Source organism: Eucyclogobius newberryi, unplaced genomic scaffold, assembly GCF_026437365.1.
Source record: "Eucyclogobius newberryi isolate DKJ021-1_F unplaced genomic scaffold, fEucNew1.0.hap1 SCAF_1, whole genome shotgun sequence".
Lineage (NCBI taxonomy): Eukaryota > Metazoa > Chordata > Actinopteri > Gobiiformes > Gobiidae > Eucyclogobius > Eucyclogobius newberryi.
This window is the reverse complement of record NW_027315723.1, coordinates 54,212,275-54,275,742: the sequence shown is the minus strand read 5'-3', so window position 1 is coordinate 54,275,742 and position 63,468 is coordinate 54,212,275. Positions and strand designations below refer to the sequence as shown.

General features: G+C 43.5%; 9 protein-coding genes across 12 annotated transcripts in view; 5 read left to right on the top strand and 4 right to left on the bottom strand.

Annotated features, from left to right (window-relative positions):
* The first annotated feature begins 6,546 nt into the window (after nt 1–6,546).
* On the top strand, nt 6,547–8,150 carry gpbar1 (G protein-coupled bile acid receptor 1). The gene is made up of 2 exons (XM_072452126.1): nt 6,547–6,694; nt 7,065–8,150. Exon 2 carries the CDS (start codon nt 7,112–7,114, stop codon nt 8,129–8,131), a length of 1,020 nt encoding a protein of 339 aa, XP_072308227.1. The 5' UTR covers nt 6,547–6,694; nt 7,065–7,111; the 3' UTR covers nt 8,132–8,150.
* Nucleotides 8,151–8,991: 841 nt separating this feature from the next.
* On the bottom strand, nt 8,992–12,100 carry LOC140365596 (intermediate filament protein ON3-like). The gene is made up of 9 exons (XM_072452115.1): nt 11,957–12,100; nt 10,884–11,092; nt 10,733–10,793; nt 10,510–10,605; nt 10,263–10,427; nt 10,065–10,190; nt 9,740–9,960; nt 9,646–9,671; nt 8,992–9,391 (listed from the first exon to the last, which is right to left on the bottom strand). Exons 1-9 carry the CDS (start codon nt 12,086–12,088, stop codon nt 9,384–9,386), a joined length of 1,044 nt encoding a protein of 347 aa, XP_072308216.1. The 5' UTR covers nt 12,089–12,100; the 3' UTR covers nt 8,992–9,383.
* A 248-nt stretch (nt 12,101–12,348) lies between these two features.
* LOC140362737 (keratin, type I cytoskeletal 18-like) lies at nt 12,349–14,658 on the top strand. 2 transcript variants are annotated; one of them, XM_072448903.1, is made up of 8 exons: nt 12,349–12,780; nt 12,867–12,949; nt 13,016–13,172; nt 13,246–13,407; nt 13,472–13,597; nt 13,793–14,022; nt 14,113–14,147; nt 14,354–14,658. In XM_072448903.1, exons 1-8 carry the CDS (start codon nt 12,400–12,402, stop codon nt 14,641–14,643), a joined length of 1,464 nt encoding a protein of 487 aa, XP_072305004.1. In that variant the 5' UTR covers nt 12,349–12,399; the 3' UTR covers nt 14,644–14,658. The 2 variants fall into 2 exon arrangements, with proteins under 2 accessions (XP_072305004.1, XP_072305013.1); XM_072448912.1 differs by lacking the exon at nt 14,113–14,147 and having other exon boundaries at nt 12,352–12,780; nt 14,354–14,391.
* A 1,029-nt stretch (nt 14,659–15,687) lies between these two features.
* arpc2 (actin related protein 2/3 complex, subunit 2) lies at nt 15,688–24,358 on the bottom strand. 2 transcript variants are annotated; one of them, XM_072448883.1, is made up of 10 exons: nt 24,155–24,358; nt 21,843–21,877; nt 21,381–21,493; nt 21,008–21,053; nt 20,728–20,914; nt 20,540–20,633; nt 18,464–18,590; nt 18,295–18,395; nt 16,640–16,740; nt 15,688–16,294 (listed from the first exon to the last, which is right to left on the bottom strand). In XM_072448883.1, exons 1-10 carry the CDS (start codon nt 24,226–24,228, stop codon nt 16,273–16,275), a joined length of 900 nt encoding a protein of 299 aa, XP_072304984.1. In that variant the 5' UTR covers nt 24,229–24,358; the 3' UTR covers nt 15,688–16,272. The 2 variants fall into 2 exon arrangements, with proteins under 2 accessions (XP_072304984.1, XP_072304992.1); XM_072448891.1 differs by lacking the exon at nt 15,688–16,294 and having other exon boundaries at nt 16,636–16,740.
* Nucleotides 24,359–33,216: 8,858 nt separating this feature from the next.
* LOC140362713 (C-X-C chemokine receptor type 2-like) lies at nt 33,217–34,450 on the top strand. The gene has a single exon (XM_072448872.1). It carries the CDS (start codon nt 33,251–33,253, stop codon nt 34,322–34,324), a length of 1,074 nt encoding a protein of 357 aa, XP_072304973.1. The 5' UTR covers nt 33,217–33,250; the 3' UTR covers nt 34,325–34,450.
* A 1,613-nt stretch (nt 34,451–36,063) lies between these two features.
* Nucleotides 36,064–47,564, top strand: slc19a1 (solute carrier family 19 member 1). Its single transcript, XM_072448862.1, has 5 exons — nt 36,064–36,327; nt 43,360–44,083; nt 46,176–46,368; nt 46,438–46,579; nt 46,756–47,564. Exons 1-5 carry the CDS (start codon nt 36,079–36,081, stop codon nt 46,936–46,938), a joined length of 1,491 nt encoding a protein of 496 aa, XP_072304963.1. The 5' UTR covers nt 36,064–36,078; the 3' UTR covers nt 46,939–47,564.
* A 5,185-nt stretch (nt 47,565–52,749) lies between these two features.
* On the bottom strand, nt 52,750–56,382 carry LOC140365583 (cell adhesion molecule CEACAM5-like). 2 transcript variants are annotated; one of them, XM_072452094.1, is made up of 11 exons: nt 56,167–56,382; nt 54,977–55,132; nt 54,785–54,913; nt 54,558–54,724; nt 54,397–54,490; nt 54,127–54,231; nt 54,028–54,048; nt 53,912–53,932; nt 53,813–53,839; nt 53,661–53,693; nt 52,750–53,312 (listed from the first exon to the last, which is right to left on the bottom strand). In XM_072452094.1, exons 1-11 carry the CDS (start codon nt 56,237–56,239, stop codon nt 53,278–53,280), a joined length of 861 nt encoding a protein of 286 aa, XP_072308195.1. In that variant the 5' UTR covers nt 56,240–56,382; the 3' UTR covers nt 52,750–53,277. The 2 variants fall into 2 exon arrangements, with proteins under 2 accessions (XP_072308195.1, XP_072308204.1); XM_072452103.1 differs by having other exon boundaries at nt 53,661–53,690.
* A 2,419-nt stretch (nt 56,383–58,801) lies between these two features.
* Nucleotides 58,802–62,212, bottom strand: cyp4f3 (cytochrome P450, family 4, subfamily F, polypeptide 3). Its single transcript, XM_072448849.1, has 13 exons — nt 61,967–62,212; nt 61,447–61,591; nt 61,326–61,379; nt 61,140–61,267; nt 60,952–61,073; nt 60,736–60,882; nt 60,561–60,675; nt 60,173–60,239; nt 59,962–60,091; nt 59,581–59,714; nt 59,443–59,507; nt 59,087–59,169; nt 58,802–59,015 (listed from the first exon to the last, which is right to left on the bottom strand). Exons 1-13 carry the CDS (start codon nt 62,168–62,170, stop codon nt 58,817–58,819), a joined length of 1,593 nt encoding a protein of 530 aa, XP_072304950.1. The 5' UTR covers nt 62,171–62,212; the 3' UTR covers nt 58,802–58,816.
* An 845-nt stretch (nt 62,213–63,057) lies between these two features.
* Nucleotides 63,058–63,468, top strand: part of LOC140364290 (uncharacterized) — a 1,993-nt gene continuing 1,582 nt past the window's right edge. Inside the window, exon 1 of the mRNA XM_072450386.1 lies at nt 63,058–63,468. This exon is cut by the window's right edge and continues 32 nt beyond it. Coding sequence (XP_072306487.1) covers nt 63,058–63,468 — 411 coding nt within the window.

Genomic DNA, 63,468 nt, shown 5'->3' with positions numbered 1-63,468 from the left:
GGCTTCAGAATAATCCCAAAGGAGGTTTTGTCAAAGGGCGATCTTCTGCAGATAATTTAAGAAGGCTCCCACATATTATATTGAAATTAAAAACAATTCAGTGGAATGGGGCTATTTAATGTAAACATAATATACACAGAAATTTAGGTTTGAACCGCCATGTCTTTCCTGGATAAAATTATTACAGCATCTGTTAAAAGTAACCGGATACTTTCACCTCCCTAAAACAGGACTGCCCGCTCTAACCCTCACATTTGCCATCGCCTTGGAACCACTGGCAGTTACAATCAGAAGCAACCCAAATATTAAAGGGGTTCATGCTGGCCATGAGGAACACAAAATAATCCTCTATGCTGACGACCTCCTTTTGTTTTCTCAAAATACCATGGCAACTTTTTCTCCTATAATAACATTGATAACTAGATAATATGCAATGGCTGAAGCCATTGCGAGTTTCTGCGTTCTTGCGAAAAAGTACAACATGTGTGTTAAGAGTACTACATGTGGTGTACTGCAGTATGTACAGCAGTATGTACTGCAGTATGTACTGCAGTATGTACAGCAGAAAGTACAGCAGTATGTACTGCTGTATGTACAGCAGTATGTAAAGCAGAATGTACTGCAGTATGTACTGCAGTATGTACAGCAGTATATACTGCTGTACATACTGCAGCATGTACTGCAGTATGTACTGCAGTATGTACAGCAGAAAGTACAGCAGTATGTACTGCTGTATGTACAGCAGTATGTAAAGCAGAATGTACTGCAGTATGTACTGCAGTATGTACAGCAGTATGTACAGCAGAATGTACTGCAGTATGTACAGCAGTATATACTGCTGTATGTACTGCAGCATGTACTGCAGTATGTACTGCAGTATGTACAGCAGTATGTACTGCACTATGTACAGCAGTATGTACAGTATGTACTGCAGTATGTACAGTATGTATGTACAGTATGTACATACAGTAGTATGTACAGCATGTATGTACAGGATGTATGTACAGTATGCACTGCAGTATGTACTGCAGTATGTACAGTATGTATGTACAGTATGTACATACAGCAGTATGTACAGCATGTATGTACAGTATGTATGTACAGTATGTATGTACAGCATGTTTATACAGTATGTATGTACAGTATGTACATACAGCAGTATGTACAGCATGTATGTACAGTATGTATGTACAGTATGTATGTACAGCATGTATATACAGTATGAATGTACAGTATGTACATACAGCAGTATGTACAGCATGTATATACAGTATGTATGTACAGTATGTATGTACAGCATGTATGTACAGTATGTATGTACAGTATGTATGTACAGCATGTATGTACAGTATGTATGTACAGCATGTATGTACAGGATGTATGTACAGCATGTATATACAGTAGTATGTACAGCATAAATGTACAGCATGTATGTACAGTATGTATGTACAGTATGTATGTACAGCATGTATGTACAGTATGTATGTACAAGATGCATGTACAGTATGCACTGCAGTATGTACAGTATGTATGTACAGTATGTATCTACAGCATGTATGTACAGCATGTATGTACAGTATGTGTGTACAGTATGTATGTATCAAATCAAATCAAATCAATTTATTTTTGTAAGGCCCAAAATCACAACAACAGTTGCCTCTGAGGGCCACAGGGAGAAATGAATCAACAATGTCTGTGGTGGCGATGAAGTCAGACAATGTCTGTGGTGGCGATGAAGTCAGACAATGTCTGTGGTGGCGAGGGACGATGTCCCAGGGTCCTCTGTCCTTAGACTCTCCTTCTCGGCCAGGAAAAACTACAAAAAAAACCTCTTTGGGAAAAAAGCGTAGAAACCTGGAGGAGTTCCAGTGAAGGAGAGATCCGACTCTCACAGACGGACAGACGGACACGAGGGAGACTGGAGCTGGACCCACTCTTCAGGCAGATGAGGGACCGTCTGAGTCGAGCTGGACCCACTCTTCAGGCAGAAGAGGGACCGTCTGAGTCGAGCTGGACCCACTCTTCAGGCAGAAGAGGGACCGTCGGAGGCGAGCTGGACCCACTCTTCAGGCAGATGAGGGACCGTCCACACAGGGCAGGGACCACTTCACCAGGGGAGGGGCATCTGGGTCCACAGGTCCTCAGGAGTGAGAGAAAGAAAAGAAGGCGGTGAACAGTTTGCAAGTGGAATCAAAAAATAAATATTGTTTGATAGCGTAAGTAGTAAGAAGAAGAAGAGGATAGTGCTCAAGCTGTCATACTTCCCCCAGCATAGTTACTCCTAGGGCAGCGTAGCTGAAGCTGTGGGTTTATCTTTCTGTTCCTAACTACTCTGACCATAAGCGATTTCGAAGAGGAACGTTTTAAACCTGGACTTAAATGAAGAGACTGTGTCAGCATATTTAACATGGGTCGGGAGCTGATTCCATAACACAGGAGCTTGGTAGCTAAACGCTCTACCTCCTACAGTACTTTTAGAGACTCTTGGGACCACCAGAAGGCCAGCATTCTGAGAGCGAAGAGCTCTGTTTGGATGATATGGTTCTATAGCATCTTTGAGGTAGGATGGGGCCATGTCATTTATGGCTTTGTAGGTCAAGAGTAGAATTTTGAATTTGATTCTAGACTCGACGGGGAGCCAGTGAAGAGACTTCAGCACTGGCGTAATGTGCTCTCTTCTTTTTGTTCCTGTTAGTAATCTTGCTGCTGCATTTTGAACCAGTTGAAAGCTTTTTATGGAGCTTTTAGGACACGCTGCAAGCAGGGAGTTACAGTAGTCTAATCTAGTCGTTACAAATGCATGGATAAGTTTTTCGGCATCACTTTTAGGCAGGATTCTTCTGATTTTGGCGATGTTGCGCAAATGGAAATAGGCTGTTTTACAAGCTTGATTTATATGAGCTTTAAATGAGAGCTCCTGGTCAAATAAGACTCTGAGGTTTCTTACAGTAGAACTGGAGGCTACACTGACATTGTCCAGTGTGACTATCTGCTCAGATAGAGCGTCTCGTAGATGCTTAGGGCCAAGCACAATGACCTCGGTTTTTTCAGGGTTAAGAAGCAGGTAGTTTAGTGTCATCCAGGTTTTTATCTCCTTCACACAAGTACTAAGTCTGTCTACTTGATCGCTCTGATCAGGTTTCATTGATAAATACAGCTGAGTGTCGTCTGCATAGCAGTGGAAGTTAATGCCATGCTTTCTGATAATGTTGCCTAATGGCAGCATATAAAGAGTAAACAGAATTGGACCGAGTACCGAACCCTGTGGCACACCGTAAATTACTTTAGAGCTTGGTGAGGAGCTCTGGTTTACATTAACAAATTGGAACCTATCAGATAGATAGGATTTAAACCAGCTGAGGGCTGTTCCTCCAACACCTACATCACATTCTAACCTCTGCAGTAGAATGTTGTGGTCGATGTACAGGATGTATGTACAGGATGTATGTACAGGATGTGTGTACAGGATGTGTGTACAGCATGTATGTACAGCATGTATGTACAGTATGTATGTACAGTATGTATGTACAGGATGTATGTACAGTATGTATGTACAGCATGTATGTACAGTATGTATGTACAGCATGTATGTACAGTATGTATGTACAAGATGTATGTACAGTATGCACTGCAGTATGTACTGCAGTGTGTACAGTATGTATGTACAGTATGTACATACAGCAGTATGTACAGCATGTATGTACAGTATGTATGTACAGGATGTATGTACAGTATGTATGTACAGGATGTATGTACAGCATGTATGTACAGCATGTATGTACAGTATGTATGTACAGCATGTATGTACAGTATGTATGTACAAGATGTATGTACAGTATGCACTGCAGTATGTACTGCAGTGTGTACAGTATGTATGTACAGTATGTACATACAGCAGTATGTACAGCATGTATGTACAGTATGTATCTACAGCATGTATGTACAGGATGTATGTACAGGATGTGTGTACAGCATGTATGTACATGATGTATGTACAGGATGTATGTACAGGATGTATGTACAGTATGTATGTACAGGATGTGTGTACAGCATGTATGTACAGGATGTATGTACAGTATGTATGTACAGCATGTATGTACAGGATGTATGTACAGTATGTATGTACAGCATGTATGTACATTATGTATGTACAGCATGTATGTACAGTATGTATGTACAAGATGTATGTACAGTATGCACTGCAGTATGTACTGCAGTGTGTACAGTATGTATGTACAGTATGTACATACAGCAGTATGTACAGCATGTATGTACAGTATGTATCTACAGCATGTATGTACAGGATGTATGTATAGGATGTATGTACAGGATGTATGTACAGTATGTATGTACAGGATGTGTGTACAGCATGTATGTACAGGATGTATGTACAGTATGTATCTACAGCATGTATGTACAGGATGTATGTATAGGATGTATGTACAGGATGTATGTACAGTATGTATCTACAGCATGTATGTACAGGATGTATGTATAGGATGTATGTACAGTATGTATGTACAAGATGTATGTACAGTATGCACTGCAGTATGTACTGCAGTGTGTACAGTATGTATGTACAGTATGTACATACAGCAGTATGTACAGCATGTATGTACAGTATGTATCTACAGCATGTATGTACAGGATGTATGTATAGGATGTATGTACAGGATGTATGTACAGTATGTATGTACAGGATGTGTGTACAGCATGTATGTACAGGATGTATGTACAGTATGTATGTACAGGATGTATGTACAGTATGTGCTGCTGCCTGCATGTCCGAAGACAACTGGATAACTGGAAGCCATAATTAACCTATCTCCTTAATAATCTAATGTATATGCTGCCACTTCCCTTTACAAACTCATTAATAAAGGAATATAAATCATTAGTTGAAACATTTGCTTGGCGCCGTTGGCGGGGAACAAAACCTTTCGTTAACCGGGTCAAACTGTGTGTGCGAACAAGATGGACTCTCCATGCCTAATGTGGAATGATACCAGTACTATTTTTACTTTTCTAAATGCAACCTACCAGTAAGTAAAGATAAGTAAACATGAAAGAGAAATATTGAAACCTTTTTGAACAGATATATTTGTATCATAAGATGGTAGATCCTAACCCATATAATCCCATTCTAGATTTGACTAAATAAAGTTGGTCAAAAGCACATAGCATTACAAAGGAATTATCCTAGCCTAACATCAGACAGCTCTATATGGTTAATTCTAAAATTACAATAGCTAAAAAAAACAATCTATTGGCTCGGAAGAGGCAGGAATACTCCAGCTTGGAGGTCTCTTAGTAGGTCTCTCAGTCGCTCAGTAGAATTTAAGCGTATTATAGGAGTATTATAAGACAAGTATTACAAAACAAGACTTTTGGAAGCAGCTTAGACACAGTCTCCACTCTGGAAACCAGCCCAAACAATATAACCTGTATTCAAAAAGGACTAAAAACAACATGCTGTAAACAAGGTGGTCCTTTTATCAAACGCTTAGGAATGCCACTGCTCCTAATCTCAATGGTTTTAAAGTTGCCTGGGAGAGAGGTATAGGATTTTTTATAAAACTAGAACAATGGCATACTACTATTTCTAACTGGTTTCTGACATTGTATGAGATTCAAACACAATGAATTCATTCCAAATTCTAAACTGATGTTTCTGGACTCCAAGCAGAGTGTCTAGACTGAATCTAAAAGATAACGACACATGTTGGCGATGTAATCATCTTACCGGTACCATGCTACACATGTTATATGAATGTGACAAGGTCAAGGGCTTCTGGGGGAAAATATGTTCATTAATGAGCTGTTCAGTGTTCCATTGTGCACAAATCCTGGACTTAATTTACTGGGAATTACTATAACAGAACAATGAACATATGAGAACAAGACTTTGGTGCAGAATAGCTCTGCTACTGAGGACAGTTCTTCAAAAGTTGCCCTGAAGTTAAGATAAATGTGAGTCTGGTTGTTCATTTCAGGGGTGCAACATTAGCCATGTTAGGCTGTTTTCCAATGGAGCCGTGGACAGCTTTGATTGTTTAGGTCCCGTAGCAGTGCTAGTCTTGTGTTTTCCATGTTTGCTCATCATTTCTGGGATTATGTGGATGAAACAGTGATTTTAAAGATGGGTTAGCCATGCTGCATGTGTCCAGCCCGTCACCATAACCGGAACCTCTTATGCAAAATCAATACTTTTTGGCAGAAGATAGATACTTGCCATCCCGTCGAATACTGTAGAGCATGTTTCCACAGATTTTCCAGCAGTTTGAGTCTGGCGCACATGCCATGGACATTAAATAGGAATGTACTGTGTCCAAGATAACAGGCCTTCTCATTTTGACTTTTTACAAATGAGCATATAAGCAGCTATAAACTCTTGCACCATAGACATTGAAGAAGTTTACGGTCACAAGAGCCAATTCAAGCTCAGGAAAAAGCTGTGTTGTTATTGTTGCCTCCTCCCTCCTTGTGTGTCCAGTGCACACTTCCCCTTTAAAGAATCTCATGAGGAGGAATTGCCTTGGTCTTGGTCGCACTGTCCTGTGGGGTCAAAAGTGGCTTCAAGCATCTAAGGATAAGAATAAACAGAACATGGTGGACTGTAACATTAGGAATTTGACTATTTCCATGGATTCTTGTTCATTATCGTTTGGATGTAAGGATTATTTGTCCCATAAAGGTAATGACTTTTTTATTACAATTGTATTGTTAAAATTGTATAACAGTAATCTATAGTACGTATTTACTGTTTATTGACATGTTTCATAAATAAATGTACAAGATCATCAGAAACTTCAGACTATGGACTTTGCTACCATAAAATTGTTCCGAGCTTTCTTGCTGTTTTAAGATTTGACAGCTTTCAGCTGTAAACAGACATGTTTCTCTTTTCAATAAATGTGGCTTAGGTTTACCATCGATAACAGACATGTGCAACTCCAGGCTCTGATTTTTGTGTTACATTTAATTATGGATAGATAATACAATTGTCAGATAAATTGTAAATGTGTTTTATATTAAAATAATGAACCTTTGACCTTCTGCCATAGGTTAACCTTGTTATGATTGGAGAACCATAGAATAATCCTACTCAACCATGGATTTGAGAAACTACAATGATTTTCTGTCTGGAGAGGACCTAATCAATGCCATCACCATCCCCCTGTCCACTTCCATCATCCTGGCAAACCTCATCATTATTTTGGGCATTGTTTTTAACCGGCACCTCCACAACACCCCTAACTACTTCTTTCTGAGTCTTCTTGTGGCGGACATGTGTACAGGTGTGGCATTACCTTTTATTCCTCTTATGGGTCTAAACAGGGAGCTGAGCTTCAGTTCTTGTCTGGTGGTACACATCTTCCCCAACTTCCTCTTTTTGGCTTTCCTTTTCAACCTGGTCATGGTCCACTATGAGAGGTATATTTGCATCTCGGACCCGCTGCACTATGGAAACCTGTGGATGCATAGGAGTTTTCCATTAGCCTTGCTTACAGTGTGGGCGCCTCCCCTTCTGTACGCCAGCCTGCCTGCTTTTGGGTGGAATAACTGGACAGGACCAGATTGGGATGGGTGCTGCGTTGATACCCAAAACTTAATGTCAAACTGTTCAACTAATGCTACGGCTTGTTGTTCATATAAGAGAGTCTTCACCAATGAGTTTATCTACTTGGAGGTCTACGGACTTGTATTACCTGCTATTCTTACAATTGCTGGGATGACTGGGCACGTTCTTTGTATCACTAAAGGTCAATTGAAAGACATTTGCCGCCTCCATAGATCGGTGCAAAGAGGGGATAAAGCGTCAGACAGGGAGCAGAGGTTGAATCTACGCTACACTCGATGCGTGGTGGCAGTGTCTCTAACTTTCCTGGCATGCTGGGTCCCCTACCTCATATATATGCATGTCTGCATAGCATTTTTACTTAGTGATGCAAGATGGAACGCTACCACCCACATTGTCCTGGCATGTACAGGGAATGGCAGCATGGCCGTAGTGCCGTTAGTCCTGGGTCTGTCCAACAGGCAGTACACTGAGCCCGCACACAAGCTCCTGCAGGGACTAAGAGACAGAGTCAGGAGGAGAGCAACAGACTCCAGTGTAGCTTCAGTTTAAGGGTTTAGCCTTTATTTATGAAAAGAAAAGAGAAAAGCTGAAAGGTTAAAAGATGTATTGTCTTGTTCAGTAAATAAAAAATGTTGATAATGAAAGCTTCAAACTTTAATTCATTGATATCTTAGTTGCAATGCTGTCTCATCATTACATTAAAATAAAAACAAAGGAGGATTTGATAAATCAAATGTGACTGACAATAACAGTAAAATGTATGTAGTGTAATATTATTTAGTACTTCATATTTTCATAATGGAAGAACTTTATTTTGCACAAACATGTTCTATGTTTATAGAAATACATCATGTGAGTGGAAAAGACAGCGTGAATAGGTGAACGATCCAATTAGGAAAAAGCCAGATAACCAAGTTAAAAGTGAACCAGGTCTGACCTGTGGCAGGGTCAGGGTCAGGGCAGGGTCAGGGCAGGGTTAAGGCTGCTGTGTTTCCAAATAGGACATGCCGTTTTCACCACAGCAGATAACATAAACATATGTGACAGGAGGAAATGAGAGCAGGAAACTCCACAACAGCAGCCTACAAAAGACTCACCATGGTACATTCAATAATGTCAATGCAGTCATTATAAGTCATTTCATACATTATAACTCTTTATGTAAACTTGTTAAGTGTGTTTCCTGGACAAATGGTTGCACAATGTGACTTTTGAATCACAAAAACGTAATCTCTGCTTTGTCCTGACAGATGGGTTAGGGTTAGAGACATAAACAAAACAAAGACACTCATTCGCTAGTTTAAATTTTTGAGCTTCATTTACTTCTGAAACATTCCCAAACATAGTTAAATATTGTTGCTATATATTATGCCATAGTAAAACAGACGTATATCAAGTAAAATACAAACTGAGGCATTGAATGTGAGTTTAAAAAACTCAATACAACCAACAACATGGCAAAACAAAGATAAAAATGTGAATTTGTAAAGATCATTATTTGTATTTTTTTTCAAACCCTTTAAAAAGGTTAGACTTCACATGTGTGGATGTTGTAGTGTAACGCGGCTCCTTCTGTAGAGCGGAGCTTGGGGTCTTCATCTTCGTAACAGGACCGTTGAGATACAACCTTCCCGTTCTCCACATCCACACGGATCCGCAGGCGTTTTTTGGATAAAGGGTCGGTCATAATGGCAGTTTGTAGGCTGTTGGTTGTATCCTCTGAAACAAGAGGCAAAGGAGTCTTCTCTGGGGACTGTAGCTCCACTGGAGGCTGAACGTCTGCGTGTAAGTAAGTTGTTTTTTAGAAATCTGAGCAAAAAAAGGTTTCATTTTAGTGCAAAATAAAATTATTATTGGAAAATGGAGAATATATAAAATGTATGTAGAGAATAGTACATCATTTATACCACTAAGAAGCAACCAGGTACACACAAACCACAGGATTAAGAATATGCTCACAAAATTTTACTATTTAAGCCTGTATATTTTTATTTCTTTAAAATTGTGAGTTCATGTAGAGTCCGTGCACACAAACATTAGTGGTGAGGAAAATTTGTCATTACCTCCATAGCGCATTAGTTCATTCATCCTGGGAAAAAAAAGGTAAAATATAAGACATTGACTCTATGTGTGATATATACTGTCCTGTCCTCTTACCTCTGTTCCTCTCCCTCCAGCAGCTTACGGTAGGTGGCGATCTCAATATCCAGAGCCAGCTTGAGGTTCATAAGTTCCTGGTACTCGCGCAGAAGTCCGGCTAAGTCCTGCTTGGCTCTCTTCAGCGCCTCCTCCAACTGGGCCTTGTCTTTTAGGGCTGTCTCTAACCCCTCCGTCTCTTCAACTGTCACATTGTCCAGCTCCCGCTTCAAAGATTCTTCCTGTAGAGAGACAATATCATTGTTGTAGGCTCGTTTGAAGTAGGCTATGGCATTTGTTTTTGATCTGTTTTTTGGTTTTTTTTTCATCTCTGTAAAATCCTGACCCTTCTGTTGAGCGTTTCCAGGTCTGTTTTGAGCCTCTCCACCAGGCGCTGCAAGTCAGAGATATCCCTCCTCAAGTCACGCACTTCACTCTCACATTTCCCAGCAGTGTAGACCAGTTCATCAATCTACAAAAGAAAAAAGAAAACATTAAGCTGTAAGGACTATGAGTCATTGGAATAGATTGCTGTGAATAGTACTTTTCTCTGGTTCCACTGGTCAGCCTGGTCCCTTGTGCGGGCAGCCATCTCAGCATACTGTTGTTTGGCATTTCCTATAATGGCATCCATGTCCAGTGAGCGATGGTTGTTTTCACGAATGATTATAGTCTCATTCTGGATCATAGACTGCAATTCTTTGATTTCCTGCAGGGGGGGAAAGAAAAATAAGGGTTAGTTGTGATATGGGCAAAATATGGAAAAGTCCAAGCAAAGTCCAAATACTGACCTCATCAAATCCTACTCTAAGGAAATCCAAATTCCCCATTTGGTCTTCCAGCTCCAGAGCAAGATCTACAGCCTTTAAGTGCCCTCCGTCTACTTCCTAGAAACACAGAAAGAAACAAAGAATGACATTGTTAAACTTTCTAATAATTGACAATTCCCAATTTAGAACAAAACAAAATAAATTGACTTAAAAAATGAATACACAATATATGTATCATATTTACCTTTTTGGCAATAATGAATTCATTTTCTAGGTCATTTTTCTTTTGAACTTCATCCTGGTACCTAAAAGCATAAGTTGTATTTGAAGTTTAAATAGTTTAACTCGTGAAAATGAAATGCACAAGTTATTCTAAATATAGTGGGAAGGCTGACTTGTCTTTGGTGTCCTCCAGCTCCTGGTTCTTGTGTTCCAGTTCATCCTTGAGTTTTTTCTGATCTCGGAACAGATTGGTGATCTGCTGCTCCAGCTCATCCTTCATCTGCTTCACCACCTCGTCCACCTTGGCCTTATAGTCCTCCTGCTCCTTTAAGGTCTTCAGCTTTGTGTCAAGCTTTTTGTTCTCATTTTCCAAGTGTTTCACCTGTCAATGAATACATAAATCAATCCAAAAGAAGGGTTAGGGTTAAAGGAGTGTAATTCATCAAAACAAACACATGAGGGCAGTATACATGCCGTGAGAACATTGTGTGAACACATTCCACAAAATCCCTCTTCTAACCTCTAACCTCTAACCCTAACCCTAACAGACAGATCATTCCGAATCATTTTAGGTTACTTTGCATGAGCTTAAACTAAGATTTTGAACAAACTTTAGAACATCTAAGAGCTAATATGTTTAATATAAAATAATAAATATAAAAACATATTTTTATTAAAACGCCTGAAAAAATTAGCCCCAATGAAAAGTGAGGCTGTTCTTGAACCCTCTGGAGGACAAAAGCTGAGACTCTGATGTCTGTTTTACTCTCATCATAAGAAACAAGTGCTGCACAGAGTAATTCAGATTGTCTTTGTTAAATGCATGACTGAGTCAAGATGTTTTCAGAAGGGAGTTTTGACAATTCTCTTTTAAAGGCTGGATGTAAATTCACGGAAGGTAATCTAAAAATGAGTTTAAGGGACTTAGGGTAAAGGGTTAGGGTTAATAAAGCAAAAATGTCCAGGCAGAATCCATATAAAAGTCCTATTCTTATTTTTTTAGGGTATTTTTTTATTTGTGGAACAAACTGACCCTGATTCTGGCCATAATTTAACCTGAAATAAGAGGATTACATGGGTTAGGGAGAGAGTTCCCTTTTATCAGATGTGGGCAAAATTGAATAAATATAGTAAAGAGGGTTAATAAGTCCATGCTTATCGCATTTTACAGGCACGTTTGTAAAGCCACTAGTTTATAAATGCACACATTTGTAAATAAACCTACTCGTCTTCATTCATTCCTTACCCTGTCGATGAGCTGGACGAACTTGTCGTTGAGTCCCACCATGTCGTCCTTGTCCCGGGACTGCGGGGCCCTTTCGGCCCTCTTGCTGCCCGGGGCATATGACTGGCTGCTGAAGTCTCCTGGTTTGGACATTTTCTGTGATGCTGAAGAGATGAGAAATGCCCACAACACCCTGAGGAACCACTTTTAAAGTGAGCACGGGCCACGACCACCTCCCATCCAGGCCATGGAGCCAATCATGAGGAGCCAAGTGCAACATTCCAGCCTCAAAATAAACACAATTCACATGTTCGAGTTTAAAATCAACTCTAGAGCAGTTTGATCTCTGGTTGCGCTGTCCAGGGGCCAATGGCATCACTGGGGCAGGGTTTGCAGGTAATATAAAAGTACCTGTGCAGTTCCAGCTGTCAGCAGACACAAGCTGCACTCTCATCCCTGTCATCATGCCTGTGAACTCATCTGCCAGTGTGTACGGAGGGGCCGGAGGAAGAGGCGCCAGGGCCTCCGTGTCGAGCCTGGAGGGCCTCCGTAAAGTCCTGCGTAATGGCACTGAACGGGACTCTCCTGCGCACGCCGAGGCTCCCGCTGCGCCCGCGGCTGCACCCTCCACCAGAGCCGCTCCCCCGGCGGCTCCTGCGGGCGACAAACAGGCTCTGCGGGGCCTCAACGACAGACTGACCGGTTATCTGACCACAGTGAGGCAACTGGAGGAGGAAAACAGAGCTCTGGAGGCTGATATAGAGGCCATTCTGACCAAGAGGTCTGCCCCAGATGGACGTGATTGGAACGAGGTCCAGAAACCACTGGATGAGCTCAAGGACAAGGTTTAAATGTGTTCTAATCTGGGACTGTTTTATTTGAATATGATTTACAAATGATCTCAATATAATTATAAATTGTCCCCCTGCAGATTAAAGAAATCACAAAGAAAAATGCCAAGCTATTACTGCAGATTGACAACACTGATTTGGCCAACAATGATTTGAAGAACAAGTAAAAATGTCATTTTAGTTTAATTTGTTAAAGTAATAGGTCTGTAACTGTATTTGTCAAATACAGGCTGGACGATGAGAAGAAAGCTGTGAAGGCCATTGAGAAGGACTTGGAGGAACAGAAGAGGACCATTGATGAAACCAAGTTGAAATGTGCCCATCTGGACAAAGACATGGAGCTGGTGAAGAGCGAGCTGGAGCACCTGAAGGACCAACACAAAGAGGTCATTTGCAGAGTCCAAATGATAATTACTGACTCAAAACAAAAGTGTCATTCTTCTGTGTATGTGTCTGTAGGACGTGGCCGACCTTCAGGACAAGATTAAGGACTCTGAGGTCAAAGTTGAAATTGAGTCGTCTAATTCTAACTTGACAGAAGATCTAAACAAGATTCGAGGTCAATACGACGATCTGGTGAGGAAGACAGAGAAAGAAACAGAGGATTGGTATCAGAGCAAGGTCAGTAACACAAGACATCTCACACATTTCAAACAGATTTTCATAAATACAGTTCGTTTTTTAGTTCAAGACCATCAAAGTGGAGGAGGCGAAAAACACAGAAGTTCTGAGGAAAAGTGAAGAGCAGTTGAAGGACTTGTCGAAGGAGAAGCAGCTTTTGGAGATAAAAATCCAGAGTGAATACACTATGGTAAAGACAGTATATTTAACATGTGTGTGGCAGGTGAACATACTTTACCTGCAGGGCTGTCTTCACAACCCTGTCATTTTCCCCCAACCACCTGGATTCTTTCTTTACATGACAAGAATATGTCTCAACTTGTTGGAATGTAAAAGATCATTTACAGACGGCAACACAAAGGAATTAAAATTATGTCTTTTACAGATTTACAATTTGGAGCAGAACATCGGATCGGCCAAAGCAGAGTTTGGTGCACGCCTGGGTCCTCTGAACAAAAGGATTAAAGATCTGGAAAATGAGTTAAAGGATGTCAGAAATGAAGTGGAGAAACAGCTGGAGAAGAACAAGGACCTTCTGATGGTCAAGATGAAACTGGAAGAGGAGATCCGCTACTACCAAGAACTCATTCAGGGCGTCACAGTCGATCCCGACAGGTAAATGAACAAAACATCAAGTGGCTGCAGCTCATATTTGACTTACCCCTCAAAACCAGTGCTCTAACCCTAACCCTAACCTTCTGACAGCTTGGAGTTTTCTTTAGACGCTGCAGTGGAAAAAGGTGAGACAACGAAACAATTTTGTCCAAGAAATCAAAGATCCACTTTATCTTTATGTCTTTATGTCAATGTCAACCTAATCAATCCATTCTAACTCCACCAATGGGATAATCCACTAAATTGCAGCTTCGTTCTGTTGTAGTTGTTGTTGTGCATGAGAACAAACCACCAACGTATCAAAATGTGAAACGTCTGTTTGGATTTGCAGGTCAATCAAAGCTTAACTGTGAAGCCCCAAAACAAGAAGAGAAAGAAGTGAAGCAGGAACGTGGCCCACCACCCGTCCAAGCACCACCCGTCCAAGCACCGCCGGCCCAAGCACCACCCACCCAAGCACTGCCACTCGCCCAAGCACCCCCGGCCCCTCTGCCTCCTCCGAGTGACGGGACAAAGAAGAAGAAACAAAAGAAAACGAAAAAGAGTTCATCTTCGTCCTCTTCGTCCTCCTCTTCTTCTTCTGAATCTGAGGGCGAAAAACTAAAGAATGAAACTGAATAATAAAAGCAATGTATAAACTACTAAGTGTAATATGTTGATTTAAATTTCATAAACAGGTGTTTCCAGATACCAAATATATTGCTTGTACTGTCAACCATGATGTTGATGACCATGATCTTAATTAAGCACAGTTGTGATTGTAATTAAGACTTTAAACACTAAATGCACTAACAAGGATCTCAAATAAATATATGGAAATAATCACACAGCATCGAGTCATTTGAAAACATTTTGAGACGACATTCTAAAAAAGTATACATGGGTTAGGGGTCGGATACTCTTTAAAGCCCTTTAGAGAGTATCTGACCCTTAGGGGTCAGATACTCTCTAAAGGGTTAGGGCCCCTAACCTTTTAGAGAGTATGTGACCCCTAACCCTTTAGAGAGTATGTGACCTCTAAAGGTCACATACTCTCTAAAGGTGAGAGGTGACTCTTCAGTGAGCAAAGCTTTGACAATGTTAAATTATCTGAATAATTATGTTTCTTGCAACTTCAGACAATTTACTTTCTCATTAGTGATTTATATAATATTTAGTTTTGTCTTTCCAATAACATTAACAGATAAAATCCAAGTTTTCAGACTTCTTTTCCATTAGACGAGTGCTCGGACCAGAATGATGTCTCCATTTTCACAATTCACACATTTGTGTTTTAGGATTCAGAAATGTCCCTTTAATACAATTTAACTCCACCACAAAGACAGAAGTCGTCGCACACACGCACCGCCCACGTCGCACACAGGCGCCGCCCACGTCGCACACAGGCGCCGCCCACGTCGCACACAGGCGCCGCCCACGTCGCACACAGGCGCCGCCCACGTCGCACACAGGCGCCGCCCACGTCGCCCACACGCGCCGCCCACACGCGCCGCCCACGTCGCCCACACGCGCCGCCCACGCGTCACCCACATGTCACAAGGTCTTTTACAAACAGAAGAAATACTGTTCAATACTTTCATCTTTTCATAATGAACAAAACAGACGAGCTTTTTGGAGTCATTTAATTTCATATGACGATGGTACAGACAAGAAGACAGCAGAGGGCGGGGTCTGAAACGTCCCATATGAGGGAGGGGTCTGAAACGTCCCATATGAGGGAGGGGTCTGAAACGTCCCATATGAGAGAGGGGTCTGAAACGTCCCATATGAGGGAGGGGTCTGAAACGTCCCATATGAGAGAGGGGTCTGAAACGTCCCATATGAGAGAGGGGTCTGAAACGTCCCATATGAGAGAGGGGTCTGAAACGTCCCATATGAGGGAGGGGTCTGAAACGTCCCATATGAGAGAGGGGTCTGAAACGTCCCATATGAGAGAGGGGTCTGAAACGTCCCATATGAGGGAGGGGTCGAGCGGAGTACCAAATGGAGTCAAAGATATCGTATCAAAAATGTCATATTTCATATATATAGTTATATAGGACTAATAATTCTCATTTACTATGCAAAGCAACGAATGCCCTGTTAATTACAACGAGCAATGGCTTTTCCAAAGGAAAAAGCCCACAATATTATTCAATACAAAACAAAGGGAGATGGTGTTGGTTGCGGTGCATTTGGAGCATCCGGTTCAATGGCGTTCAGTCCGAGTGGCGTGTTAGGGTTAGTCTGAAGGAAGGCGAGGGGCGGGGCTCAGCGGGAGAACGTCTTTCCACTGAAACAAACCAGGAACAAGTGTTAAATTACATTTACTCCACAAATCTCTGAAAGGCATCATAAGATCAATCAGTTTTGCATTGTGCACTCGCTAGTCATTTTTCCAAGGTAATGGCTAACCCTAACCCTAACCCTAACCCTCTGCAAATCTAATCAAACTTCTGAGCTAAGATTCCATTGAAGGAATCGTACAAAGGAGGGGCGGGCTTATCCACAGAAAGCTGTAGAAATTCCACCAAGACTTTATGTTAAAACAATATAAAGTCACACACCTCCAAAGTACTCCAATATTTGCTGTGCCTAAGCACAAACCCAGAAGAGTCTAGAGGACAAAGCTACTCACGAGATGGTCTTCATCTCCTTCTTCTCAGCGTCGGGTCGAGCTCGGTTCAGCACTTTGAGGAAGTCCGACGTCTTGGCCCTCATACGTGTGTGAATGTAGGCCTACAAGACAGTCACATACGTGTGTGAATGTAGGCCTACAAGACAGTTACTTTGAGTCACATACGTGTGTGAATGTAGGCCTACAAGACAGTCACTTTGAGTCACATACGTGTGTGAATGTAGGCCTACAAGACAGTCACTTTGAGTCACATACGTGTGTGAATGTAGGCCTACAAGACAGTCACTTTGAGTCACATACGTGTGTGAATGTAGGCCTACAAGACAGTCACTTTGAGTCACATACGTGTGTGAATGTAGGCCTACAAGACAGTCACTTTGAGTCACATACGTGTGTGAATGTAGGCCCAAAAGATAGTCACTTTGAGTCACATACATTGTGAGTGTAAAACTTCAAAGACATTTTTGTTGGTCGTGACAATGACAGACTCTGGCTCTGCACACTGATAACAGCTCCATTACGGTCGCAGTATTTGCACATTGTTTGCACGTTGACTCCACCCACTTGTGTCATAATAGACTCCTGTCTGTCGACATCATCCCTCAGTAAAAAAACGCTCTTGTAGTTTTGGTTCATCTCGTTTGAGAGCCAAGTTGTCTTGACAGTGAACACACGTCTTGTGTATCATCCTTTTCTTTGCACACTAGAGACTCATTTCATCCGTTTGCACTGAAGTCACTGGAGACCAGGCTTTTAGAGAGGACGGGGCATTTTGAAATGTGGACGGGCATTTTATTCATAAATCTTAGAAAAAAAGGGAATATTATCATTAAATCGGGAAGCGTTTGCCAGTAGTTCACCATTACAGTTTACTGTTCACAAGTGAAAATTTGCATGCTGCGCGCTGATTGGTCGACAAAATTTGTTTGGAAATTTCTGATTGGCTGCCGAGCCGTGGTCCGGAGAATGCCAAAGCTACTCGCAACGTAAGACGGCGCACAGCGTTAAAAGTAGCGCTTTGTTTTGTAAAAGCCTTGGAAAATACGCCGCGATGCACATTGGCTTTCCATAACCAAATGTTCAAAATGTTTTAAGTTCTTTTTATTAGTCCTGAGAATGCCGAAGCTACTCGTGTTTCGCCTGGTCGGCCCCGTACACCCGGACAACATTATTTGGACAGGGTGTTTTCAAATCTTATCTAAAAGCCTGAACATTTAGGCCCTTTAGGTTTGACTTCCAAACATCAGCAGCTACAGACAAACATCTTACCACAGTGTTGTTTACCAAGCGGTTTGATTTGGAGATGTTTTAGTAAGTGGTGTCCCATCTTTTCAACTCGACCTGTGCCGTGACCCAAAAAGGTCGTCAGACACGGAGTCTTTTTTGTTTATTGTAGCAGTTTAGTCGACTACGAGCTTTTTACTAAGCCATGTATTCAATTTAACATTTGTTTGTATCGTGTGCCTTTCGTTTAACGCGTATCGACTTATTTCCCAGCCCTATAAGCATGTTGTCAACACAAGTGAGTTATTAGACCCACTAGAGGGAAATGTGGCTAAAATATGTCTTCTTGCCAAATCAAGTAAGAGAAGAGAAGATAATCCTTTATGGTCCACACATGGGGACATTTCATTTGTAGGGTGTAACGCACTGACCTTGGAGCACTTGATGTGGTAGTGCAGATAGTCCCTGAAGGTGTGGATGAGGTTGATGGTGTTGTCTCTGGCGTTGGCATTGGTGTGACGTGGGAACAGCACTGGAAGTAAAAAGCATTACCAAAGGTCACAAAACAAATGTGGATGTGGCCGAGATGCCACTACAAACCAAAAGTGATGTATCCGATGTTGTCTCCGACTGCAGCGTCTGTGTCCTTCAGCTCCAGCGGAGGCTCCCTGTGGCTGAACAGCACCTGAGGCGCCGTGTGACTGGCACGCCGGCCTTCCTTAAACTCCTGCACCAGAAGAATGACTTCAGTAACACCAGTGACCTTTGATGATACACCCTAACTCCTGTAAGGTTAGGGTTCCATGTTCACTTGTGTCAGGACTCATCTGATGTGGAACTGGGATTCACTTTGAGGGGGACTTGGAAATTGGTTTGAGTATTTTCAACCCTAGTTTAGGTTGATCTGGTGACGTTCAGAGTTATTGGAGTTGTTCTCTCCTGCCTGGTGTCTGCCTCCAAATGTGTCCTCGTGTGTGAGAGGAGATGGAGAAGGCAGTTTGCAGACTTACTCTTTGTCTCCTGTGTTTTCTGTAAACACCAGGCAGTTAAACTTCTTTAGTCCTTGGTTAATTTTGTTATTTTTACACCTGCTTAATGTCCTGCCTGGTGCGAACATCCAGTCTTCACCATTACAACCCTAACCCGTCATGAAATGTGACAGCACAACACAGCTGGATGTGTAGTAGTTAGATCAGCCTTTAAGAAAAACAGCAGTGTAAAGGAGGGAGGGAAAATCTGCATTTTTGAGCAATGATGTCTTGAAAGAGAAGAAAGAACTCAAAGTACAAGTTTGAGATGGTAATTGACAACATAATCTAACAAAGTCGATTTTGCATAAAGTCTTCTGTAACTTTACTCCACTTGCTTTGGGGACGTTGTAGACGAGGGAGTTTTGCTGTAACATGAAGCATTCAGGGGGAAGGTGGTAATTGAAGGGTTAGGGGAGTCAACACTGTATAATAAACCATGTTGGAATGAACTGAAACATTTCTGAGAATATGCCAATTTAAATAATAACAGGTCTACAGCAGGGGGCCGGGCCGGGGGACCGGTACCGGTCCGCAACGCGTCTGCTACTGGTGACAGAATAATTATCAGTGACAGCATCTTCTCCCAATTGACTTTGGCCTCATGACACTGAAGCTCGTCTGTGGATATATCATGAAAAGCCTTATAGGAAATTGTCAATAAAATCCATTAAATATAATGCAAGTATATTATATCTCTGCACTTGTCCTGCGTGAGAACATCACTGATATGTGCATTATACATGATGGTTAGATTACACGCTGCTCAAAAGTAGAACCACAAGCCAGCGAACATGAGTGACAATCTAAAGTCTTTGGAGAGCATTTTTGCAAAGGGGAAAAGGCCAAGTGAGGAGCAGACGAGGAGCAGACGACCTCCAAGAAAAAGAAAGCTAAATTGAATAGACAATACCAGGAGTCCTACAAAATACGGGTTTGTCGCTACAGGTGACTCTCACGCTCCAAGTCCGCTCTGCATAATATGAGGAAAAGCTAACGAGGCAATGAACCCTTCATAACTGCGGTAGCGAGTGGATTGAGGGATATGACATGTTCCAAACATCAGTGGGGGTTTTGGAGGACACGTCTCCTGGGACAGCCGTCACCAGCTTTTGCTTTAGCAAGACGTTGAGCGCTACTTCCCGAGTGCAAAAGATCTGCACGTGAACCGCACCCCATTTGTGATTAAACCGGGCGAATCGAGCATGTCTGTGCAACAAGAGGATCGTGCTGTTGGAGATTGTAAATGACGGTCTTAAACGTGTATTTGATGCTACAACTCTGTCGACATTCTGGGTGAAAATCAAGCCAGAATATCGCCACAAGAGCACGAAAAACCTTAATACCATTTGTGACATCCTCTGTGTGAAACGGGCTTTTCTGCAGTGACGGCAACAAAGAGAAAATGAGGGAGCAGACTGGACTTAAGCACTGCGGGTGTCATTGTCTCCCATCAGTCCTAGAGGACCTCATGCACAGAAACACGAGCAGGGCTCCCACTGATTCAGCACTTTGGGGAGTTGTCATTTTTATGCACTTATTTTTGCCATATTTATCTGACCCTACATTATTCCGGTCCGTGGTGGAAAAAGGTTGGGGACCCCTGGTCTACAGTCCTGTGTGATGTGTCCATGTGGCCCACACGCACCTGCATAAAGACTTTGCCAATAATGACATCGTCATCATCTTTGAAGACTGTGCTGAAAACCACAGTGACTCTGTCCTTTTTCGCCTCCACATACCTAAAAAGAGAATTGTGTAGTTTTAGGATCAATGTAAATCACATAAGAGACGTTTCAGTGCAACATGACACTAAATGGAGTTAAAGCGACGTACATAGACTCGTCATCTCTGTAATGGACAACGGCCCTCTGCTCTCCTTCCTTGCCTTCCTCTTGGAACTTAAAGTATTTCTCAAATACAGATGCAAAGCAGTTCCTCTTCAGAATGCCTGCCTGGTGGATCACCTCATCTTTGTTGGCTGGTAATGCTTCCAGGTCGTACAGGAGCGACACATTGTAGCCTGACAAGCACCAGATAGTCTTATTACTCATCATTATCATACATTTTCATCACACACATAACATTTTTAAAAACAAAAACTTAGTATTCATACCTGCCTCAGGTGCAACCAAAAAAATCCCATAGACTCTCTTGAGCAGCTGTAACAAAAACAGTGAGCAATGATCTCGCCACAAATGTCAAACTGAACCTCATAGTGCCTACTTTTACTTTTACACAAATGTTTCTTTGTGCTGCATAAATATACTTAAGATTGTCACTAAACATGACTGCATCAAAGTAGGTTCATTCATTGGACTTAAAACAGAAGTATCTGGATGTAAGGCAGCACTTCCTGCTCTGATGTGACTCAAACTCACTTCCTGTTTCTAGCAGAAGCAGCTCTTTACTTCCTTACATGGCAAAGGAACTTGTGTCACTGATGCTCATGTTTCTTTGTGAGTAGATGGAACACTTTGGTGACGTACCTCGTCAGCTCCGTGCTCCTGAAGCTCCTTGTAAAACTTGAGGGAGATGCTGACCATCACTTTGGTCTTGTCCCCATTGGGATTGGAAATGTGGTACAGGACGCCATCGAAGTCTGCAGCAGAGAAGCACTTTACTCACAGCAAATACAAACATGTGACACACTCCTTTCATCATAAAATCCCAGAAAGAAATACAACTATAATAATAATTCATATGTATTACATGTTGTAGTCACAAATAGACACGTATTTCATATTAGTATTAATTTTTTTTTTTTTTTTAAATAAGAAATCATTAATATTCCATTCCATTAAATACAGTTGTAGACATTATATTCCAAAGCTGTATTTACTGCCAGGTCAGTGCAATCATAGCCTTTGTGCTAAAAGACAGTGTGTACTCTTTATTCCATTAGCAATAGTCATTAGTAGAGATGTATTGTACATGTAGTGGTGCTTTACCTGCAAAGGTCACTTCCACTGCCTCTGGCTTGGTTCTAAAGGAAGAAGATTTTATTTTAAACAAAACCATCTGCAGCACATCAATAAAGAATACTAATAAACCTTAAAAAAGGGGTGAAGTACGTTAGCTGCTTTTATTTGTCTGACTGTGCATATCATTTGTTCCACATTGGCATGTATTTAATGAAAAACAGCTCCAAATGTCCTACAGGAAGTGTGTTTAGCCAAGATGAACTGAGTGAGATAAAAACAGCAGCAGAAGAAAAGACTTGACTCGACAGGACTTCAGGAATGTGGACGAGACGAGGCCAAAGCTGCGGATCATCTGTGCCAGAGAGTGCACCACCCCTAATGTGAGGCGCACCACCCCTAATGTGAGGCGCACCACCCCTAATGTGAGGCGCACCACCCCTAATGTGAGGCGCACCACCCCTAATGTGAGGCGCACCACCCCTAATGTGACGTGCACCAACACTAATGCTCCGCTCACTCCCTGCTGCTCCGCTCACTCCCCCCTGCTCCGCTCACTCCCCCCTCACTCCCCCCTGCTCCGCTCACTCCCCGCTGCTCCGCTCACTCCCCGCTGCTCCGCTCACTCCCCGCTGCTCCGCTCACTCCCCCCTGCTCCGCTCACTCCCCCCTGCTCCGCTCACTCCCCGCTGCTCCGCTCACTCCCCGCTGCTCCGCTCACTCCCCGCTGCTCCGCTCACTCCCCGCTGCTCCGCTCACTCCCCGCTGCTCCGCTCACTCCCCGCTGCTCCGCTCACTCCCTGCTCCGCTCACTCCCTGCTCCGCTCACTCCCCCCTGCTCCGCTCACTCCCCCCTGCTCCGCTCACTCCCCGCTCACACCCCCCTGCTCCGCTCACTCCGCTGCTCCGCTCACTCCGCTGCTCCGCTCACTCCCCTGCTCCGCTGCTCCGCTCACTCCGCTGCTCCGCTCACTCCCCTGCTCCGCTCACTCCGCTGCTCCGCTCACTCCCCTGCTCCGCTCACTCCCCTGCTCCGCTCACTCCCCTGCTCCGCTCACTCCCCTGCTCCGCTCACTCCCCTGCTCCGCTCACTCCCCTGCTCCGCTCACTCCCCGCTGCTCCGCTCACTCCCCGCTGCTCCGCTCACTCCCCGCTGCTCCGCTCACTCCCCGCTGCTCCGCTCACTCCCCGCTGCTCCGCTCACTCCCCGCTGCTCCGCTCACTCCCCGCTGCTCCGCTCACTCCCCGCTGCTCCGCTCACTCCCTGCTCCGCTCACTCCCTGCTCCGCTCACTCCCCCCTGCTCCGCTCACTCCCCCCTGCTCCGCTCACTCCGCTCACTCCCCCCTGCTCCGCTCACTCCGCTCACTCCCCCCTGCTCCGCTCACTCCGCTCACTCCCCCCTGCTCCGCTCACTCCGCTCACTCCCCCCTGCTCCGCTCACTCCCCCCTGCTCCGCTCACTCCCCCCTGCTCCGCTCACTCCCCGCTCACACCCCGCTGCTCCGCTCACTCCGCTGCTCACTCCCCTGCTCCGCTCACTCCCCTGCTCCGCTCACTCCCCCCTGCTCCGCTCACTCCCCGCTGTTCCGCTCACTCCCCTACTCCGCTCACTCCCCTACTCCGCTCACTCCCCCCTGCTCCGCTCACTCCCCCCTGCTCCGCTCACTCCCCCCTGCTCCGCTCACTCCCCCCTGCTCCGCTCACTCCCCCCTGCTCCGCTCACTCCCCCCTGCTCCGCTCACTCCCCTGCTCCGCTCACTCCCCTGCTCCGCTCACTCCCCCCTGCTCCGCTCACTCCCCTACTCCGCTCACTCCCCCCTGCTCCGCTCACTCCCCTGCTCCGCTCACTCCCCTGCTCCGCTCACTCCTGTGCTCAAAGATGCAAACATAACAGATGAAGTGTTTGCAGTTGATGCATTTAAGCCCCGCATAAAGAGCTCACAGAGACTAAGTATTCACAGTGGTGTTTTATATATATCTTAAATCTCAGGCTCTTCTGACTGCAGCAGAATGACACCGACACTGCAGTAGAATGACACTGACACTGCACTGGAAGTGGATGGGTTCCATAGTTGGTAGTAACGTTATAAGTTAAAGCTAACAGTGCTCAGAATCTGACACACCCCGGCTCTGGGCAGGACACTGGGCATAACAAGCTCCAGAGCTCAATTATTACACAAACAACAACACAGCCTTAACAACGACAAGACACTGAGCGTGTGCACGTTTTATTCACGACACTCAGGCCCTTTGTCTGCCCCAGAGTTGTCAAAATGTGGAGGAAAGCGGCTTCCGTGAAGCTAGCTGCTGTTAGCATTGCTAATCAGGTGAGCGTCCTTACCCGTTGGACGCGCCGTCGAACTTCAGCGTCAGCGTCTCTTCTATGATGCGGTTATTGATTTCTAAAAGGATCATGATGGAGGAGAAGGGGATAATATTGGAGATTTGCTGGGTTTACACCGTTTGTGTCAAACTCTGCAATTTTTCCTCCCTTGACAGACGAACCCGCTTCCGTCCAGACCACTTCCGCCTGTCCACACTCACTTCCGCATTTTTTTACACTGAGACTGCGCACTAAATCACTATTTAGGTGTCGTGTCTTAATATATACATCAAAATATATATATATATATATATATATATATATATATATATATTTATATATATATATATATATATATATATATATATATATATATATATATATATACAGTGAATACTATACTATACTAACTATACTATGTCAATATCCATACTACATAATCCATAACCCATAATACTACATACTACACCCAGACTCAACACTGTTCAGAATATTACCTTTTTTTAAGATGATAAATTCTGGGTCATATTTTGCTCCCCAAAGGTAGATTAAGACTCCTATACCACTCAAATCATATTTGAATTAATTTGGAAAAGTAAAACACACAATATTCGTAAAGCACAGTTGGTAAAAGATGATCAAAATGGAGGGTTAAAAATCACGATTTTAAAGTGAAATAGTTTAAATAATCTAAATCCATTTGGTATCATAACCCTTATGAATTATGTGATGAAGTTGGAAGGTTAGATTTTTTTATTGATTTGTACGTGTCTTAAATATCTGATCAGCTTTAGCTCCAGTTTCACGTAAAGCCGTGTAATGGAATAACAGATACATCCCATTAACATGAATGTGGAGGCTATTTTTATTTTGTATTCATTATATTTGATGGATACTAATGCCTTTCTATTTATATAAGAACATTTTAGACAAATAAGAGATACAAGTAATTGTGAATTGTAAAGCTAACCCTACTCCTCCTCCCACGTATCCAAAATGCTTACCTTTTTAAACAATTGACCAAATTCATATTCAGGATAAAAAAAACACCAAATGAGTTAAAAAAAAGACCTTTAATCAGAAAATATTTTGCAACTTCAATACAATACAACCCAAGGCAAACCTTGAACACTACTTCAGAGAGGAATGGTGCAGGAGGATACTGATCACATATGTATATGTACTGAATATGTACATTATTGACAGTTTAATTTTGATCGCACTTATTTTATTCTTGCACCTTTTCTCATGTTTTCTGGGTCAATGTGTTCACTGCAGTGAGTCAGACCTGTTCCCATGAGGGACACCTCAGGGCTGCGCTTTGTCACCGGCTCTGTTCATAGTTTTTATGGGCAGAATTTCAAGGCGCAGTCAGGGTGGTGTCAGAGGGTGTGGTCAGGGGTCAGAGGGTGTGGTCAGCATTTGGAGGGTGCAGTCAGTGGTCGGAGGGTGTGGTCAGAGGTCGGAGGATGCAGTCAGGGGTCAGAGGGTGCGGTCAGGGGTCAGAGGGTGCAGTCAAGGGTCAGAGGGTGCGGTCAGGAGTCAGAGGGTGTGGTCAAGGGTCGGAGGGTGTGGTCAGCAGTTGGAGGGTGCAGTCAGGGGTCAGAGGGTGTGGTCAGAGGTCGGAGGATGCAGTCAGGGGTCGGAGGGTGCGGTCACGGGTCAGAGGGTGCAGTCAGGGGTCAGAGGGTGCGGTCAGGGGTCAGAGGGTGTGGTCAGCAGTTGGAGGGTGTGGTCAGAGGTCGGCGGATGCAGTCAGGGGTCGGAGGGTGCGGTCAGGGGTCAGAGGGTGCAGTCAGGGGTCAGAGGGTGCGGTCAGGGGTCAGAGGGTGCGGTCAGGGGTCAGAGGGTGCAGTCAAGGGTCAGAGGGTGCGGTCAGGAGTCAGAGGGTGTGGTCAAGGGTCGGAGGGTGTGGTCAGCAGTTGGAGGGTGCAGTCAGGGGTCAGAGGGTGTGGTCAGAGGTCGGAGGATGCAGTCAGGGGTCGGAGGGTGCGGTCACGGGTCAGAGGGTGCAGTCAGGGGTCAGAGGGTGCGGTCAGGGGTCAGAGGGTGTGGTCAGCAGTTGGAGGGTGTGGTCAGAGGTCGGCGGATGCAGTCAGGGGTCGGAGGGTGCGGTCAGGGGTCAGAGGGTGCAGTCAGGGGTCAGAGGGTGCGGTCAGCAGTTGGAGGGTGCAGTCAGGGGTCGGAGGGTGTGATCAGAGGTCGGAGGATGCAGTCAGGGGTCGGAGGGTGCGGTCAGGGGTCAGAGGGTGCGGTCAGGGGTCAGAAGGTGCACTCAGGGGTCAGAGGGTGTGGTCAGGGGTCGGAGGGTGTGGTCAGGGGTCGGAGGGTGTGGTCAGCAGTTGGAGGGTGTGGTCAGAGGTCGGAGGATGCAGTCAGTGGTCGGAGGATACAGTCAGGGGTCGGAGGGTGCAGTCAGGGGTCAGAGGGTGCAGTCAGGGGTCGGAGGGTGTGGTCAGGGGTCAGAGGGTGTGGTCAGGTATCGGAGAGTGTCCGGTTTGGGGACCACAGGATCTCATCTCTGCTGTTTGCAGACGATGTTGTCCTGAGGCTCCATCAAACCTGGACCTGCAGCTGCACTGGGATAAGAGTGAAGCGTCTGGGGATGAGAATCAGCTCCAAATCCGAGGTCATGGTTCTCAAGAGGAAAAAGGAGTCCTTGCCCTCTTCAGGTGGGTGGAGTCCTTGTCCCAAGTGGAGGAGTTCAAGTATCTCGGGTCTTGTTCACGAGTGATGAAGGTTTGAGCGTGAGATCGACAGTTGGATCGATGCATTCGCTGCATCGACTGTTGTGGTGAAGAAGGAGCTGAGTCCAAAGACAAAGCACTGGATTTACTGGTCACTCTACGTTCTGACCTCACCTATGGTCATGAGCTTTAATGACCCAAAGGACAAGATCGCAGATACAAGCGGTTGAAATTTGTTCCCTCCGCAGGGTGGCTGCTCCTTTAGAGATAGAGGGAGGGGCTTTATAACATGGGAGGGGCTCAGAGTAGAGCCACTGCTCCTCCAGCTGTGGTGGCTCGGGCATCTGTTCCGGAGCCTCCTGGACGCCTCCCTGGGAAAGAGACTCTGGGGAAGTCCCAGGACACGCTGGACGAACTATGTCTCTATGTAGAGTCAGGACTAAACATGGACCGGCCTCCTGCTGGTGCCAGAGTCAGGACTAAACATGGACATCTATTAGGTTACTGAACACGTGTGTTACCGTACGTCCTCCTGTGTCTTTTACTGGATTGATGTATTTATGGATCATGTATTTGTGGCACTGCAGGGATGGATGGCCCCAGACAAATTCCCCACTTGTGGGACGGTAAAGTTAATCTTGAATCTTGAAAATGTTGAAGTGTTCCGTGTGTACTTCACAGGAAACTCATTAGGGGCAAATCTGTTTTGGATCTTCACGGAACGACGACAACTATTTTTTACAAAAGGTTTCCACGGCAGTCAAGACAATGTGTGTTTATTGCTCCAGAACGAAATGACAACTAAAGCTTATCTGATTCTGGTTAATAATATCCCTCGGTCCAAACCAAGTCAGGTCCTCATAAATAAAACAAACATAGAGAAATATAAGCTGAGAAATGACATTTAAGTCAGCTGTAGACAGTTATCACATAAAGATTGTACTTTCAGTTGATGATTTTAAGTCTTGTTTAAAACCGCACTTTTATTCACTGGCATTTAACCTTTTGTGGTCTTTTATTATCTTATATAATATAAGATTTATATTGTTTATTTTATATTGATTTTTTTAACCTATTTTACTTACTTACTGTTTTGTTCTTTGAGACTTTACATTGGTTAAATGTGCTTTACAATTTAGAAACCAAAAGCAATTTTTTTTTGTTGCTATAGTGACTTTGATGTGTATCTTAGGTCGACTGTCAGAAAAGCAGAGTGCAAAATAAAGGTCTCGATTGATGGATTTGATGTGTAAATGCCGGTTTGCAGCATTGTTCCACCAGTTGCTTAAATGTTTTGGATTCACTTTTTCCCGGACAGAACAGTGTAATTCTACTGAAACGGTTTCATTCTTGGTTCAGCTGTTGAACATGTTACAACACAGTGGATGTTTTGTCTATTGTGGAGCTGAACTTTCTGTATCTCTGACACATCAGTACAAACATTGATAAGTTGTGTGCACTGGGCTTTTAAAATGGTGATAAGGTGGTTTTTTGAGACTGGGAGTCGAAGGTGGGCCGATACCTGTCTGTGAGTGTCTTCACATATACAAGAGCATGAGCCTGTAATTAGTCACATGTTTTTGAGCTGACGGGGCCATTAAAGACTGGTCCTCCACTCATGCCCATAAGTCAAATCAGAGACACAAAAGCAGGTTGGGAAAGCAGCTGATTGCAAAAGAGAACAAAGTGTTGCATATCAAGAAAGTGACATTAGGAGACTTCCGCAGCGTTGGAAAATACCTGACCAGATTTCCAGTTACTCAAGACGTTGCTGCAAGGCTCTGCATGGTCAATAATTAAATAATAATTATATTTTTTAACCTGATCAAATAGATTTCTCAGTGCTCAGTAAGGAAACAATTTCACAAAGAATCGGTAAAAATACAAAGTGGATACACAAATTCTTAACCTATAGAAATAGAAATATTTTTTTTTACTGTCAAACACAAATTGTCAAGTGATTGGTGCTATGACGACGCAGGGACATGGGGTAACACACGGTGGTGACAACAGGATACAGGATATTGGGTCAAGTTTTTTGAAAAACAGAAGCATCTTCAAAGTTCTTTAGCACCTGTGGCACTTCGACTGAAGGTAAGCTCTTGAATCCTAACATAAAACACCCAAAACACATAAAACATACAAAACACACAAAACACACAAAACACACAAAACACATAAAGCACATACAACACATAAAACACACAAAACACACAAAACACACAAAACACATAAAGCACATAAAGCACATAAAACACATGAAACACATAAAACACATAAAACACATAGAACACATAAAACACATAAAACACACAAAACACACAAAACACACAAAACACACAAAACACACAAAACACATAAAGCACATACAACACATAAAACACACAAAACACACAAAACACACAAAACACACAAAACACATAAAGCACATAAAACACATAAAACACATGAAACACATAAAACACATAAAACACATAGAACACATAAAACACATGAAACACATAAAACACATGAAACACATGAAACACATAAAACACATGAAACACATGAAACACATGAAACATATAAAACACATAAAACACATGAAACACATGAAACACATAAAACACATGAAACACATAAAACACATGAAACACATAACACACAAAACACATAAAGCACATAAAACACATGAAACACATGAAACACATAAAAAAACATAAAACACATAAAACACATGAAACACATAAAACACATAAAACACATAAAGCACATACAACACATAAAACACATTAAACGCATAAAACACATAAAACACATGAAACACATAAAACACATAAAACACATAAAACACACGAAACACATACAACACATAAAACACATAAAACACATAAAGCACATACAACACATAAAACACATGAAACACATAAAACACACAAAACACATAAAACACATGAAACACACAAAACACATACAACACATAAAGCACATACAACACACAAAACACATACAACACATAAAACACATAAAACACATGAAACACATAAAACACATGAAACACATAAAACACACAAAACACATAAAGCACACAAAACACCCAAAAACATAAAACACACAAAACACACACAACACATACAACACATACAACACATAAAGCACATACAACATATAAAACACATAAAACACATAAAGCACATAAAACACATAAAACACATAAAACACATAAAACACACAAAACACATAAAACACATAAAGCGCATAAAACACATACAACACATAAAACACATAAAGCACACAAAACACATAAAACACACAAAACACATAAAACACATACACCACATAAAACACATAAAGCACACAAAACACATAAAACACACAAAACATATAAAACACATAAAGCACATAAAACACATACAACACATAAAGCACACAAAACACACAAACATATAAAGCACACAAAACACACAAAACACATAAAGCACACAAAACACACAAAACACACAAAACACATAAAGCACACAAAACACACAAACACATAAAACACATAAAACACACAAAGCACACAAAACACATACAACACATAAAACACATAAAACACACACAACACATACAACACATACAACACATGAAACACATAAAACACATAAAACACATAGAACACATAAAACACATGAAACACATAAAACACATGAAACACATGAAACACATGAAACACATGAAACACATGAAACACATGAAACATATAAAACACATAAAACACATGAAACACATGAAACACATAAAACACATGAAACACATGAAACACATAAAACACATGAAACACATAACACACAAAACACATAAAGCACATAAAACACATGAAACACATGAAACACATAAAAAACATAAAACACATAAAACACATGAAACACATAAAACACATAAAACACATAAAGCACATACAACACATAAAACACATTAAACGCATAAAACAGATAAAACACATAAAACACATGAAACACATAAAACACATAAAACACATAAAACACACGAAACACATACAACACATAAAACACATAAAACACATAAAGCACATACAACACATAAAACACATAAAGCACATACAACACATAAAACACATGAAACACATAAAACACACAAAACACATAAAACACATGAAACACACAAAACACATACAACACATAAAGCACATACAACACACAAAACACATACAACACATAAAACACATAAAACACATGAAACACATAAAACACATGAAACACATGAAACACATAAAACACACAAAACACATAAAGCACACAAAACACCCAAAAACATAAAACACACAAAACACACAAAACACATACAACACATACAACACATACAACACATAAAGCACATACAACATATAAAACACATAAAACACATAAAGCACATAAAACACATAAAACACATAAAACACACAAAACACATAAAACACATAAAGCGCATAAAACACATACAACACATAAAACACATAAAGCACACAAAACACATAAAACACACAAAACACATAAAACACATACACCACATAAAACACATAAAGCACACAAAACACATAAAACACACAAAACATATAAAACACATAAAGCACATAAAACACATACAACACATAAAGCACACAAAACACACAAACATATAAAGCACACAAAACACACAAAACACATAAAGCACACAAAACACACAAAACACACAAAACACATAAAGCACACAAAACACACAAAACACATAAAACACATAAAACACACAAAGCACACAAAACACATACAACACATAAAACACACACAACACATACAACACATACAACACATAAAACACATAAAACACACACAACACATACAACACATAAAACACATACAACACATAAAACACATAAAACACACACAACACATACAACATATAAAACACATACAACACATAAAACACATACAACACATAAAGCACATACAACATATAAAACACATACAACACATAAAACACATAAAACACACACAACACATACAACACATACAACATATAAAACACATACAACACATACAACACATACAACACATAAAACACATAAAACACATAAAGCACATACAACATATAAAACACATACAACACATAAAACACATAAAACACATAAAACACATAAAACACATAAAGCACATACAACACATACAACACATAAAACACATACAACACATACAACACATACAACACATAAAGCACATACAACATATAAAACACATAAAACACATAAAGCACATACAACACATACAACACATAAAACACATACAACACATACAACACATACAACATATAAAACACATAAAGCACATACAACATATAAAACACATACAACACATAAAACACATAAAACACACACAACACATACAACACATACAACACATAAAACACACACAACACATACAACACATACAACATATAAAACACATACAACACATACAACACATAAAACACATAAAACACATAAAGCACATACAACATATAAAACACATAAAACACATACAACACATACAACACATAAAACACATAAAGCACATACAACACATACAACACATAAAACACATACAACACATACAACACATACAACACATAAAGCACATACAACATATAAAACACATAAAACACATAAAGCACATACAACACATACAACACATAAAACACATACAACACATACAACACATACAACATATAAAACACATAAAGCACATACAACATATAAAACACATACAACACATAAAACACATAAAACACACACAACACATACAACACATACAACACATAAAACACACACAACACATACAACACATACAACATATAAAACACATACAACACATACAACACATAAAACACATAAAACACATAAAGCACATACAACATATAAAACACATAAAACACATAAAACACATACAACACATAAAACACATAAAGCACATACAACACATACAACACATAAAACACATACAACACATAAAACACATAAAGCACATACAACATATAAAACACATAAAACACATAAAGCACATACAACATATAAAACACATACAACACATACAACACATAAAACACATAAAGCATATACAACATATAAAACACATAAAACACATAAAGCACATACAACATATAAAACACATAAAGCACATACAACATATAAAACACATAAAGCACATACAACATATAAAACACATACAACACATAAAACACATAAAGCACATACAACATATAAAACACATAAAACACATAAAGCACATACAACATATAAAACACATACAACACATAAAACACATAAAACACACACAACACATACAACACATACAACACATAAAATACATAAAGCACATACAACACATAAAGCACATATAACACATAAAACATTCAATGCTTTGAAACTATTTTCCTTTTCTGTTTTCCTATCACAGCCATGTCTATAGTGGTGACTTTTGACGAGGACTTCCTCTACGAACTAAACGACAGCAGCCACGAAAATGTCACGTCCGACATTTCGGACCACACCAGCCCGTGCGAGCCAAAACTACTGGATGGAGCGGTTGGCGTGACGATATGCCTCCTCCTTACTGCCATCTTTTTACTGGCCATCCCTGGCAATGTCTTAGTGGGCTGGGTAATCCGCACAAGCCAACACGCCCTAACTCCGTCTGATGTCTACCTGTTCCAACTCACTCTAGCAGATGGACTCATGGCTTTGACCATCCCGTTCTGGGCTGTTGTGGTGATACGAGGATGGCTATTTGGAGACTTCATGTGCAAAGTTCTAAGTCTCATTTTTGACATCAATTTCTACACCAGCATCTTGTTTCTGGCGTGCATCAGCATAGACCGCTACCTTGTGATTGTGCATGCCGGTGACAGCTTGAAAAGTCGTCAGAGGATGTGCAGTCAGCTCGTGTGTGCCGGGGTGTGGGCCCTGGGGTGCGCCCTCGCCTTGCCCGCGCTCTTCAATGATGTCACAAGGCCGAAAAATGATTCTGATTGGATGACATGCAACGATAACTTTGACATTGGCAACGCATCAAAATGGAGGCTTGCCATTCGTGGGTTTCGGCATATTTTTGGCTTCCTGCTTCCTCTTGGCGTCATGGTAACCTGCTACAGCATCACCATTGCCAGGCTTTTGCGCACACGAGGTTTTCAGAAGCACAGAGCAATGCGAGTGATCATAATAGTGGTGATTGTGTTTTTTCTCTGTTGGTTGCCGTACCATCTAAGCATGATCGTGGATACTCTTCTGAGAGCTGGCCTGATCCCATATGACTGTGCCAGGAGGACCTCCGTGAGCACGGCATTGGGGATCACAAACAGCTTGGCTCTTCTTCACAGCTGCATCAATCCATTTCTCTACGCCTTCGTGGGAGAGAAGTTCAGGAGGAAAATGAAGATGCTACTGCAGAGAAAGATGGCGCAGGAGAGAATGTCAGTGTCGAAATACAGCAGGTCGACTTCTCAGACCTCAGAAGGCAACGGGACAGTCCTGTGAAACCTGAAGACAACTTCATTATGAAATCTTGTTATAAAAGACGCCTTAGGTCAACTTGGGCTAAGCTTTCTAAGCTCACTGCTGCCATCTACTGGTTTACTTTCTGCTTGCATCTGCATCTTGGAACAAGGAAATGTCATGTAAATGTATATTGTATCTAATAAATGTAAAGCAGGCATGTACTTCCACATTAAATAAATTGTATTATTAAGTAGCTGCAATAAACGTTTTGTTTGATTAAAGAGTCATAATAAAAAGGTACGAGGTCAATAATGTCATTTACTACACAAAGGACACACCTAGATTAGTCTATAGTTATTTGAACTTTGACCCACACAAGCCTGAATGTTGTCAAAAAGCCATAACATTCTTAAGTAGGATTATAGTAATAAATACATTTAATGACGGGGATCAAAAACGCCACATGGACAAATGAGGAAAACTATGAATTATGACGTGAATTATTATCCAACAGATGGCGTAAGTGAGGCATATTTAAGGCTAATTCTGCCTCATGTCATGGATCTGAAGCCTGGACGTCAGAGGGACATTGCACTTGAACGCACCATTATCTCGTCATTTCTACTGGAAAATAACCTTTGACCTCTCCCTATGCAGCACAAAGAATGACGGAAAATAATAATTTCACACATATTACCTGTGGGAAAACCTTTAACATTTAATTAAAATGTTTTCACGCCACAAGTGTGGCATTATAGGGCGTACACTTAGCCTAATAAATGTAAAATCGTTTGTTTTTTATATGTGCGATCAGCAGGTTAAAGTGTATATTGTTTTATATTATAAAATATTAAGATAAGATAAGATAAGATATTCCTTTATTGTCCCACTTGGGGAAATTTCATTGGTGCAACGCAGGTAGATACAGAGGTAGATACAGAAGAAATGAGTCACTTATAGGAAGTCTGAAAAACACTTTGAGTAGAAGATCTCCTATAAATAAAAACTCCCATAGACAAATAAATAAATAAATACATAAATACCATTGCATGTGATCACGACAGTAATTAATGATCATAGTTCATATACAACGAGTCACACACGGAGGCAAATATCAGCCAACAAAATTAAACTACTTCACCCACGTGCGAAATGTCCTCGTTTACAACATTTACATCAGCGGCCGCCCATAAAACTCCATATCCCAGAATCCTCCGCGGCGGACTGTGTGCGGATTCGGACGCAAATCACGAGGTAAACGGCTCTTCACTTTCATATCTTTGACTAAACGAGTGCGTGTGTCATGAGTGGCGCGTGCAACAGGCTTTTGTCTTCATAATGCGGCTTTTAACTGCGCTTTGTCCACGGACATAAGTAAGTCCCTGAAACAAGAGGTCGCGTTTTGATCCCTCAAACACGCTCTAGTAATAACACAGCTATTACAGGTAGTAACATGTTCGTGCAGTTTCACATGGTCCGCGTTATGACCGGTTTAACACGTTTATTGAACTGTTTGTCACAATGTAAACACCATGTAAACACCATGTTTGTAGTCTCCACACTGCAGCTAAAACTCTCTTGTCTTTTCAGGTGAACAATGACAAAGAAGTGTGGATAAGTGACACACACTGGACACACACTGGACACACACTGGACACAAAGGTCACACTTGGTAGCATTTTAACCCAGCCTGTTACATGACGCACTGTATTTGATTAACTTCACAGTTTGTGTTCAACTTGAGTTTAGAAGTTGAATCTAGTCAAATCCTTGAAGTGAAGTCGTCACTGAAGATGGAAGTTGAAGCTCCAAAGACCAGCTCAGAGCAGCCGGGTCCAGGAGAGGACGCTGAAGACGCTGAGATGGCCATATGCGCCTCAGATCCTCCACCAGCTCCTGACATTCTCCAAGAAGAACCCCGAAAGTGGAAGTTTGCCGTCACCTTTTTGTGTGTCTATGGATTTATGTCCTCCATTAAGCCCGGAGAGCCTTTTATTACGCCATATCTGCTGAGTGTGGAGAAAAACTTCACCAGGGAACAGGTACGGAAACCTTCTGGTCACATGTCAGCCTTTAGCCTCATGACACAGTTTACAGAGCTCTGTGTTTGATGGTCCTTTACGTCAAAGTGACTTTGATTCACTGGAATCAGTAAAAAACTGCATTTTCTCAGCAAATACAGTTATTTACTGCATTTGCTGTAAATAACTACAAATACAGCCACAATGTTTACATTTTGTTTTAGTCTCATCATGAAACCCTTGTTACATGAAGCTGCAGCTTTGCTCTTTACTCTCAGCCTGAAGGTCCTGAAGGTCCTGAAGGTTCTGATGGTCCTGAAGGTCCTGAAGGTTCTGATGGTCCTGATGGTCCTGAAGGTCCTGATGGTCCTGAAGGTCCTGAAGGTTCTGATGGTCCTGAAGGTCCTGAAGGTTCTGATGGTCCTGATGGTCCTGATGGTCCTGAAGGTCCTGATGCAGCCTGATGGTCCTGAAGGTTCTGATGGTCCTGAAGGTCCTGATGGTCCTGATGCAGCCTGATGGTCCTGAAGGTCCTGATGGTCCTGAAGGTTCTGATGGTCCTGATGGTCCTGAAGGTCCTGATGGTCCTGATGGTCCTGAAGGTCCTGATGGTCCTGAAGGTCCTGAAGGTTCTGATGGTCCTGATGGTCCTGAAGGGCCTGAAGGTTCTGATGGTCCTGAAGGTCCTGATGGTCCTGAAGGTCCTGATGGTCCTGATGCAGCCTGATGGTCCTGAAGGTTCTGATGGTCCTGAAGGTCCTGATGCAGCCTGATGGTCCTGATGGTCCTGAAGGTTCTGATGGTCCTGATGGTCCTGAAGGTCCTGATGGTCCTGATGGTCCTGAAGGTCCTGAAGGTCCTGAAGGTCCTGATGGTCCTGATGGTCCTGAAGGTTCTGATGGTCCTGTTGGTCCTGAAGGTCCTGAAGGTCCTGATGGTCCTGATGCAGCCTGATGGTCCTGAAGGTTCTGATGGTCCTGAAGGTCCTGATGGTCCTGAAGGTCCTGATGCAGCCTGATGGTCCTGATGCAGCCTGATGGTCCTGAAGGTTCTGATGGTCCTGAAGGTCCTGATGGTCCTGATGCAGCCTGATGGTCCTGAAGGTTCTGATGGTCCTGAAGGTCCTGAAGGTTCTGATGGTCCTGATGGTACTGAAGGTCCTGATGGTCCTGAAGGTCCTGAAGGTCCTGATGGTCCTGATGCAGCCTGATGGTCCTGAAGGTTCTGATGGTCCTGAAGGTCCTGAAGGTCCTGATGGTCCTGATGCAGCCTGATGGTCCTGAAGGTTCTGATGGTCCTGAAGGTCCTGATGGTCCTGATGCAGCCTGATGGTCCTGAAGGTCCTGATGGTCCTGAAGGTTCTGATGGTCCTGATGGTCCTGAAGGTCCTGATGGTCCTGAAGGTCCTGAAGGTCCTGATGCAGCCTGATGGTCCTGAAGGTCCTGATTGTCCTGAAGGTCCTGAAGGTTCTGATGGTCCTGATGGTCCTGAAGGTCCTGAAGGTTCTGATGGTCCTGATGGTCCTGAAGGTCCTGATGGTCCTGAAGGTCCTGAAGGTCCTGATGGTCCTGATGCAGCCTGATGGTCCTGAAGGTTCTGATTGTCCTGAAGGTCCTGATGCAGCCTGATGGTCCTGATGGTCCTGAAGGTTCTGATGGTCCTGATGGTCCTGAAGGTCCTGATGGTCCTGAAGGTCCTGAAGGTCCTGAAGGTCCTGAAGGTCCTGATGGTCCTGATGCAGCCTGATGGTCCTGAAGGTTCTTATGGTCCTGATGGTCCTGAAGGTCCTGAAGGTCCTGATGGTCCTGATGCAGCCTGATGGTCCTGAAGGTTCTGATGGTCCTGATGGTCCTGAAGGTCCTGATGGTCCTGAAGGTCCTGATGGTCCTGATGCAGCCTGATGGTCCTGAAGGTTCTGATGGTCCTGAAGGTCCTGAAGGTTCTGATGGTCCTGATGGTCCTGATGGTCCTGATGCAGCCTGATGGTCCTGAAGGTCCTGAAGGTTCTGATGGTCCTGATGGTCCTGAAGGTCCTGAAGGTCCTGATGGTCCTGATGCAGCCTGATGGTCCTGAAGGTTCTGATGGTCCTGAAGGTCCTGAAGGTCCTGATGGTCCTGATGCAGCCTGATGGTCCTGAAGGTTCTGATGGTCCTGAAGGTCCTGATGGTCCTGATGCAGCCTGATGGTCCTGAAGGTCCTGATGGTCCTGAAGGTCCTGAAGGTCCTGATGGTCCTGATGCAGCCTGATGGTCCTGAAGGTTCTGATGGTCCTGAAGGTCCTGATGCAGCCTGATGGTCCTGAAGGTCCTGAAGGTCCTGATGGTCCTGATGGTCCTGAAGGTTCTGATGGTCCTGATGGTCCTGAAGGTCCTGATGGTCCTCAAGGTCCTGATGGTCCTGATGGTCCTGAAGGTCCTGATGGTCCTGAAGGTTCTGATGGTCCTGATGATCCTGAAGGTCCTGATGGTCCTGAAGGTCCTGAAGGTCCTGATGGTCCTGATGCAGCCTGATGGTCCTGAAGGTTCTTATGGTCCTGAAGGTCCTGAAGGTCCTGATGGTCCTGATGCAGCCTGATGGTCCTGAAGGTTCTGATGGTCCTGATGGTCCTGAAGGTCCTGATGGTCCTGAAGGTCCTGATGCAGCCTGATGGTCCTGATGCAGCCTGATGGTCCTGATGCAGCCTGATGGTCCTGAAGGTTCTGATGGTCCTGATGGTCCTGATGCAGCCTGATGGTCCTGAAGGTTCTGATGGTCCTGAAGGTCCTGAAGGTTCTGATGGTCCTGATGGTACTGAAGGTCCTGATGGTTCTGATGGTCCTGAAGGTCCTGAAGGTCCTGATGGTCCTGATGCAGCCTGATGGTCCTGAAGGTTCTGATGGTCCTGAAGGTCCTGATGGTCCTGATGCAGCCTGATGGTCCTGAAGGTTCTGAAGGTTCTGATGGTCCTGATGGTCCTGAAGGTCCTGATGGTCCTGAAGGTCCTGAAGGTCCTGATGGTCCTGATGCAGCCTGATGGTCCTGAAGGTCCTGATGGTCCTGATGCAGCCTGATGCAGCCTGATGGTCCTGAAGGTTCTGATGGTCCTGAAGGTCCTGATGGTCCTGATGCAGCCTGATGGTCCTGAAGGTTCTGATGGTCCTGATGGTCCTGAAGGTCCTGATGGTCCTGATGGTCCTGAAGGTCCTGATCGTCCTGATACAGCCTGATGGTCCTGAAGGTTCTGATGGTCCTGATGGTCCTGAAGGTCCTGATGGTCCTGATGCAGCCTGATGGTCCTGAAGGTTCTGATGGTCCTTATGGTCCTGAAGGTCCTGATGGTCCTGAAGGTCCTGATGCAGCCTGATGGTCCTGAAGGTCCTGATGCAGCCTGATGGTCCTGATGCAGCCTGATGGTCCTGAAGGTTCTGATGGTCCTGTTGGTCCTGAAGGTCCTGATGGTCCTGATGGTCCTGAAGGTCCTAATGGTCCTGATGGTCCTGATGGTCCTGATGCAGCCTGATGGTCCTGAAGGTCCTGATGGTCCTGAAGGTCCTGAAGGTCCTGATGGTCCTGATGGTCCTGAAGGTCCTGAAGGTCCTGATGGTCCTGATGGTCCTGATGCAGCCTGATGGTCCTGAAGGTCCTGATGGTCCTGATGGTCCTGATGGTCCTGAAGGTTCTGATGGTCCTGAAGGTCCTGATGGTCCTGATGGTCCTGAAGGTTCCGAAGGTCCTGATGGTCCTGATGCAGCCTGATGGTCCTGAAGGTTCTGATGGTCCTGATGGTCTTGAAGGTCCTGATGGTCCTGAAGGTCCTGATGCAGCCTGATGGTCCTGAAGTTCCTGATGCAGCCTGATGGTCCTGATGCAGCCTGATGGTCCTGAAGGTTCTGATGGTCCTGAAGGTCCTGAAGGTCCTAATGGTCCTGATTGTCCTGAAGGTCCTGATGGTCCGGTCCTGATGGTCCTGATGGTCCTGATGGTCCTGAAGGTCCTGATGGTCCTGATGGTCCTGAAGGTCCTGAAGGTCCTGATGGTCCTGATGGTCCTGAAGGTCCTGATGGTCCTGAAGGTCCTGAAGGTCCTGATGGTCCTGATGGTCCTGAAGGTCCTGATCGTCCTGATGGTCCTGATGCAGCCTGATGGTCCTGAAGGTCCTGAAGGTCCTGATGGTCCTGATGGTCCTGATGGTCCTGATGGTCCTGAAGGTCCTGAAAGTCCTGAAGGTGTGTGTGGGAGTGAGTGTGTGTGTGTGTGGGGGGTGCACATGTGCACTTCCTCTTGAGTTCTCAAATCGGTGAAGAATCGTCCATTACTCCTTTAATGAGAGAGGAGGGATCTGAATGAAGGATGTCATGGACTTGATTTGTTTGAGAAAAGAGGGTGCAGGGTGCAACCCTGACCCCTCACACACTTTGCAGTGTGTGAGGGGTCAGGGTCACACACTTTGTAGTGTGTGAGGGGTCAGGGTCACACACTTTGTAGTGTGTGAGGGGTCAGGGTGTAGTGTGTGAGGGGTCAGGGTCATACACTTTGTTGTGTGTGAGGGGTCAGGATCACACACTTTGTAGTGTGTGAGGGGTCAGGGTCACACACTTTGTAGTGTGTGAGGGGTCAGGGTGTAGTGTGTGAGGGGTCAGGGTGTAGTGTGTGAGGGGTCAGGGTCATACACTTTGTTGTGTGTGAGGGGTCAGGATCACACACTTTGTAGTGTGTGAGGGGTCAGGGTCACACACTTTGTAGTGTGTGAGGGGTCAGGGTGTAGTGTGTGAGGGGTCAGGGTCAGACACTTTGTAGTGTGTGAGGGGTCAGTGTCACACACTTTGTAGTGTGTGAGGGGTCAGGGTGTAGTGTGTGAGGGGTCAGGGTCAGACACTTTGTAGTGTGTGAGGGGTCAGGGTCACACACTTTGTAGTGTGTGAGGGGGTCAGGGTCAGACACTTTGTAGTGTGTGAGGGGTCAGGGTCACACACTTTGTAGTGTGTGAGGGGTCAGGGTCACACACTTTGTAGTGTGTGAGGGGTCAGGGTCACACACTTTGTAGTGTGTGAGGGGTCAGGGTCACACACTTTGTAGTGTGTGAGGGTCAGGGTCAGACACTTTGTAGTGTGTGAGGGGTCAGGGTCATACACTTTGTTGTGTGTGAGGGGTCAGGGTCACACACTTTGTAGTGTGTGAGGGGTCAGGGTGTAGTGTGTGAGGGGTCAGGGTCAGACACTTTGTAGTGTGTGAGGGGTCAGTGTCACACACTTTGTAGTGTGTGAGGGGTCAGGGTGTAGTGTGTGAGGGGTCAGGGTCAGACACTTTGTAGTGTGTGAGGGGTCAGGGTCACACACTTTGTAGTGTGTGAGGGGGTCAGGGTCAGACACTTTGTAGTGTGTGAGGGGTCAGGGTCACACACTTTGTAGTGTGTGAGGGGTCAGGGTCACACACTTTGTAGTGTGTGAGGGGTCAGGGTCAGGGTCACACACTTTGTAGTGTGTGAGGGGTCAGGGTCACACACTTTGTAGTGTGTGAGGGTCAGGGTCAGACACTTTGTAGTGTGTGAGGGGTCAGGGTCATACACTTTGTTGTGTGTGAGGGGTCAGGGGTCAGGGTCACACACTTTGTAGTGTGTGAGGGGTCAGGGTCATACACTTTGTAGTGTGTGAGGGGTCAGGGGTCAGGGTCACACACTTTGTAGTGTGTGAGGGGTCAGGGTCACACACTTTGTAGTGTGTGTGAGGGGTCAGGGTCACACACTTTGTAGTTTGTGAGGGGTCAGGGTCACACTCTTTGTAGTGTGTGAGGGGTCAGGGTCAGACACTTTGTAGTGTGTGAGGGGTCAGGGTCACACACTTTGTAGTGTGTGAGGGGTCAGGGTCACACACTTTGTAGTGTGTGAGGGGTCAGGGTCACACACTTTGTAGTGTGTGAGGGGTCAGGGTCAGACACTCTGTAGTGTGTGAGGGGTCAGGGTCACACACTTTGTAGTGTGTGAGGGGTCAGGGTCACACTCTTTGTAATGTGTGAGGGGTCAGGGTCAGACACTTTGTAGTGTGTGAGGGGTCAGGGTCACACACTTTGTAGTGTGTGAGGGGTCAGGGTCACACACTTTGTAGTGCGTGAGGGGTCAGGGTCAGACACTTTGTAGTGTGTGAGGGGTCAGGGTCACACACTTTGTAGTGTGTGAGGGGTCAGGGTCACACACTTTGTAGTGTGTGAGGGGTCAGGGTCAGACACTTTGTAGTGTGTGAGGGGTCAGGGTCACACACTTTGTAGTGTGTGAGGGGTCAGGGTGTAGTGTGTGAGGGGTCAGGGTCAGACACTTTGTAGTGTGTGAGGGGTCAGGGTCACACACTTTGTAGTGTGTGAGGGGTCAGGGTGTAGTGTGTGAGGGGTCAGGGTCAGACACTTTGTAGTGTGTGAGGGGTCAGGGTCACACACTTTGTAGTGTGTGAGGGGTCAGGGTCAGACACTTTGTAGTGTGTGAGGGGTCAGGGTCACACACTTTGTAGTGTGTGAGGGGTCAGGGTCAGGGTCACACACTTTGTAGTGTGTGAGGGGTCAGGGTCACACACTTTGTAGTGTGTGAGGGTCAGGGTCAGACACTTTGTAGTGTGTGAGGGGTCAGGGTCACACACTTTGTAGTGTGTGAGGGGTCAGGGTGTAGTGTGTGAGGGGTCAGGGTCAGACACTTTGTAGTGTGTGAGGGGTCAGGGTCACACACTTTGTAGTGTGTGAGGGGTCAGGGTGTAGTGTGTGAGGGGTCAGGGTCAGACACTTTGTAGTGTGTGAGGGGTCAGGGTCACACACTTTGTAGTGTGTGAGGGGTCAGGGTCAGGGTCACACACTTTGTAGTGTGTGAGGGGTCAGGGTCACACACTTTGTAGTGTGTGAGGGTCAGGGTCAGACACTTTGTAGTGTGTGAGGGGTCAGGGTCACACACTTTGTAGTGTGTGAGGGGTCAGGGTCACACACTTTGTAGTGTGTGAGGGGTCAGGGTCACACACTTTGTAGTGTGATGGACTCATTGGACATTTAAAGGCTTTGCATGTTGCAGTGCCATTAACTGTTGTCTGCTCTTTCCCAGGTGACCAATGAGATCACGCCTGTGCTGACCTACTCCTACATGGTCATGCTGGTGCCTGCGTTCCTGCTGACAGACTTCCTGCGTTACAAGCCTGTTCTGGTCATTCAGGGGCTCAGCCAGGTGGTCATCTGGCTCCTGCTCCTGTTGGGCAGCTCTTTACTCCAGATGGAGCTCATGGAGATCTTTTATGGAGTCACCATGGCCTGCCGCGTGGCCTACTCCTCCTACATCTTTTCCCTGGTCAGCCCCGTCCTGTACCAGCGCGTGGCGGGCTACTCCCGCACCTCAGTGCTGCTCGGGGTGTTCACCAGCTCAGTTTTGGGACAGTTATGTCTATCACTGGGTAACATCACCTTCTACACACTAAGTGCCATTTCATTAGGATTCGTATGCTTGGGATTGCTCCTCGCCCTTTGTCTCCCGTGGCCCAAGCGCTCGCTGTTTTTTAACCGCAGTCAGGAAAAGAAGACAAGTTCAAAAGCAGAACTAGACAAAATGAATCCAAACAAATCTCCTGAATCCAATTGGAAGGACCCAGTGCTGGTCCAGATGCTGCTTGAGCTCAAAAACGTGGTCAGCGTGCCAAATCTGAGACTGTGGTCGCTTTGGTGGATCTTCAACTCCACCGGGTACTACCTGGTGCTCTTCTACGTCCACATCTTATGGAACACCTTTCCAGCCAAAGTCTACAACGGAGGAGTCGAGGCTGCGTCCACTTTATTAAGTGAGATATTTCATGAACTCAACACTGCCTGTGACCTCTGACACGATGGGACCACACGACCTCTGACACGACAGGACCACACGATCTCTGACACGACGGGACCACACGACCTCTGACACGACGGACCACATGGACTGTGACCTCTGTCACGACGGGACCACACGACCTCTGACACGACAGGACCACACGGGCTGTGACCTCTGACACGACGGGACCACACGGACTGTGACCTCCGACACGACGGGACCAAATGGACTGTGACCTCTGACACGACGGGACCACACGACTTCTGACACGACGGAACCACATGGACTGTGACCTCTGTCACGACGGGACCACACAACCTCTGACACGACAGGACCACACGGACTGTGACCTCTGACATGACGGGACCACACGGACTGTGACATGACGGGACCACATGGACTGTGACCTCTGTCACGACGGGACCACACGACCTCTGACACGACGGGACCACATGGACTGTGACCTCTGTCACGACGGGACCACACGACCTCTGACACGACAGGACCACACGGCCTGTGACCTCTGACACGACGGGACCACACGGACTGTGACCTCTGACACGACGGGACCAAACGGACTGTGACCTCTGACACGACGGGACCACACGACTTCTGACACGACAGGACCACACGGACTGTGACCTCTGACACGACGGGACCACACGGACTGTGACCTCTGACACAACGGGACCAAATGGACTGTGACCTCTGACACGACGGGACCACACGACTTCTGACACGACGGGACCACACGGACTGTGACCTCTGACACGACACGACCACACGGACTGTGACCTCTGACACGACACGACCACACGGACTGTGACCTCTGACACGACGAGACCACACGGACTGTGACCTCTGACATGACGGGACCACACGGACTGTGACCTCTGACACGACGGGACCACACGGACTGTGACCTCTGACACGACGGGACCACACGGACTGTGACCTCTGACACGACGGGACCACACGACTTCTGACACGACGGGACCACACGGACTGTGACCTCTGACACGACACGACCACACGGACTGTGACCTCTGACACGACGGGACCACACGACTTCTGACACGACGGGACCACACGGACTGTGACCTCTGACATGACGGGACCACACGGACTGTGACCTCTGACACGACGGGACCACACGGACTGTAACCTCTGACACGACGGGACCACACGGACTGTGACCTCTGACACGACGGGACCACACGACCTCTGACATGACGGGACCACACGGACTGTGACCTCTGTCACGACGGGACCACACGACCTCTGACACGACAGGACCACACGGACTGTGACCTCTGACACGACGGGACCACACGGACTGTGACCTCTGACACGACGGGACCACACAACTTCTGACACGACGGGACCACACAGACTGTGACCTCTGACACGACAGGACCACACGGACTGTGACCTCTGACACAACGGGACCACACGACTTCTGACACGACGGGACCACACGGACTGTGACCTCTGACACGACAGGACCACACGGACTGTGACCTCTGACACGACGGAACCACACGACTTCTGACACGACGGGACCACACGGACTGTGACCTCTGACACGACGGGACCACACAGATGGACTGTGTTTACAGCGGGGGAAGGTGTTCAGTTGCATAGTGATAAGTAAGAGCGCTTCACAGATTAAAACTATGATAAAACATAACAGCAATAGCAAAAAGAACGATCATAAAAGTAATATAGATTATAAATAGTGAGTTTTTATGCTCTTTGGGCACGACTGCCTCAAAGCCGTTGTCTCTGATTTTAAATGTAGTTTGAGATTGTCTGATCTTAATGACCTTGTTGTGCCACTGAAGCTCTAGAATCATCAGTGAATGAACTGTGTGTCTTTGAGTGTCCAAAAAGCACAAAGCTTTATCAGTCAAATGAATGTTATTATTATTATCATGATCCAATACTATGATGTACATTATGCCATATTTAACAAATCAGATCACGGTCTCTTCTTTTCGTTTTCCACTTGACAATGATAGTGTTTCCTACAAAATGATTGTGATGATTCTTGTATGAATTTGAAGGTGCCTTGACCTCCTTCATTGCGAGCTATGCCAAAATCCGTTGGAATGTTTGGTCTGAGCTGGTCATAGCGGTCATCACAGCGGCCCAAGCTGGACTTCTGCTGCTCATGGGGACCACAAGCAACATCTGGGTGTGCTACGTCTCGTATGTGCTCTTCAGAGGCTTCTACCAGTTCTTGGTGCCCATTGCAACGTAAGCCAGCTAATCTCTGAACATTGTTCAATTGTAATCTTCTTAGGTATTTGAATTTTTCATGTTCAGGTTTCAGATTGCCTCATCTCTTACAAAGGAACTATGTGCTCTTGTGTTCGGGATCAACACTTTCCTGGGAACCATCTTGAAGAGCATCATCAGCATCATCTTTGCGGATAAGAGAGGGCTGGGGCTGGACGTGCACTCACAGGTACATCATGGGATCACTTTGCCTTTATGATTGTATATTATTTACTTTGGGTTGATGGGGGAGTCTTTGTTTGGATTTGGTATATAACATCATTGTTTTTGAAGGTCAGTTCACCCGTGCTGACCATGACTCCTGCTGCTTCTGTGACTTTAGATTGTGTTGTGTTTTTTTTCCAGTTTCTAGTCTACTTCATCTACTTCAGTCTACTCACAGTGATCTACTTTATCTGTGCTGCCGTGGTCATAATCCGCCACTTTCGTCACCGGGCCGACAGAGGAGGCGGGGCCAACGAGCTGCCCACAGAGCTGAGCCCAGTGGAGACTGAGCCACTTTCAAATGGCAAAAGTGTCATGTCTTAATATGATTTCTTATATAAATAACCATTATTTGAATTAGTTTGCACAGTGTTTATAATAATGCATCATATGTTTTTAATAATAAGTGCCTCCACTTCTGTATGTTTGATCTCATCTGCAGGACTGTTGGACATCATTGACATCATCATTGTTGATGATGAATTCACTTTGATACTGTCTTCTCTGTGACAGAGCGATACCAATGATTACTGTGTGATTATACGTGAAGTCCCGGTACGACACTTCCACATCAGTATTAGATGTTCATGTTTTACAAACCTGATCAAAAGGTTAAAAAAAGCATATTGATTCTATTAATACTTGTCACAATCTTTTTTTAATATTTCCCTATAAATAACTTGTTTACAGGCTGTTGTAGGACATTTTACTCATTTACTGGCTGTATTCTGGCTTTTCGTGCACAATTTAGGAGAAGCTCCAGCCACTTCTTTGCCACATTTGTTTCAAATATTTTTTCAGAAAAATAGGCTAGAATAAAATGACTCCTTAGTTATTTTTCTACCTGTCATAGGAACCTGACTTTAAATTCAATACAATCATTCTGTGGAAAACTGTTAGTTGGATTACTGTGCCACAATATCTTCCTTTTTGTGGCCATTAAATGTTTGCCGCTGATTCATACAAAATATATGCTGCATAATCTTAAAATGTGAAGAGGTCAGACTGCTGAACTTGCCAACTTGTGGTTTCAATTATTTGTTTCTTTTGTATTCACAAATAAATAGTTTCTGTATTGGATGTTTGGTCAGCTGCACTCGCTGGAAGCCAAAGGCTCGTCATGTTTGGTTAACCCTTTACACAATCAAGTCCTGTGGAAACATTTGAAATACTAGAAGGGAAAAGAAAAGACTGGACCAAATGTTCATTATTACAGGAATGAAGGATTGTGTGAGGAAAGTTCCCCTTTCTAAAGTTGTGCTGTTGCTATGACAACGTAGGACTGTTGCCATGCCAAATCCTGAAACCTATTACCACTCAAAATAGTCAAGAAAGATTCAAGATTACAATTTTACAAAGTTATTGCACCACTGCTCTGGTGATAAAGAGAGAAACAATGTTACACAGTGGTGTGCTGCCCTCTAGTGGTGACAGTATGAATGACGTAATCCAGTCTGCTTCCTGCTTCCGAAGAGTGCACACGCTTTTTTGCTCACTCCGCTTGCTATCGCTGCTTTCCTTATTTATTTTGCTTTTTAATCAGTTTTTGTCTTCCAAACATTTTTGCTTTAGACTTTTTCAAGTAAACCAAGGATTTTAAGAACATTTTTCCAGTTTTAACGACATATCTGACGCCAGCGACATGTCCGGGAGAAGAAGGGAGAAAGACTGTGAACGCTGTCGGAAATATCAACAAGAAATTAATGAGCTGAAAACACGGATATTTGTTTTGGAATCTGAAAAAGTTCTTCACGATACCATTCCTGTGTCAACCGACGAGATGGAATTAAATGAAAAAAGGAAAGATGACGTGGCCAAAATACAGCGAGGAGGATCTGCCAAGGTCACGCAGATTGTTTTAGTTGGGGACGGCGCGATAAGTCACATGACGCATGAAAAGATAAACACACATTCTTTTCCAAGCGCCACTGTTTCTGAGATAACGTCACTCCTTCCAAATATTATGGCTAAGCATGGAGGAGCTAAACAGCTGATTGTGCACGTGGGTGCAGTGGACATGCGGCGGGAACAGACTGAAGTTTTGAAAAAAGACTTCTTGAAGTTATTCGACGGGCTTGATAAAATGGAAATCAAAACTTTCATAAGTGGACCTCTTCCAAACATCGACAGGAGGATAAACAAGTTTAGCCGGCTTCTTCAGCTGAACACATGGCTGTCCAAAGAGTGCTCCCCGAGAGGACTACACTACATTGAGAACTTCTATCTATTCTGGAAACGAGAGGACCTGTTTAAGAGAAATGGCCCCCACCTATGCAGAGGTGGAGTGAGGGTGCTGACAGAGAACCTGCTCCACGCTCTGAGGCATTGGACTGGGCCTGGACAGGGTCCTGAGCAGATAGTTAGAGAAGAGAGGAATGAGAGAAGAATTCCTGCCAAAGGATTCATCAGCAGCTGCTCCACCACCACCAGCAAAGGATTCAGCTCCAGCTGCTCCACATTCACCTCCACCGCCTCCAGCAAAGGAACAATCTTCAAAGGCCTTGGACCCATCAACAACATCCCTGTCATCGCCCCTGCCTTCACACTAGCCCTGGGTTCCCCCTGCAACATCTACTCCCACTAAAGATTCATCATTCTCCTTCTCATCTCCACTCTCACCCATGGGCCTTCCCAGCCATTTTGAAAGTCTGATCAAATCAGGCATTAAGATGGCTCCACTCACGCCCAATATAGCAAGGGCTATGCCGACTCCACCAACAAAAGCCCCACCACCCATCCCCCCTCGCCTCTCACCTGGTCCCAAACTCTCCTTGGCTACAAAAGCCCCACCACCCATCCAACCTCGCCTTTTACCTGGTATCTCCCATAGCTAGGATGCACTGGGTCTCAGCGTTGCCGGGACTTATTGTCACATTAAAAATCAAACCAACCCGGGGCCCTATGTAAAAAGAGCCCCCCCTAGTGCTATTTCTGTAGTCACATCATCACACAGATGGAAAAACAAAATGTGAGTCAGGCCCAATCTGAGAAATGTGATTCATATTCCCTGTGAAAAGATAAAGACCAGTCCCACTGAAACTAGTCTGAAACTTGCTGTGCTAAATGTCAGATCCTTATGAAACAGATCTCTCTTAATTAATAATTTTATTTCTTCTTATAATCTTGATTTTATGTTTTTAACTGAAACATGGCTTGACAAAAACACAGGAAATGTAGTTCTGATAGAATCTGCTCCACCCAACTTTAAGTTTGAATCTGAAACACGAGAAAACAAAAAAGGGGGTGGAGTCTGTGCTGTCTTTAGAGATGAAATAATTACCCGCAGGTTGTCTTTTGGGGTGTTTTCATCATTTGAGTATGTATCCTTTAAAATGGAGCTAAAATGGTCTCCATCCATTCTCTTCATTGTTTTATACAAGCCTCCCCAGCACTGCCAAAGTTTTATTGATGATTTGACTGAGATGCTTTCAGTCATATGCACAGACTTTGATGGTTTGGTCATTACAGGTGATTTCAACGTGCATGTTGATAATGTTTGTGACAGAAACGCTAAAGAGCTTGATGCTGTCCTTGAAACCTTCAGTCTTACTCAGCATGTGAGAGGCCCCACCCACAGCAAAGGACACACTCTAGATCTCATAATTACAAAGGGGGTAAATATTTCAAATGTTAATGTGATCGATGTTGCTCTGTCTGATCATTTCTGTGTCTTCTTTGACCTGTCTGTTTCTCCCCAACCTCCGGTTGGTCCTGCAGTTGTTCAGAGGAGACACATAAGTGATGGCACAGGTGCACTGTTTATGGAAATGATAAACTTTGAAAATGTCTCATGTTCTAATGTAAATGATTTGTTGAACTCTGTTACATCTAGTGTTTTGAATGTTCTGGACACCATCGCCCCTATAAAGGCTAAAATGGTTAAAAATAAGCAGAAGGCGCCGTGGAGAAATGATGATTCGGTCAGGGCACAGAAAAGGGAGTGCCGCAGGGCCGAACGGAAATGGCGCAAGTCAAAGCTCCAGGTTCAAAAAGAGATTTACAAAGAAAAGCTGAACATGTACAACCTAATCTTATGTAGAACTAGGGAAAGATATTTTTCTGAAATAATTGGAAGCTGCAGTAACCACTCGCGTGTCCTGTTTGCCACAGTAAACAGATTAACAAACCCTCCAGCTCAGCTGCCGTTAGAACTCATTTCCACATCCAAGTGTAATGAGTTTGCATTATTCTTTAATGACAAAGTTCAGGGCATTAAAAATGCTTTAAATCCCACAATGCAAAAAATTACCCTAAAACCACCAAGACACTTAGAGCTAACTCACTTTGCACCAGTAACTGACAAAACTGTCCATGAGATCATCACCAGTCTGAGTTCATCTACATGCTGCCTTGATGTGTTACCCACCAGATTTCTAAAGTCTGTGCTGAACAGTTTGTTAGCACCACTCACTCACATAGTTAACATGTCGCTTCAATCTGGAACATTCCCAATGTCTTTGAAAACTGCGGTCATAAAGCCTCTCCTAAAGAAGAGCAGTCTTGATGCCGCAGTACTGAGTCATTACCGGCCCATCTCTAATCTGCCATTTTGGGGCAAAGTCCTTGAAAAGGTTGTTTACCAACAGCTCACAGATTTCCTCTTAATAAACAACTCATTTGATGTTTTTCAGTCAGGTTTTAGACCTCATCACAGCACTGAGACTGCTCTTGTCAAGGTGACAAATGACATCCGCCTGAACACTGACACGGGCAAAGCCTCAGTCTTAATTCTGTTAGATCTGATGCTGCTTTTGACACTGTCGATCATGGGATCCTCTTACAGAGACTAGAGGACTGGGTGGGCATCACTGGCACTGCCCTAAACTGGTTAAGGTCCTATCTGGAAGACAGGAAGTACTTTGTTGAAATTGGTAGCTGTGTCTCAGACCACATGACCCTGACCTGTGGAGTGCCCCAAGGGTCAGTCCTGGGTCCCCTTCTGTTCAACCTCTACATGCTGCCGTTAGGTCAGTTGATACGCAGTGAAAATGTGTCCTATCACAATTATGCAGACGACACTCAGATCTATGTTTCACTATCGGCAGGTGACTATGGACCAGTAGATTCACTCTGTCACTGCATCCAACAGATCAGTTTGTGGATGCAAAACAACTTTCTCCAGCTGAACTCAGACAAGACTGAAATAATCGTTTTTGGCCCACAGAAACAAAGAGAAAGTGTTAGCGGTCACCTCCAGAGTCTCGCTCTAAAACCTACAAACCAAATTAGAAATCTGGGGGTAATAATGGACTCAGACTTGAACTTTAATAGCCACGTCAAATCAATAACATCAGCAGCTTTTTACCATCTAAAAAACATTGCCAAAATCAAAAATATAGTGTCAAAACCAGATTTAGAGAGACTTATCCATGCGTTTGTCTCCAGTAGATTAGACTACTGTAACGGCCTGCTCACTGGTCTCTCCAAACGAGCTGTAAAACAGCTGCAGTACATCCAGAACGCTGCTGCTCGGGTCCTGACTAGAACCAGGAAGTATGATCACATTAGTCCTGTTCTCAGGTCTCTGCACTGGCTCCCTGTGGCTCAGAGAATAGACTTTAAAGCAGCTCTGCTTGTGTACAAGTCTCTCCATGGCCTAGCACCAAAGTACATCTTGGATATGTTAGTGCCATATGAACCATCTCGGACTCTGAGGACCTCAGGGAGCGGCCTCCTGCTGGTGCCCAGAGTCAGGACAAAACATGGGGAATCTGCGTTTCAGTTTTATGCAGCTAAAATCTGGAACAGTCTTCCTGAAGATGTGAGACAGGCTTCTACTCTGACAATGTTCAAATCTAAGCTAAAAACAGTTTTGTTTAGCTGCGCATGACTGAAAGGATTTTTTCTTTGCACTCTTCTCTTTTGTTTGTGATTTTATTAGTTTAGAAAATCAGTTGGATTGATAATTTTTAATTTAGTTAATTTTATTGTATTTCTGTTTCTGTAATTTCTTTGTGAATTGAATGCATTTTTCCTGCTGTGAAGCACTTTGAATTGCCTTGTGTATAAAATGTGCTCTACAAATAAACTTGCCTTGCCTTGCCTTAGATAATGTTAGTAATAATCACATGTAAAGACTTTAGAAACGTTTTAAATATTTTATATTCTTAAACATAATAACATTCAGTGCATGTTTAAAAATGTGTCAATTCATGATTTTCAGATTAAAATGAGCACCGCTGCAATAGAAATGAAGAATTCAAAAATAAAACATTTCATCTTTTGAAAGTACTCAAAATGGCACCTCTAAACAGGAAGTTGAACAGTTGACATTTTTTCAACCAATTCATTTTCAATGTCTTTGTTACAGTCGCAAAATAGTCATGTAGTTGGTGAAAGGTCAAAGTTAAACACATTATTCTAATAAGACAACAAAACCCCAAAAGCAGATTCACAGATTTAAAAGCGTTCTAAGACTAAATGTCCAAATATCCCTTTAAGGCGCTAACGGGAAAAGCACTTCCTGTTCTCACCAGCTTCTTACAGTTGCATAATATAATGATCATGTTCTGTTATAAAGTCACATCAAAGTCACAGATGAAGCTTGTGATTCTCTTCGTGTCAAAGCTTCAATATGACCTGTTCATCATGACCTATGACCTGTTCATCATGACCTATGACCTGTTCATCATGACCTGTTCATCATGACCTGTTCATCATGACCTATGACCTGCTCTCCATCATCACGTCTCCTTCTCCTGAAAGAAAAGAATCATGTCAGCAATTTACTACTGCTACTGCTACTACTACTGCTGCAGCTAGTACTAGTACTACCACACCTCCTCCCTTTGTCTCCCCCTCCCTCCTCCTTTCTCCTGCTCCTCCTCCTCCCTCCTGCTCCTCCTCCTCCTCTCTCGTCCTCCCTCCTGCTCCTCCTCTCTCCTCCCCTCCCTCCCTCCTGCTCCTCCTCTCTCCTCCTCCTCCCCCTCTCTCCTCCTCCTCCCTCCTGCTCCTCCTCCTCCTCCCCCTCCTCTCTCCTCCTCCTCCTCCTCCCCCTGCTCCTCCTCTCTCCTCCTCCTCCTCCTCCTCTTAGACAGGTGGTGTACCTGGCTGGTCATTGGCAGATGGAGGTTCAGCTGCTGAACAGAAACACAGATTCATTTATCAACATTTAATAAAGTCCATTTGTCTCTGAAGTAACTTTATACTTTCTATTCAACTTTCGGGTTGAGAAATTCCCGACATCACAAAATCTTACCTTGTCTTTCAGTCTTCTGCCAAAAGTCTGGACACAAAAGAAAAATAAGATGAGAAATGTATTGCAGAATAAATCTATATTATAGTAAACTGTGTTTACCGGGTTCCCAGGGCTCAGAATCTACAGAGACAAAGTGTCAATCATTTTAAATAAAAGCTTGTATAAGCAAATGAAGACATAACTACGAGTGTAAAATAAATACATCAAATACACACCTTTTTGAAAGAACCACATCCCTGGAGATTAACATGAAAAGACATTAGACAAAACAAATAATGTAAATAATACTTCTAATATATTAAGATATATATTACCTGATTTAAATCTATGTCCCAAAACAAGCCCAAGTACAAGAGCCAAAAGGCAGAACATCACCACAAGCCCCGTAATGACTTTCTGCCTTGAAGTGACCTTCAGACCTGCAACAGGGAGAGGTCATTGTGCAGCGTCACAGCAGTGTGTAGATGTACACACACTGTGTAGTATCACACACACTGTGTAGATGTACACATACTGTGTAGTTGTACACTGTGTGTAGTTGTACACAGTGTGTAGATGTACACAGTGTGTAGTATGACACACACCTGGGCGTGGCCTGAAGGGGTTGTCAAAGGGCTCACTGCTCTCATGACTCACGCGGTTCTTTAGCTCACAGATGAACTCAGGTGCTGAGTTCTCCTGAAATCAAACACAAAACATGAGCCAATTATCACAAACATAATGAAGTCAAGTTAAGTTCAAATACCGGGGTAATGTCCAAACGCGGATGCGGATGTGTTTGCTCTTGGTTATTGAACTTCCATATGTAGGTGGGTTCAGGACTCATAGCCTTCACGTCCCCCTCACAGGTCAAAGTGCATTTGGTCTGTTCCGCAGTACAGTTCACAGAAATATGTGGTTTTGGGACTCCAGCTGGAAGTCAAAAGTATTGTATCATTAAAGTGCAGTGTGAATAAGACTGTGCATACTTACAGATAACAAAAAGAGTTATTGATCCAGGGATGACGTGGTTATTGATCTCAACAACATAAACGCCACTCAACCTTTGAGTCAGATTCTTGAGGGTCAGTTCTGCATTTGAACGGTTCAGGTAACTTTGGTCTGAAATAATAAGAGAGTGGTGTAAGTTTGTAACATTTACAGTTTGTCACATGAAAGTATTACCTTTAAAGGGTCCGTACTCTTCTGTGGGATGGATCTCTCCTTCCCATTCCACTGCAAGGTTGTCATCATGCTTCCATAAGACATTGGAAATGATGGCAGAGGTGTGTGGACGAGGAGGTACCAGGACAACGTCTCCTCCTACACTTCTGTAAAGCACTGTATAAAGCATAATACTGTGTATTCAGTAAAACACTGTATAAAGCATAATACTGTGTATTCAGTAAAACACTGTATAAAGCATAATACTGTGTATTCAGTAAAACACTGTATAAAGCATAATACTGTGTATTCAGTACAACTTATACTTCAGTAAAACACTGTATAAAGCATAATACTGTGTATTCAGTACAACTTATACTTCAGTAAAACACTGTATAAAGCATAATACTGTGTATTCAGTACAACTTATACTTCAGTAAAACACTGTATAAAGCATAATACTGTGTATTCAGTACAACTTATACTTCAGTAAAACACTGTATAAAGCATAATACTGTGGGTTAGGGTTTAGTCAGGACTAAACATGGGGAATCTGCGTTTCAGTTTTATTCAGATAAACTCTGGAACAGTCTAAGCTAAAAACAGTTTTGTTTAGCTGTGCATGTTTGTGATTTCTGTAATTTCTTTGTGATTTTAATGCAGGTTTTCCTGTTGTGAAGCACTTTGTGTTTTAGAAATAACCTTCAGACATGCAGCTATAGTTTTACCAGTTTAAAAACGTTTACATCGTCTCAAGTCAAACCACTGGCGTTTCCTTTGGCTTAAACTATTCCATACAAATCAAATACAAATTTTGGACGTTTATTTGAAGTTTATCACCGGTCGCACGCTGCGTTTGTTTTCACCCAAAAGGGGGCGGTAATGTATCCTGGTGACACAGGAAGTGACGTACAACCGGTCGGGGCGGTGATGTGTCCTGGTGACACAGGAAGTGACGTACTACCGGAGACATCTATGGTTTATGTTCATGAATTATAATTTATACCTTGTTTTTGAATAGACAAAATCAAATTCAATCGCCATTATTTTTTGTCCATATATGACCCGCTCCTAATCACGTGACCCACGCGGGTCTTTGCTTTGGCCGAATTGGGCGCGGTTGTAACAAACTTGATATTCCCATTCAAAAGAGCAAAACAAAAGTTGCACTAAACTTCAATAATGAATATAACAAGCACACGAAAAGTCACCTGTTTGTCCGGATGCTGTCGCCAACAATGTCAACACAAAAGCCACTAGAGACAGACTTACGCGCGGCGTCATCCTCCAACTACTTTGGACTGAAAGTGACAATCGACTCGGTAAAAGCAGATGCTACATGCTACATGCTACATGAACACAGAATAAACTAGGTCCGATGAAAGTGAAAGTAACGCAGCTTTGGAAAAACGAGCATAGTCTTATGTAAATATAGTAAATATGTCTAGTTAGAGTGTAGTTAAGACGATACGAGCTGAACGCACACGATATTAATGTGTTAAGCTTGAAGTTTGTTGATTTCTTGAATGAAAGAAAATGAAAGCAGACACAGCGCTTTCATCAGCGCCCTCTACTGGTGACTGAAAACAGACACGCCCCGAAACTGGCGTCGCCATCATGCGAGTGTCTACAGAGCCGCGGCACCGCGGTAAACTACTGTAGCCATAGATCCATGATTATACTGCGTTATGATCATTTAAAGTGGAGTATATTTTGAGTAAAGTGTAACCTTAAAAGAATACTTACCTGTAATGTTAAGATATAAAACATTAGCACCATGATCTTTACTCCAGGTCAGACATTCGACAACATAAAGAGATAATTGTGTTATTAAGCAGCTTTAATATCTTAATTGTTTTGATGATGACAGTAATTATCAACACCAAAAGCTGGTCAAAGCATTTTAAAAAGAAAAATAACTATTTCAACAATTATTTTTGCCTTACCACAATGTTGCAATTAATCATCAGAACCTAACCCTAACCCTAACCCTAACTCTAACTCTAACTCTAACCCTATTCATTTATTTTAAGGACATAGCATTTACATTGGACGAACCAGATGCAATGTTTTAAGTGTATGTAGCAGAAGATGCTTATTTTCAACACCTGTCTATAGGGCCAATTTAGAGTTGCCAATTTTTACCTAACACATGCATGTGTTTGGACGGTGGGAGGAGCTGGAGAACTCGGAGAGAACCCACAGTAACACAGGGAGAACATGCAGACTCCACCCAGAGAGATCATGTGATGGTTGGTCTGGGAGACCTTTGCCACCGTGCACCCAACCCCTAACCCTAAACCCTAACCCTAACCTTTGCCACCGTGCACCCAACCCCTAACCCTAACCCTAAAACCTAACTCTAACCCTAACCCTAAACCCTAAACCCTAACTCTAACTCTAACCCTAAACCCTATCCCTAAACCCCTAACCCCTAACCCTAGCCCTAACCCTAACCCTAACTCTAGCCCTAACCCTTAACCCTAACACCTAACACCTAACACCTAACACCTAACCCCTAATAGTAGAAAAAGCTTCAGTTGTAGTCATCTGGACTCAGTTTGAAAAAATAGACGTTAAGACAAAAACTGGTTCACCCAAAGGACAAGTTGCCGACTCAAAAACAGAGCAATGTAGTTTATTCGATCCAATGCAGTGAAGAAAGTTGTAAAGAACGTTACATAGGTGAGACGAAACAGCCTCTACACAAGAGGCTTTATCAGCACAGAAGAAATACTAGTTCAGGACCTCAGAGCGCCGTGCATCTCCATCTTGAAGCCTCTAATCACTCGTTTGAAGACGGTGAGGTGAAGGTTTTAAGCAGGAGAAAAGATGGTTTGAAAGAGGAGTCAAGGAAGCTATTTTTGTTAAAAAAGAAAGACCTTCTTTAAACAGAAATGGAGGGCTTAGGTTTCATCTTCCTGTTATTTATAATGGGATTCTGAACCCCTGGAAAGGTAAAGGACATTCAGATGCTAATCAGGTACTCAGGGTGGTTGAGCCAGGGTCTCACAAAGACAAAGAGGTTTCTAATAGCCCATTAAGATTCTGAATAGGCTCGGTAGATACAAGGGGGAGTTTCTGTTGAAACAAACAACTCTTTCTACTTCAGGAAGGCTCCTCCCAATGGGCGGGTCTTACCACAGAACAGTATTAATATCGGAGTTCTCGACCTAAATTCTGTTATTGACAATGACTCTTGGATGAGAGTCGAAACGTCTATTTTTTCAAACTGAGTCCAGATGACTACAACTGAAGCTTTTTCTACTATGGAACACGCCTGGACGAATGAGGGATTACACCGACACCTAACCCCTAACTCTAACCCTTAACCCTAACTCTAACCCTAACTCTAACCCCTAACCCTTGTCAATGAACAGAATTCACAAACATATGAACTTGCTTTGGTGATTCGGTGCAACATAAAACAATGAATAATGATAAATGTCCTATATAAAGTCAAAAAGAAAAACAATTTAAATCTGCTGTAGGATAAAAATAGGCTATAAGATAAAAATAAAAATAGGTTTACTATGTACACAACATTTACACTTAATCATGTAACATGAAATTAATATCATAATTATATTTGTAACATGATATCTGCAAATCGTTACATCCCAGTAGTAGCCCATCATTTGTGTCAAATATTTGACATGATCTTCTCCTTTTTGGGGGCAGTTTAGTAATGCAAAAGTAACAACACTTTATAGGCTGTACGTAAGTTGTGCTTTGCAGATTTCATTAAGGAAAGAGCATCGTTGGGGTGTAAAATGCTGCCATACATTGCATGATATTAAAGTGAAGCAGATAAGCAGCACAAGTAGCTGTTTCGGAAGCTAAAACGAGAGTGAAAACAAGTCAATACAATGTTCCCTTTGGGTTGAGTGGCTCCGCCTGCAGCCACATCCCTCCCTCCGCTCGCAGCACCAGTTGTGGAAGTCGTCGCACAGAGGTCCCTCCCTCAGGGTTCACTCCGGGGCTCAGGCGAAATCGGGCCAGGGTCAAGGCCACCACAACTTTCAGTTCTGCCAGGGCAAATTTCTGTCCAATACAGTTCCTGTAGACATGCACAGCTACATTACCAATCAATGACGGGTCATTTGTTGTAGTGCGTTAGGTGGAACTGACCGTGGGCCTGCAGAAAAGGGGAGGAATGCAGATGAAGAGTGGGCTTCTCTGTTATCCAGGTCAAAACGCATGGGATTAAACTCCTAAAGAAAAATAAACATGACATATATATATGAATCAGAATCAGAAAAGGTTTATTGCCATTGTCAATCAACAGAATTCACAAACATAGGGACTTGTCTTGGTGATTCGGTGCAACTTAAAAGTCTATATAAGTCAAAAAGAGAAACAATTTAAATCTGCTATGAGATAAAAAATAATATAAAAATAGGCTTACTATGTACACAACTTTACAGTTGAATTTACATATGTATTCCTGTGTAAACAAAAATAGAACAGTTTGGGTTTTTTCTTACATGTGGATTAGACCAGACAATGGGGTTGTGATGTGTGCCATAGATACTGACCAAGCAAATCACACCTGAAGTAACAAAGACATTATATTGCATTAGCTGCTGTACAGATAAACAAAACGGGCCCTTGTGTCCCAGAACCTTTCGGGACAGTTCGATTTCCCGGCAGTGCCATGTCCCGGGTGTATTTCCTGGTAACAGCTTGAACTGGAGAGTGCAGCCGCAGACTCTCTTTGATGCACATTGTGGTGAAGGGAAGTCTTGTCAAATCCTGCCTGCAAAACACATGAACATAATGTTACACCTAGAATTACACAGGTTTTTTCAATCAATCAATCAATCAATCAATCAATCAATCAACTTTTATTTATAGAGCCCTTTATAACACTTGAAGTGACCAAAGAGCTTCACAATAAAATCAAGGCAATACAAAAAATAAAAACAAACTGTAGAAAATAAAGTGTCATTACATTAGTGTTAAAAGCCAGTCTGAATAAATAGGTTTTTAGCCTTGATTATAACCATTCAATTGCTTGTTCGGCTCGTTCTTTTAGCAGCTCCATCACTTCCTCTCTGCATATTTCTTGGTAATGACTGTGACGTGCTAAATTGTACAGTGTCCAGGAAATTGCACTGGCTGTTGTGTCATGCCCTGTAGACAAAAACATGTAGCTTTATAGTTTGCTTTGTCTTCTCATTTCTTATTTTTTTACTTATAGAAGAGAAATATTACCAGCAAACATGAATGTATTGGCCTCGGCTAGAATCTCCTCATCTGATAAGCCTCGTCCATCTTCATCCTGTAAGAGAAATGCATAATTTCTCTGGTCCAAAAGGTCTAGAATATACCTGAGCTGCCCTCCACCTCCGTTTTTATCTTTTGGTGTGAGGGTCCTGTATAAACTGAGCTGAAGGGCAGGTTAGTATTTTATGGTCGAAATTGCAGTTGAAATGTCAAACAGCATTTTTCACAAATCTGATTTATGAGTTTAATATCTCAGTAATCTATTTAGTGGTTTAAAATACAGCGGTCAAAATGTATGCCTTTTCTCTCACATGGCTCCACTTATGATTCTAGACAGCAGACCTAACCTCGAGTTTATTTCTACAGTTTTTAGCACCTCTGCAGACAATATGATGTCCACAAAGTCTTTCCTCCTTTGTGCCATGGACAATCCACTCTTTGTCTGTCGACTGATGAGCGCACGCCGCTTCTGAACCACAGCTCTAGTAAACCTGAAATGGACAGGTGAGGTGAGTCTTAACTTTCAAAACCGAACTTTTGATTAGACTTACCCGTGCACAATGCTTAATGCCTTCTTGAACCGTTGGCCCTGCTTCGTCATCCAGTAAAGCCAATCCCAGTGGAGGAACATTTTAAGCCTTCGATCCATGATCAGATTACTCAACTCAACAATGGCTGACACGTACTCACTGGTGGAGCTGAAATGTTTTTGAATTAAAGTTTTATAAATGGATATGTTGAGTGTATGTTCACATGAGGTCGCTTACTCCTGACAGTTGCTGTTGTAGCTAAACGCACATTTGAGTAAACTATCCAAAGTCATCAGCGTGACATCATTAAACATCTCTATATTGTTATTTCCATTCAGTATCATGCGCTGCCACTTTTCCTGCAACAAGACATCCACAAGTCTCAGAAAACAGTGACCATAAAAGGACTATGTGTTCTGCCTCACGTGCATGATGGTGGTTGAAGTGTTAAACGGGACAATGTAGTTTTTCAGAATGTCAAAATGAAAGGCAGGGGTTAGCAGGCGCCTTTTACGAGACCATTCAGTGCCATTACTAGTCAACAGACTCTCTCCTGGAACACAAATATTTGAGAGGACAAGAAAAGTCTAGCAAGATAGAAAACAACTTACCCAGCCATGGGCGCAAGTGGTCATAAATGAGTTCATCTTTTAGCGTAACACTGCCTGAAATGACATTAACATAACATAATATATCTTGATCTGAGAGTAGAGATTTTTGTACACTGATTACCAGGGGCCATGAGCAGAGGTTTGACAAAGTCTGGGTGGAAAATCCTGACCAAATGATAGAAGGGCCCAAAGAACCAGCTGCAGGAGTGTTTGTAAGTCTTCACCAACTCATCCACCTGCAGTAGACCTTCCTCTGCACTCTGCATCTAGAGCAAGAGAAGGAATTCATCACTTCATCCTTGGAGAGGATACACTTTTGAAGCTTCTTGTGAAACAGACAAAACCTCTGATAAATTGGTTTATCGTTTTTCAATTTTCTTAGAATAGCTTTACTTAAGGTATCAATGAGAATAACAGGGTTATAGAAGTTAAATTATATTATATTTCTCATATTTGCTTGGTATATCGATCAGTTTTAATTGGTTGTGTCTTGAATACAGCACAGTTTTATGTTGGACAGGACATGCTGGGACGTTCATCCCTTTTCTAAAATGGACAATCAGCTTCTATATTATAACCCTTCAAGGCAACTGTTGTGAGTTGGGGCGGTTTTCCTACTGCACAAAAGACACTGATCCTACCTGGCCGAGGTGTCCTATCAGCCATGAGTGTGAAGGCGGCTTGCTGAAGCAGGACAGCTTGTGTGAGTACCAGGCGTGGCGGAGCAGCAGGTTCACAGTCCAGATCACAACTATTGCCCCCAGTCCAGTTCCAATCACAGCCAGGATATAAGAGGGTCTGTAGAAACTGACGAGCAGATCCAGAGCACCACAAAGAACAGACATGATGGAAACATGCAACGACACACTGACAAACTGTATGTGACTGTAACTACAAATAAAGGGAAGTCACTGATGTTGCCACCAAATGCTCCACCTTCACGTGTCTCAACAGGAAAAGTTGCAGTTGTTGTAGTACAATACAAGACACTTCCTAAACACTGTCACTTTAACCATCATTTAATCACTCATTGCACTGTTCACTTTCGGCACTACAAATGAAAATGTAACTGTAAATTTGTGTAGATAAGCCTATTTTTTATCTTTTATCATATAGTCTATTTTTATTTTTTATCCTTTAGCAGATTTTAATTGTTTTTCTTGTTGACTTATTATAACTTATTATTTGATCATTGTTCATTGTTTTAAGTTGCACCAAATCACCAAAGCAAGTTCCTATGTTTGTGAATTCTGTTCATTGACAATGGCAATAAACCTTTTCTGATTCTGATTCTGATTCTGATTCTGACAACATTGTGTGTCTAAATAAACTGCACACACGGAGTTACTTTCCTTTTGACAATAATACTTCAGGTAGTGATAGAACGCACCACTAGATGGCAGAACTGTATTCTGAGGCTTCAGGCTCAGTAAGCTGGTGTAACATGTGACCATCATGTGACACACCCATTTACACAGCTGAGCATTAATGAGCAGGGGTCAAAGTTCAAACTGTAATGCCAGTTAAACAAATAAAACAAAGAAAGTGGTTCTTTTTCAAGTGAGATTTGAAATGTATCAGGTGAGATGATATTTAGTGACACATCACCGATATGAAAATGATACAGACTCTTTTCACAACCTTGTTTTAGAATATGAAAGGATAGGATTTTAGCACTTCTTTGGCCTGGTTACAGCTTTAGTGCTTACATTTTATACATATGTGTTGCTAAATGAAAAAGGCTGTTTCTTGTCCAGGTTTCCATCCTGATATGAACAAAAAGACAAAATCACATGAAGCGTGTGACAAAAACTGGAGTGGCTTCACTGCTTCAACTTCCCATCACAATTCTGACCACCACTGCCCGCCTCTGGAGCCACATCTCCAGCCACAAGTAGGTAATGATGATATTGATGCAGAAGAGCTCTTCTGTCCCACTCTGCTCTCTGCTGCTCTGGCTCCTTTGGCCCTTGGAGCAGACCCAGGACCGAGCAGTGATGTCCTCAAGCAGGGCTATCTGGGAAAGCAGGAGCAAAAGCACAGGAGATATTTTGTCCTGCGAGCTGGAAGTCACTCCGGACCCAGTCGACTTGAGTGGTACAAAACACACGAGAGCTTCACAACAGTGGAAATGTCTTCAGGC

Bases quoted from the DNA above. Each gene is read 5' to 3' on its own strand.
- gpbar1 (XM_072452126.1), top strand. From the start codon at position 7,112: ATGGATTTGAGAAACTACAATGATTTTCTGTCTGGAGAGGACCTAATC.
- LOC140365596 (XM_072452115.1), bottom strand. From the start codon at position 12,088: ATGTCCAAACCAGGAGACTTCAGCAGCCAGTCATATGCCCCGGGCAGC. The intron at 10,794-10,883 runs GTCAGCCTTCCC...TTATGCTTTTAG, and splicing joins CTGGAGGACACCAAAGACAA to GTACCAGGATGAAGTTCAAA. The intron at 10,191-10,262 runs GTACTATTCACA...TTTCTTTTGTAG, and splicing joins ACCAGTGGAACCAGAGAAAA to ATTGATGAACTGGTCTACAC.
- LOC140362737 (XM_072448903.1), top strand. From the start codon at position 12,400: ATGCCTGTGAACTCATCTGCCAGTGTGTACGGAGGGGCCGGAGGAAGA. The intron at 12,781-12,866 runs GTTTAAATGTGT...GTCCCCCTGCAG, and splicing joins TGGATGAGCTCAAGGACAAG to ATTAAAGAAATCACAAAGAA. The intron at 13,408-13,471 runs GTCAGTAACACA...TTCGTTTTTTAG, and splicing joins AGGATTGGTATCAGAGCAAG to TTCAAGACCATCAAAGTGGA.
- arpc2 (XM_072448883.1), bottom strand. From the start codon at position 24,228: ATGATCCTTTTAGAAATCAATAACCGCATCATAGAAGAGACGCTGACG. The intron at 21,878-24,154 runs GTAAGGACGCTC...TTCTTCCTTTAG, and splicing joins TTCGACGGCGCGTCCAACGG to AACCAAGCCAGAGGCAGTGG. The intron at 20,915-21,007 runs GTATGAATACTA...GGTGCTTGTCAG, and splicing joins TTTGGTTGCACCTGAGGCAG to GCTACAATGTGTCGCTCCTG.
- LOC140362713 (XM_072448872.1), top strand. From the start codon at position 33,251: ATGTCTATAGTGGTGACTTTTGACGAGGACTTCCTCTACGAACTAAAC.
- slc19a1 (XM_072448862.1), top strand. From the start codon at position 36,079: ATGGAAGTTGAAGCTCCAAAGACCAGCTCAGAGCAGCCGGGTCCAGGA. The intron at 44,084-46,175 runs GTGAGATATTTC...ATGAATTTGAAG, and splicing joins GGCTGCGTCCACTTTATTAA to GTGCCTTGACCTCCTTCATT. The intron at 46,369-46,437 runs GTAAGCCAGCTA...TTTCATGTTCAG, and splicing joins TTCTTGGTGCCCATTGCAAC to GTTTCAGATTGCCTCATCTC.
- LOC140365583 (XM_072452094.1), bottom strand. From the start codon at position 56,239: ATGACGCCGCGCGTAAGTCTGTCTCTAGTGGCTTTTGTGTTGACATTG. The intron at 54,491-54,557 runs GTATTTGAACTT...GTTTGATTTCAG, and splicing joins CGCGTTTGGACATTACCCCG to GAGAACTCAGCACCTGAGTT. The intron at 53,694-53,812 runs GTAAGATTTTGT...GTTTCTGTTCAG, and splicing joins GCAGAAGACTGAAAGACAAG to CAGCTGAACCTCCATCTGCC.
- cyp4f3 (XM_072448849.1), bottom strand. From the start codon at position 62,170: ATGTCTGTTCTTTGTGGTGCTCTGGATCTGCTCGTCAGTTTCTACAGA. The intron at 61,074-61,139 runs GTGAGGCAGAAC...GTCTTGTTGCAG, and splicing joins CTTCAACCACCATCATGCAC to GAAAAGTGGCAGCGCATGAT. The intron at 60,676-60,735 runs GTAAGTCTAATC...TGTCCATTTCAG, and splicing joins GCATTAAGCATTGTGCACGG to GTTTACTAGAGCTGTGGTTC.